This window comes from Lepidochelys kempii, chromosome 7 (assembly GCF_965140285.1).
Source record: "Lepidochelys kempii isolate rLepKem1 chromosome 7, rLepKem1.hap1, whole genome shotgun sequence".
Taxonomy (NCBI): Eukaryota; Metazoa; Chordata; order Testudines; family Cheloniidae; genus Lepidochelys; species Lepidochelys kempii.
This window is the reverse complement of record NC_136386.1, coordinates 71,243,841-71,315,929: the sequence shown is the minus strand read 5'-3', so window position 1 is coordinate 71,315,929 and position 72,089 is coordinate 71,243,841.

Genomic DNA, 72,089 nt, shown 5'->3' with positions numbered 1-72,089 from the left:
CATGATGACCATTTTGCTTGTGAAGAATATCCATGTCACTTTGTCAGCTTAGAATGTGAACCTGTGTTCTGCATTTTGTCTACTTCCATTTTGCTTTACGCTACTCATGAGGGACGCACTACAAGAAGGCAGTAATAGTAGACATGTAGTTGAGTAGTGCGCAATTAGAAGATTGGAGAGTGGACTGCAACACCTTTCTGCCCTCCCTTTTGCAGAAATTAGATGTCTGAATAATCTAGATATCAACTTGTATCACATAGACACATACACATAAAAGAAGAAGCCACTTTGTCCATTGTTTGTCTTTCAGATGTCTTTGGGATAGGGCTGTCTTTTTTTATGTGTTTGAAAAGCACTTAGCATACTGAGTGTTACCATAATCTACATAAATAATAAGAATCATCATCATATATAAGACACAGAAGCCAACTTTTCCACTTTATTCTGCACTGGTGAAGCATCAACTGGAATACTGTGCCCAATTTTGGGCATCACACTTTAAAAGATGTGAACAAATTGGAGAGAATCCAGAGGCGAGCAATTAAAAATAAGAGGTTTAGAAAACAAGACCCAGGAGCTGAAAGAATTGGGCATGTTTAGTCTAGAGAAGAGAAGGCTGAGTGGGGACATGGTAACAATCTTCAAATATTTAAAAAGATTGTCAGTCCTGATCGATTGTCCACTGAGGGTAGGACAAGAAGTAATTGGCTTAGTTTGCAGCAAGGGTGAATTTGGCTGGATATTAGGAAAAACTGGATCAAATGGCCATCATCTTATCTGTCATTATCAATACTAATACTTCAGCAGTCTTGTTTTTTGTCCTTTTTAAAAACTCTATATTTCTTTCTCTTCAAATCATCGGAAACAAGTTTTTCCTCTTGTCATAAATATAAAGGGAAGGGTAAACCCCTTTGAAATCCCTCCTGGCCAGGGGAAAGCTCCTCTCACCTGTAAAGGGTTAAGAAGCTAAAGGTAACCTCGCTGGCACCTGACCAAAATGACCAATGAGGAGACAAGATACTTTCAAAAGCTGGGAGGAGGGAGAGAAACAAAGGGTCTGTGTCTGTCTGTAGTCGTCTTGGCCGGGGACAGAACAGGAATGGAGTCTTAGAACTTTTAGTAAGTAATCTAGCTAGGTATGTGTTAGATTATGATTTCTTTAAATGGCTGAGAAAAGAATTGTGCTGAATAGAATAACTATTTCTGTCTGTGTATCTTTTTTGTAACTTAAGGTTTTGCCTAGAGGGGTTCTCTATGTTTTTGAATCTAATTACCCTGTAAGATATCTACCATCCTGATTTTACAGGGGGGATTTCTTTATTTCTATTTACTTCTATTTTTATTAAAAGTCTTCTTGTAAAACACTGAATGCTTTTTCATTGTTCTCAGATCCAAGGGTTTGGGTCTGTGGTCACCTATGCAAATTGGTGAGGCTTTTTACCAAACCTTGTCCAGGAAGTGGGGTGCAAGGTTTTGGGAAGTATTTTGGGGGGAAGGACGCGTCCAAACAGCTCTTCCCCAGTAACCAGTATTAGTTTGGTGGTGGTAGCGGCCAGTCCAAGGATAACGGGTGGAATATTTTGTACCTTGGGGAAGTTTTGACCTAAGCTGGTAAAGATAAGCTTAGGAGGTTTTTCATGCAGGTCCCCACATCTGTACCCTAGAGTTCAGAGTGGGGGAGGAACCGTGACACCTCTAGATGTGCTCTCCAGTAATTCAATATATTCAGATACAACGTTTGATACATGTCACATTATCCTGAGCACATGGTAGCCTTGAGTATTTTTAAGTGAGGGAGCAATGCTTTATGTGAGGATGATTCACTATTGCTAATCAGGAGAAATGAGCTTTTGTGTTCAAGGAACTCCTCCCAGGAACCTTGTTACCTGTGAATAAGCACACACTAATCCATACATCAGCATATGAAACAGTTCAATCCACTTAATCTCACAGTAGCTCCTACCTCAGTTATGTTACATTAAAAAAAAGTTTGTTCTGTTTATTTTTCCCCTAACTGAGTTCGGACTGTTAAATAAAACAACAATAAACTACTTCTGTATCTGAAAATTTGACAAACAGCATTGATATTGATTTTCATTTGTTTAGCAGTTTAAGCTTTAATGCCCTTTGATGAGATGTTATTTTTTACTTCCAGATTTAATACTAATTTAGAAGAAATGCTGGTTTCATTCCCACCAATATCACACCTTGTACTTGGAGTTTAGTCATGACTGCCTCTTTGCTTCCCCCCTAATATTCCACGACATTTCATAGGAGGGGCATATCATAGTTACTGGGCAATTTTCTGGCTTCTGGAAAGAGGCCACTTGCTCTACTCAGCATATTAACTTCTATTTAATTTTGGTTGTACAGTTTAATTGTTCATAATTCCTTGCTAGTAAAAATCATTAGACAGCAGCTAAATTCACATAAAGTTATCTTCCACAGAAAATTGTGTTCTGGAAATGGAAGGAATAGACAAATGCAGTCAAAAATCATATAGAACACAAGAACATTTTTTTAATTAAAACTAATATTACGTTTAGTGTGTTGAGGGTTATAAAGAAAATATCTGTCGCGCATCCATAAATTTCCCCACATTTTTGCAGTGCTAAAAGGACAGAGAAAGAAATATCTCTGTTCTTCTCCTCTTTATGAGACTTTCCTTTTTCTTTCATATGAGTCAAAAGTCTCACTTGGATTGTTTGTCTTTTTTAGTTTGGCTGCCATAGCAAAATGGCCTTCTGTGCTCCTGATAGCCTTGTTCTCATTGCTCGGGGTTAGATAAATATTGCACTTGAACCTGTCTTGTAAAGCCACATTTCTTTAGTGTGTCTCCCTTTATACGTCTTTTATTATCCTCTGTGCCTCTCCTACAAAGGGATCCGTCCCTGTGGGCTCAGATGCCAGTGCAGACCCCCACTGAAGGCAAAGTGGGGTTAAGGATCTGTACAGGTGTGTCTGTTTCCAGGACCGAGAGTCCTACTTTCACATAAAGGAGCAGTTCAGATCATAAAAGCCTTCACATGGGAGGATCTTATGAGTACACACAGTGCTAATGATGAGTACTGAGGGATTAGAATGATTGTTTTGAGGGGCAAAAGGTGCGGAAACTGATTGACCTTAATTTCTTGTCTCAGACCCTCAGTCTACATAACACAGCAAGAAATCCATGCAGTGCCTTTCCTGCTTGAACAAACGCTAACTCAATTCTGAAAAATGAACTCAAACTAAATAGACACAGCTTATTGGTGAAAGCAAATTGGATTCTATTCCAGTTTGTAAATCAACAGAAGGGTAAAATTAGCTCAGATTACAGAATCTTTATTTCTGACAAAGCCTGAGTCAGCAAGAATCCCTAGGACTGACAGATTCTAGGCGGAATAAGCTGGTATGAACTGGGAATCATTGAAAGACAATCAGTATGGAGGTGCACAATGCCATTTTTATTCAGTCACTTTTCAGAGTAGAGTCACACTCTAAGCAATAGAAGAAAGTAGAAAAATGGCCTACTGGGACATCTACTGTGTAGCTCGTTTCAATAAAGGGTCTCTCTAATATTTGACCGTCAGTGCTCCAGCTATATCATTTTACTAATTCATTACAAAAAAAATTATCCTGTTAGCAAGTCCCATAGTATTTTTACTATATTAGGACCAGATATTGCAAGGTGATGAGCATGCTCAAACTTCCCCTGAAGTCACCATACAGGATTTTCCCCGTTGTGAACTACAGTAAGGTACCATGGAAAAACTCCACTGTAAGAACATTTCCATGCCGAATTAATGTACCAGAGATTTCTTGCCTGCTCTGGTTTATTTTAAACACTAACTCCATTCTGGAGAAGAAGAAGCCCACATACCTGAATAAAACTCTGATTCTCTTACCATACTATCTTGATACCTAGAGGCAAGTTTTTCCCCCAGAGGATCGGGAAAGGGTATTTTATCACACTGACATATGTTTTTCCAGTAAAAATGTTTAATTCAGCTGTAGGACAAATATGTTTTGTAAGAAAACAAGAAAGACACCAACGAATTTTTTCCCCACATAAGAAAAAATATTTTTTCCATTTGTGGCAAGTTTTACACCTCTTGAGAAGAACTGATCCCAGAGCTGCAGAATAAAAATGCAGGTTTTCCTTGAATAAGGCATCCATAGCACCAAATACTGTACAATGATTGCATGCAAAATGGCTAAGGCTGCACTTTTCTCATGGCTCTGATGGGAGTCGGTGATGTCATTCTTGTTATGCTAGCTTGTTTTTTGTTTTTTAAATTTTCATGATTGTTGACAATTTGGGATTATTGCATAAGGTTAGATGGCTGGATGTGATGTTTGACAATCAAACAAACTTTACTGAACAGTGGGTTTAAGCCCTGGACCATAGGGAAGGCTATTGCAGATCAGAAGTGAAACAAAGTATCAGACCGTGGATTATTAAGGCCTGATCCAAAGATCACTAAAGTCTGTGGAAATCTTTCCATTGCCTTCAGTGGTCTTTGGACTAGGACCATAATGGGATCTTTGGTATTACAAAGGATAATGAGATGCTCTCCGCCGGCCTGATAAAATATTTAGAGACCTTGGCTGGGTTTAGAAAGGTATAGAGTGACATAGAAAATCTTATGGGCCCAATTTTCAAAACCCCACAAGGTAAGGGCCTTGAATAAACATAGCAAGCATCATAACTTGGGTACCCAGGTATTTGGGCACCCAGGTAATCTAACTGGTCATTTCCACATGAAGTTATCTATTTTGTATATATAAAAAATAGGGACGAAATCCGGGACCCATTGAAGTCAATGGGAATTTTACCTTTGATTTCAATACAGCCAGGGTGCAATTGTGTTCCTGTTTGACAGGGCTTCTTTGCCTCACACTAGCAATGAGGGGCAAGTAAGGAGAATGAGATTCTCTCCACTAGCAACCAGAGGATTAAGGAGAACCTATTGATCCGGATGAGACCATAATGCTACACCAGTAGCAAATGTCAGGCTGTCCAGGAAGGAGAGAAGAGCTCTACTACTTCCTTGACAAAGGAAGCCTGGTTCCAGTTGAGGGCCTAAGCTGTTTGGTGGATGGGATGACTAGACCCAAGAGGACTGACAAAAAGGGACTCGCTGCCCAGAGACAAGTTCAGAGTAGAGGAACCTCCCAACAAGCCCACGGATAACCCTGATTTTGAAATTTGCTATCCCTTTTTGTTTTAGACTCTAACACCCCAAAAGGGGTAAGACTTGAGTGTGTCATAGCTGGAAGGGTAAGGCACCATGATCCCTAATATGGTTACAGCCACTTTTTGTGCATAGCCATGGCCTCCTTTGGCTTTAAAAATTAGGACCTGTGTGACAGAATGCCATCTGGTGTAAATTGGGATGGCTCTACTAGTTCCAATGGAGCTACCCTGATTTACAGGAGCGGATGACCTGGCCCTGCATGATCAAAACAGTTAGGATATGCCCAGTTGGATTAGGTTATTCCCTTGCTCTATCCAGATTTCCTCTGTGTTTTCTTTTTAAAATAATTTCAGTTCAGAACAAAAAGGTTCACTAACACTTTTTATGAGTTTGTCACCAGTTGCCCAGAGTCATCCTTTCCACAGGATATCATCTTGTGTTCAATTTGTTCGCTGCCACAGGACACATCAGGTGGAACGTATTTATCTTAATGAACCCTGAAGCTCTGAAACAGCTAACACAAAACAAAATATGATAATAAAATGGCAATAGCTAATTTACAAAGAAAAGGTAGTGCCTGATCCAAACCTCACTGAATTGCAGGGCTTGCCTATACAGTAAGTTAATTCACAGCAAGCTAGGGTGTAAATTGACAGTGTGTTAGCATGCCACAAAATTTCCCTGGTGCACTTTGCATAGTGCTAGGTTAAAGCATGCTGGCATAGTGTAGATTTACACCCCAGCTTGCTGTGCACTAACTTGCCATATAAACATGCCCCAAGAGAGTCTTTCCATTAACTTCAATGGACTTTAGAACAGACCTCAAAAGAAAGTAGAGTCCAGATTCCAACTGATTTATTTATTTTTAGTTTCATTATTTTAAAATATTATTTTATATAGAAATGGCCCAGCCCAAACTCCAGATTTAACCTCTCTGAATGTTAGGGCTGTTTGAAATCTAAACATGGATCTGTAACCACATTTTGCAAACAAGTCTTTTTAATGGGCCAAACCAGAATTTTGGCACTGAACATGCCTGAACTTTGGGATAGTGGAAATTCAGATCCACATTTTGCAGCTTGAGCCGTCTCCAATTTTCCGTTGAACTGCAGATCCGTGTTTTGCGGTTGTATCTAGTATTCTGAACACTTGCAAACCTTTAATGCCTCTTTTATTCTGCATGTGCATGAAACTGTAGATTGCCCTGAAGGCAGTCCTCACACCTTGGCAGTCCATTCTATCGTCTTTTAGTGAAGGGAAGCTCTTCAGTACAGAAAATAGTGGAGGAGGAGTTTTCCCATCAGAGAGAAACATGAGCTGTCTGCCAATATGAAATTTTTCTTTATAGTTTATATGACTTAGGGGTATGAAATAATTCATGAATTCATGAGTCAACAGTTATTTGTAGAAGAACGAGCAGGGCAGGGTAGAAATCCATTTCTAAATTTAAATGAAGTATTATACAAAAAGTCTAATTGGAATAAATCTGCACCAGTAAAGTGCTTAAACTGCACAGTTGCCAAAGATTAATTCTCACTATTTTTCCATGTTAAATACAATTCTGAGAAATAAGTCATGCATTCTGCATGGATAAAATGTAAAGCATGGGAACATGTTGATGGGCTGCCATTTAACATAGCATACCTGAAACAAAGGAAATCTATTATGCAAAACATACAGCTATCACTCCAAGGATTTCCTCCTAGGCTGTGATTTTACTAGGGGTCATTATTCACATTGACACTGACATTGTTCAAAGTATGGAATCAACTACCAAAAAGGAAATAAAGTCCATTGGAAAACTAAAATCATGCTGCCAAAAGCTAGAAATGAAAACACAGGGCTGTCTCTCATCTGAAACCTCCCCTGTTCAAGGGACAAAGGACCCACAATTGTCACCATGTTAGTAATTGCTTCAACTCATCTGTTTAATCACTTCTGAACATCTCTGAGTCCCATAAAATAGGTTTAAATGACATACAGTATAGGCCCTAGGCCAGGTGACACTATCCTTAGAACAAGCACAGAGACATTCCAATCTCATTTTAAGTTTGAGGAGCAAGTCCTTTTCAGATGAATAAAGTGGCTGTTTTATGTATAGTACATTTACCGGCCTGCAGGAAAAGGGACGAGGGAAGCAATCCACATCATCATTTGGATGAGTTACAAAATGAAATGAACTTACAGATTTTAATACTAATAAAGTATGCTGGCCGGTCTCTCAGCGGCAGAAGTAAATCAGCATAGCTGCACTGAAGTTAGTGGGGCTACTCCAATTAACACTAGTTGAAGGTCTGGCTCATTTATAATAATCGTGTATAATAACTTTAAACCCAACCACATTTTGGAACTAGATTGTCCCTATTTCCTTCCAGATGTGTGGATATGTGGGTGGGTGGTGGGGAGATGAGGGTGCTGGGAGACAGCTGAAGGAACATTTCATCCCTTCCTACCTTCAAACCCTTGAGCAGAAGCTAGCCACACTCTGGGTCCCAGTGCATCCAGTATGCCAGGACCTGGGGGTGGGGTCTAGTAGTAGCAGCACTGCTAGAAAGACCCTGGAAGAATGAACATGTGTGGGGATGTAAAGAAAGAAAAGGGTGCTGCTATTTGGAAGTATTATTTCTACTTCCTGTATTCCACACATTGCCTGTCTAGTTTCACTCCACACTATTCTCCTATATGGCACTCCTGTCGCATATTTTATTTTAGTCTCTGTGTTTGGGCCACAGCCAAATAGGATTGCTACCCTCTAATTCTGACTGTGCCCCAAACACACAGGAGGGGGAACAAATGCTAAAGAGCCAGAAGACAATCAGATAACACCTCCAGAAGGTACTTGGCCTCTTTTTCAGAAGATTACGCTAAATAAGAGAGAGGGGAAACTTAAGCTTTTACAAAGGATCCCAGCCTTTCCTGTGTATAACCTGAAATCAGGTGGGTTTTGCCTACTTTCACACTCCATAACCAAAAAGGTCCACACAAATCTAACCTTCAAAATAGAATCTCCAGCAATGCTCACATTATTGATGTTCTTTGTGAATGATTTACCATCATCTCACATTCAAGTGGTCCTCATGGTTTGCAGTGAAGGGCTCAGAATTACTAGATGATTACAAATGAATTACCCTTTCAAACTAAGTTTGATGCCTCCAGATTAGATTGCAGATAGGTCTGAAGAACTGCACGCATATTGTAGTTTGCCTGAGGATATAAATCATATTGTCAAAATCCTTACGCTCTTCATATCCCTTAATTCAATGTAACAAAAGCCTCTTTGCTTTCTCAAATTTGACATTTGGCTTGTGGCGTTAACCCCATTTTATAACAAAAAGGTGCTTCCTTCTGTAGTGAATATTAAAAACTAATTCTGCAGCTATGTGTGTGGCCGTGGCTGCTTGAATGTATTAAAGCTGTGGGAGAGGCTTATCCTATGGCTATTTTCGAAATTTGGCCTTTGGCTCAGACACGGCTTCTATACTGCAGTCAATGAAGATCCTGGGTTAATTAAAGAGATGTAAGTATTTAAATACTCTGGATCTGCATATACCCATAAAGCATATGAATATTTTCTCCCCTTTAAATGTCATTCCATGACTAGCCAATCCCGAAAGAGCAACAAGGAACATCTCTCTCTTGGAGGGTAGGTAGTAGGAAAATACCCACCCTAGGTTGTTGCAGGAGGCCAGGTAAACCTCAAATTTGGCAGTACTTGAATTATCATGGAGACACCAGGTAGATCTTTTTAAAACACTTCTTGGGAACCTTAGGAACTAGGATACAACTACTGAGTGCTTACCGAAGAGAGTCAGAGAGCAGTATGTTTGATAGGAAGTAGCAAATGGTTGGGCAGCAGGAAGGTCTGACTTCTAATTCCTGCTCTGCCATTTACCTGGTATGTAGTTTGGACTGGCTATTTTATCTACTTATCTCAGTTTCTCCATGTATATAAACACCAACTTATTTCACAGGGGTGTTGTGATGTTTTTTTAGTTTTAGTTTTGAAAATGTGACACACCATGTGAGTGCTCAGAATTATTACTATTATGATCAGACTAGTTATACAAACACCTTACACTCTTCGAGAACCTGTAGAGTCCCTTCCTTGGTTGTTTGAACCCCCAGTGCCCTCCTACCCCACAAAACAAAACAAGCTATAAAAACTAAACCACTTAGGATCACTGGCTCAAGTACAAAGGTTTCACTCACTGGATTGTAATGTCATGTACATCCCATGACAATAAACAAAAAAAAAAACGTTTTTGTCTGCTTCCTGTATCTAATGGTATCCTCCTAACATCAGGCTTGTCAGAAAAGCCTATTAGGATAAGGGGCTATAAATCATGACTAGCCTGGTTGAATTAACTCTTCCCTGAAGGCTTGTAAAAGACAGAATTGTATCCACTTCTCAGAGATGCAACCTAGGAAGCATATCACAGCAGCATTATAAATCAGTGCTGAAGCATGAGACAACATAATGACATGACATGGCTCTTAAAATAGAGTTCCTTATTCCACCCCCGACAAGGGGATTAGCGCTGAAATTGGCCTTGCTGGGTCGAATTTGGGCTACTGTGGACACAATTCGATGGTATTGGCCTCCGGGAGCTATCCCAGAGTGCTCCATTCTGACCGCTCTGGACAGCACTCTCAACTCAGATGCACTGGCCAGGTAGACAGGAAAAGGCCTGCAAACTTTTGAATTTCAATTTCCTGTTTGTCCAGCATGGCAAGCTGCAGGTGAGTGCAGAGCTCATCAGCAGAGGTGACCATGATGGAGTCCCAGAATTGCTAAAGAGCTCCAGCATGGACCGAACTGGAGGTACGGGATCTGATCGCTGTATGGGGAGAGGAATCCGTGCTATCAGAACTATGTTCCAGTTTTCAAAATGCCAAAACATTTGTCAAAATCTCCCAGGGCATGAAGGACAAAGGCCATAACAGGGACCCGAAGCAGTGCCGCGTGAAACTTAAGGAGCTGAGGCAAGCTTACTAGAAAACCAGAAAGGCAAACGGCCGCTCCGAGTCAGAGCTCCAAACATGCCGCTTCTATGATGAGCTGCATGCCATTTTAGGGGGTTCAGCCACCACTACCCCAGTCGCGTTGTTTGACTCCTTCAATGGAGATGGAGGCAACACGGAAGTAGGTTTTGGGGACGAGGAATATGATGATGATGAGGTTGTAGATAGCTCACAGCAAGCAAGCGGAGAAATCGGTTTTCCCAACAGCCAGGAACTGTTTCTCACCCTGGACCTGGAGACAGTACCCCCCTGAACCCACCCAAGGCTGCCTCCCGGACCCACCAGGCAGAGAAGGGACCTCTGGTGAGTGTACCTTTTAAAATACTATACGTGGTTTAAAAGCAAGCATGTGAAAGGATTACTTTGCCCTGGCATTCGCGGTTCTCCTAGATGTACTCCCAAAGCCTTTGCAAAAGGTTTCTGGGGAGGGCAGCCTTATTGCGTCCTTCATGGTAGGACACTCTACCACTCCAGACCAGTAGCATTTACTCGGGAATCATTGTACAACAAAGCATTGCAGTGTATGTTTGCTGGCGTTCAAACAACATCCGTTCTTTATCTCTCTGTGTTATCCTCAGGAGAGTGATATTATTCATGGTCACCTGGTTGAAATAGGGTGCTTTTCTTAAGGGGACATTCAGAGGTGCCCATTCCCGCTGGGCTGTTTGCCTGTAGCTGAACAGAAATGTTCCCTGCTGTTAGCCACGGGGAGGGGGGAGGGATGAGGGGCTAGCCATGAGGTGGGGGGAGGCAAAATGCAAACTTGGAACGAAAGCACATGTGCTATGTATGTAATGTTAACAGAAAGGTTTACCGTGAAAGAGTGTACCCATTGTTCTATAAAATGTGTCTTTTTAAATACCACTGTCCCTTTTTTTTCCTCCACCAGCTGCATGTGTTTCAAGGATCACAGGATCTTCTCCTTCCCAGAGGCTAGCGAAGATTAGAAGGCAAAAAAAACTCACTCTCAATGAAATGTTCTCTGAGCTCATGCTGTCCTCCCACACTGACAGAGCACAGACGAATGTGTGGAGGCAGACAATGTCAGAGTGCAGAAAAGCACAAAATGACCGGGAGGAGAGGTGGTGGGCTGAAGAGAGTAAGTGGCGGGCTGAAGAGAGGGCTGAAGCTGAAAGGTGGTGGCAGCATGATGAGAGGAGGCAGGATTCAATGCTGAGGCTGCTGGAGGATCAAACTAACATGCTCCAGCATATAGTTGAGCTGCAGGAAAGGCAGCAGGAGCACAGATGACCACTACAGCCCCTGTGTAACCAACCGCCCTACTCCCCAAGTTCCAAAGCCTCCTTGCCCAGATGCCCAAGAACGCAGTGGGGGGGGGCCTCCAGCCACCCAGACACTCCACCCCAGAGGATTGCCCAAGCAACAGAAGGCTGGCATTCAATAAGTTTTAAAGTTTTCAACTTTTAAAATGCTCTGTGGCCTTGTCCTTCCCTCCTCCACCACTCCTCCTGGTGCTTCTCTCCTCCACCACCCCTCCTGGGCTACCTTGGCAGTGATCCCCCTATTTGTGTGATGAATTAATAAAGAATGCATGAATGTGAAGCAACAATGACTTTATTGGCTCTTCACGCGGTGATCGAAGAGAGGAGGGGAGGGTGGTTAGCTTACAGGAAAGTAGAGTGAACCAAAGGGCGGGGGGTTTCATCAAGGAGAAACAAACAGAACTTTCACACCGTAGCCTGGCCAGTAATGAAACTGGTTTTCAAAGCTTCTCTGATGCACACCGCGCCCTCCTGTGCTCTTCTAACTGCCCTGGTGTCTGGCTGTGCGTAACCAGCAGCCAGGCAATTTGCCTCAACCTCCCACCCCGCCATAAACGTCTCTCCCTTACTCTCACAGATATTGTGGAGCACACAGCAAGCAGTAATAACAGTGGGAATATTGGTTTCGCTGAGGTCTAAGCGAGTCAGTAAACTGCACCAGCGTGCTTTTAAACGACCAAATGCACATTCTACCACCATTCTGCACTTGCTCAGCCTGTTGTTGAACAGCTCCTCACGACTGTCCAGGCTGCCTGTGTATGGCTTCATGAGCCATGGCATTAAGGGGTAGGCTGGGTCCCCGAGGATAACTATAGGCATTTCAACATCCCCAATGGTTATTTTCTGGTCTGGGAATAAAGTCCCTTCCTGCAGCTTTTGAAACAGACCAGAGTTCCTGAAGATGCAAATGTCATGTACCTTTCCCGGCCATCCCACGTTGACGTTGGTGAAACATCCCTTGTGATCCACCAGTGCTTGCAGCACTATCGAAAAGTACCCCTTGCGGTTTATGTACTCACCGGCTTGGTGCTCCGGTGCCAAGATAGGGATATGGGTTCCGTCTATGGCCCCACCACAGTTAGGGAATCCCATTGCAGCAAAGCCATCCACTATGACCTGCACATTTCCCAAGGTCACTACCCTTGATATCAGCAGATCTTTGATTGCGTTGGCTACTTGCATCACAGCAGACCCCACAGTGGATTTGCACACTCCAAATTGATTCCCGACTGACTGGTAGCTGTCTGGAGTTGCAAGCTTCCACAGGGCTATTGCCACTCGCTTCTCAACTGTGAGGGCTGCTCTCATCTTGGTATTCTTGCGCCTCAGGGCAGGGGAAAGCAAGTCACAAAGTTCCATGAAAGTGTCCTTACGCATGCGAAAGTTTCACAGCCACTGGGAATCGTCCCAGACCTGCAATACTGTGCGGTCCCACCAGTCTGTGCTTGTTTCCCGAGCCCAGAAAAATCGGTGTTCCACCGCATGAGCCTGCCCCATTAGCACCATGATGCCCACATTGCCAGGGCCCGTGCTTTGAGAGAAGTCTGTGTCCTTGTCCTCATCACTCTCGTCACCGCGCTGATGTCGCCTACTCGCCCAGTTTCGCTTTGCCAGGTTCTGGTGCTGCATATACTGCTGGATAATGCGTGTGGTGTTTAATGTGCTCCTAATTGCCAAAGTGATCTGAGCGGGCTCCATGCTTGCCGTGGTATGGCGTCTGCACAGAAAAAGGCACGGAATGATTGTCTGCCATTGCCCTGACAGAGGGAGGGGCGACTGATGACATGGCTTACAGGGTTGGCTTACAGGGAATTAAAATCAACAAAAGGGGTGGCTTTGCGAGAAACAGAATGGCCCCCTCAAGGATAGAACTCAAAACCTCACGGATAGAGGTTTAGGAGGCCGTTTAGCAGGGTTTAGCAGGTTTAGCAGGCCGTTGATTTCACAGACGGAGCGAGGAGAAAATGAATAAAAAACAAATCTGGTCTATTTCTTGTTTTGAGCCACTTCATCTATCTTTATACATCTTGCTAGCAGCAGACTGTGCAGTACGACCGCTAGCTATCGTCATCTCCTGGGTGCTCGGCAGAAGATGGTGCAGTATGACTGCTGGCCATCGTCTTCAGCTGGCTGCAGATAGGACTGCCGGTAGGACTGAATCGCCATGAAACGAAACTTAAAAGGGAAATGACTTGGCTGAATCACTCTCATGTTTGCCCAGGCACCCCTGACCTCATCGAAGTCAATTAAACAGCACCCTGGACTACGTCGATGACGGCTACCAGCCATACTGCACTGTCTGCTGCCAAAAGGCAATTAACTGCTGCTGTGTAGCAATGCAGTACTGCGTCTGCCAGCACCCAGGAGACATATGGTGATGGTTACCTGAGCGGGCTCCATGCTTGCCGTGGTATGGCATCTGCACAGGTAACTCAAGAAAAAAGGCGCAAAACGATTGTCTGCCCTTGCTTTCACAGAGGGAGGGAGGGAAAGGGGGCCTGACGATATGTACCCAGAACCACCCGCGACAATGTTTTAGCCCCATCAGGCACTGAGATTTCTACCCAGAATTCAAATGGGTGGCAGAGACTGAGGGAACTGTGGGATAGTTACCCATAGTGCAATGCTCCGGAAACGATGTTTGCCTCGGTACTGTGGACACACTCCGCCGACTACATGCACTTAGAGCATTTGTGTGGGGGGACACAACTGACTGTATAAAAACGCTTTCTACAAAACTGACTTCTATAAATTCGACCTAATTTCGTAGTGTAGACATACCCTCAGTGTTATTCAGTGGAATTCACTCTGCCAGTGAGGATATATCTTGCAAGACAGGAGGCTTTGGAAGTCTCCAGGAATTGTAAACTGGACCCATAGTTTGATCTTGATTATCCAGTGGGTAATGTCCTCCTGATTCTAACAATCTCTCTTTCTCTCCCTCCAACAATCCTTAACCAAGCACATGGAACAAAAGCAACAGATTTTTTTTGTTTTGTTGTACTGTTTTGTTGTACTCACCAGAATATGCTTTATTCACTGTTAATCCACTGTAAGAAAAACCTAAAATAGATAGATTATATAGACAGCCACCACTGTGCCCACACTGCACTGTTATTACCAAGGTGCACAAACAAGCAGTAAACTAAAACATTATGTTTATTCAAGCTCTATTTGGAATACAGGGGGGAAATACTATTTGTCAAATGCAAAAGGGAAGAGGTTTTAATGAATATTACAAACAAAAGGAAAAACCCCTAAAAACCCCCCAACCTCCGCCAAAAAACAAATAACCCACAACACATATAAACTAAACCACTTAGGACCATTTTTACTCCTGTTCAGTTGGCATTGTATTCTCCCCTGAAATCAGCAGGCCTATTTGCACATTTACTCAATGTAAGGATGGCAAAATCTGGCCCTTTTTAGGCAGTGCCTATAAAACTAGCAGTTTAAAATGAAAGTCTAATCTATGTATTGTTAAAATAATTTAAATATCCTGTCAAATACATTAAATGCTGATTGCAGTATTATATTATCAATAATGATTATGGTAATGCACATGTCCATATGCACCAACATAGAGGGAATATGTGTTTTTATCATTTACTGTCCACTGTGAGACACTGAAATTGCTCTCTGGTTTGTAATATCATTATGAATGTGGCTTCAACGAGTCCTTGAAATGAAGCAAAAAGCTGGTCTGTCAGTAAGACATCGTCTTAAAAAATGATGGCAGCTCTTCCCCAATCCAATTATTTATCTGGCAGGGTGGACAGAAGGACATAGCACAAGAATCTGCTTTCTTTTAAAATAGCAGAGTGATTTTGACCTTCTGACATGCAAAGAAACATGGCTTGTATGGGGATTTATTTTGGGAGGCGACTTCATATAGATGACACTACCACTATGAAATGCTCTAATAAATAATTATTGTTATCAACGCAGGAATAGTTATAGTAGAGCTGGAAATGCTGATTTTCACAATTTAATACCTTTGCAGTTTTCAGTGGCATTGGGCTGAACCCTGTCAATCTGCCTGATAGCATATGCCTTTGAAGTCAAATGTAACTTTTACTTATAGACCATCACAAAATCATTTGCAGCATGGCCAGATTCTGCATGGAGCTGACAGCCTCCTGTGAGAAGCTGAGCATTCTTAACTCCCACTTAAGTCAATGAGATCTGAAGGTGCTCAGGTTTTTGCAAGTCCTATTCCCCACAGTCACAGAGTACCCCAGCCTTTCAGCTTTCCTCCTCCTGGAGTGATGGATGGCCACCTTGGCCAGTGCCAGGATTAGGTTGACAATGAGGTCCTGAGACTTTGTGGGGCCATGGATGGAGTGCACCAGAACAGGAGATGTGGGGAAAAATGCAGCAGAACCTCAGTAAGATGTTCTGTAGTAGCTGGAAGAGGGACACAACCTGATGCACCCTATGTTGACATGTGTCAGGGTTTCCCTCTCACTGCAAAAGGGCCAGGTGTCAGGAGAGTTACTGAACTGTGCCCATGCCCACAGTTCCATGGAGGAGCCACCAACTAATATACCACAAGGGCCATGGGATCAGAATGAAGTACAGACTGGCGCACCAGTATTCCTCACCCTTCACTTGTGGCAGTGAGTGTTGGGTTGGGATATGAGGGTGAGGTGTTGGGTTGGGATATGAGGGCACTTGGTGTTGGGTTGGGATATGAGGGTGAGGAAATGAATGGGATGAAACTTGAGAACGTAGAGATGTTTTCCTGACATGGCTTGGAGGTGGACCAGCTGGATGCCATTCAGCCGTCTCAGGGGGCAAGTCGGGGAGGCTCATGGGGCAGGACCCTGATTACTAGTTCCAGAGGGCCAGGGGTGAGTGGGGAGCACCTTCCTGCAGGACCCTGTTGAGGAGAGCGAGAGAAGCAGAAGGCAAGGCTGCCCTCATCTCCTGGAGCACATAATAGGGTGGGCAGTTCCATGCGCTGGTGTGTGCATGCATGTAGTGCAGGATGAGTTGGGCTAGGAAGGCAACAGGGGACTCCCAAGAGAGACTAATGTATTAGAGGCTGAGGGACACAAATAGCAGGTTGGAGTTTAATTATAACACGCTAAAGTAGATGTGTGTTCTTTGCTTTTGATCAAAAGCTTCTCGGAGAAGAAAAAGGAGAGTTACAGTGATGCCCAAAATAGCCAGTTATAGGCTAAGCTGCAGCTTTTGAAAAGTGTATCTGCAGAGAAAATTCCCTTTGCATAACTCTAGATTGCATTTGAAATTTAAAGTTTTTTGATTAAAGCGAGCAATTACTACTGATATCACTGAACGTGCACCTCTTTTCAGAAACCAAGGAGAGGGAGCTGGAGCTGTCTCTGATGAGATCCAGGGAAAATTTTGCCTTCACACATTCTTAGAAAATTTGCCGAAGAGGCAGAAGGTGTTTATGGTTTTCTGTGAAATCCAGGAATTCTCGTTTTGTTGTTTGTATTATTTGTATTAGGGGAGTACCTAGAATTCCCAGCGAAGATTGGGACCCCATTATGTAAAGCACTAACCCCCCGCCCGAATAACAGACAGTCCCTTCCCTGAAGAACATACGTTCTAAACAGACAAGACTGATAAAGCATAGAAGAAAGGAAATATTTTTATTGCTGGGAAATATTTTTATAGCTGACACACAGAGAGAATAAGACTAGAATTTTCTCAGCAGCCTAGGGAACTGACACACAGAGAGAATAAGACTAGAATTTTCTCAGGAGCCTAGTTAGACATCTAAATACCTTTCATTGCACTGGGTCTCATAAGATCTGAGTTCAATTTCCAGATTTGCCACAAACTTCTCATGTGCCCTTGAGCATGTCACTTACTATGTCTCTGTTTCCCCATCTGTTAAATGGGGAGAATAATGTTTCCCTTTTCCCACTATTTGTCTGTTTGGTATATTCTATTAATAAGCTCTTTGGGACAGGAACTCTCTTTTACTAGGTACATGTATAGCATCTAGCACAATGGGACACTGATCTCAGTTGTGATATATAGGCACTACTGTAATAAAAATAAATTATAATGGCAGTATGTATATTTTTTGAAAATCCATCCAGTTTTTGGAACCTATCATGAACAGTAACTCTTCACTGGACAAAACACTTTTTGCCTCTCCTCTTTTTTAATGAATGTGCCAGTTTTGTTGGTTATGCAAAACCTTTTCACAGCTGTACTATTGAGGAACAGGGCACATAAAATTCCATGATTTAGATAGAAGGGTGATCCCACAAGACCTTGTAGCCTCTTAAATGAGGTATTGACCTACTAACTACTCAACATTAAAAGAACTCAGGAGAAATTTCTTTATATGGAGGTAATTAACGTATGAAAAGGGCAACCACAGGCAGCAATAAAGGTGCAGCTGTGAATATGTTCAAACAGGAGTTAGACAATAGAAAGAAACATTACAGGTTGCAACAGCTAGCTAGACTGAACCTGGATAGATTGCAGCTTGATCACGGAGCAACTGCATCATGACCACCTTCCATCTAAAACTGATACTTGACTACTGATTGTTTCAGAGCAGCATAAAGCTGGAGATGAAACAGACCTCCATCTACCAGAAGGAAGAAATAAAGAAAGCATCACTAGGTGCAGTTAAAGACTTCAGTCTGATCTCTACACTGTTTTTACACAGCTGTAATCCCATGGATGTCTTTGGAGTTACTGATATGTATGACAGTGAATCCAGCTCCCTAGACCTGGAATTGTTTTTATAAGCTGCCATTTTTAGGAGGAAAAACTCTAGTTGTGAGTTTGTACGTAAGGAAAGAAAAGCATACTATCTAATACCTTTGTACTCAGAGATAATGCTATTCAGCCGTACATCAGGAACACAGGTGTAATGTTGATTATTTAAACTGCAAAGTACAAGTGCAGAGAACAAATGTTAATTTGTTCCTCCTGACACATGCTTAGTCCAAAACAGCTGAGATTTGCTGACCTTTAGTATGTCATGCCAAAAAACACCTATTTGTTTGAGCTTCAGGGACATGCGTGGGATTTTGAGTGAGTGGCATGGGGAATATTACTGGTTAAGTTAATTTACTTTATTTTGATGAATGACAGTTGTTCCTATTAGACTCTGGGTTTAACTTACTGATGTATGCATAGACTTTTTTTTTTTAAATAAAGAAATATATCAGGCTACCCACTATCTAGGATACCTTTAGTAATTAATCTTCTGTTTGGCATTGTCTTGTTTCAGAATAATTGGCTCAGTAGTTACAGGGGACACACATAGGTCCAGATTTGCTGAAGCATCACAAAGGGATCATAACCTGTCTGTAATTGCCCAGCAGATATTTCCTCTGGAATAGGGAACTCACCTGCTGGCACATCCTCACAAAGCTGGGGCCTGGACCTCTGCCCCGCTCCTCCCTGCTATGTCGGTGCATTGGGCTTCCACTGGTATAGGGTCTATTAATAACCCAGTGCCCATGATGGAATTTAAAGCTGCCTGTGTCATAAATATAAAGGGAAGGGTAAACCCCTTTGAAATCCCTCCTGGCCAGGGGAAAGCTCCTCTCACCTGTAAAGGGTTAAGAAGCTAAAGGTAACCTCGCTGGCACCTGACCAAAATGACCAATGAGGAGACAAGATACTTTCAAAAGCTGGGAGGAGGGAGAGAAACAAAGGGTCTGTGTGTCTGTCTATATGCTGTTTCTGCCGGGGATAGACCAGTAATGGAGTCTTAGAACTTTTAGTAAGTAATCTAGCTAGATATGTGTTAGATTATGATTTCTTTAAATGGCTGAGAAAAGAATTGTGCTGAATAGAATAACTATTTCTGTCTGTGTATCTTTTTTGTAACTTAAGGTTTTGCCTAGAGGGGTTCTCTATGTTTTGAATCTAATTACCCTGTAAGGTATCTACCATCCTGATTTTACAGAGGTGATTTCTATTTACTTCTATTTCTATTAAAAGTCTTGTAAGAAAACTGAATGCTTTTTCATTGTTCTCAGATCCAAGGGTTTGGGTCTGTAGTCACCTAGGCAAATTGGTGAGGCTTTTTACCAAACCTTGTCCAGGAAATGGGGTGCAAGGTTTTGGGAAGTATTTTGGGGGGAAAGACGTGTCCAAACAGCTCTTCCCCAGTAACCAGTATTAGTCTGGTGGTGGTAGCGGCCAATCCAAGGACGACAGGTGGAATATTTTGTACCTTGGGGAAGTTTTGACCTAAGCTGGTAAAGATAAGCTTAGGAGGTTTTTCATGCAGGTCCCCACATCTGTACCGTAGAGTTCAGAGTGGGGGAGGAACCTTGACAGCCTGGAAGGAGCTTTAAGTTGTACTATGACTGCACTGAGTGTCCGGGACCCAGAGTGGACTCCCTGATGTTACATCACTCTCCTGCACTGACTAAATCTAGCCTATAATATTTGCTTCTTGTCACATCACTGTTGGTCTATTATATAATGTCTTCCTAAACACTACAGCAGGAGTCTTATAAATATAGTAAGTAAAATAAACAATAGCGTAGGTGAATATTGGGCAAATATTTAAATTGCATTTTATTTGCTTTAAAGCACAACATTTTCCCAGTAAATGGTTATTCCCTGATCCGCTCTAACAAACTGATAAATGTAATGTACGTTTAGACCCAGGGATACATAAAAGTATAAAATGGAAAGGTTGTCTAAAATCTGAGGACACAAGAGACTTGAAAGATAAGCAAGAAATGTCCATTCTTTACCACGATATAGAACATTGCTGATGAATTAGCTTTGGCTATAGCAGAAGATATCCCAAAAGATACTTGACATATTACTCTTTACCTCTAAGGTACTGAAAACATAATTTGGATAGACAGATTGTTGACCCTTAAGTTTCAGGCCAAGGATTTAATTCCTGCAACAGTCATTTATTATAGTACACATTCCACAAAAAACTTCCCCCTGTGCATTCATATTTGTTTTGCTTACTATTTAAATGTTGCTTGACTCCATCTTCTAATATTTCACCAGGGACAGCATTAGGCCAGGATGTTGTATCTCTGAGAATTTCATACAAGGCTGGCATATTTCTGGTCAAAGGGTGTTAGATATTCATTTAATAAATATTTTAGGAACCTAGGAAGTGTGTTACTGCAACTTCATGGGCAGACAATTTCTGTTTGTAACCATGTCCGCTCCCTTCAGCCAACCTTCTCCTTGCATAGAGCAACTCTAACTCATTGAATTTCAATTACATCAATGATGGAAAGAGTACCTCAGAGATTAAAACCTACTGAGGGCAACAGAGCAAATTTTTCATCAAAAGCACTTTTAGCGTGTGATGACAGGCGAGCTTTTTGTTACCCATATCACCACTGGAATAATGAAGTTTGTTTTGTTAATAGTATGCAGCCAGGAATCAGCATGTCAGCATTCTTCTGGGTTTCTTTTCAGCTCCCTGGCTTTCAGTGGAGACCTTTACTCTAAGCTGAACAGCTTTTCATGCACATAGTGTGTGTGTTTGTATGTGATGAAACTCCTAGCAGAGAATTGTATCAGAATTGGAGTAGTCCTCAACTTTAAAATCTTAATATGCAGGCCGCAAAAATAGATTTTGAGTGCTCTAAATACCTCCCTGAAGTACAATCATCAGCAAATAGTTTGGAAGCAACCAATAACTGGAAATATGTTTCCATAAAATCTTTCAGGTAATTAATATATTCAAAGTCTGCTCATAAATAAATCATAATGGAAAAATGGACTACATATACTGAATATATTATTCCCTATGTAGAATTTTCCCAACTCTACTCACTGCTGATTTTGCATTTGTTAGGGTTTATTTGTGATGGTCTCCAGAACTGAACCATTCATTCTTGTGTTTTATCACATGGTCCCTTTTCTCTATTCCCTACCTATCTTTGGCCCTTATATGGCTCCAATTACCACAGTATCTGAACACCTCACAACTTTAAAGTCCTCACAACATCTCTATGGGGCACATAAACGTATTATCTCCATTTTTACAGATGGGGAAGGGAGGCACAGAGAGGTCAAACAGGAAATCTGTGGCCAAGCAAAGACTGAACCCAGGTCTTCCAAAATCTAGACTAGTGTCCCAACTATTGGATTCTTCTTCATCTCCCATGGGATCATCCTTCCTCTCCCTTTTCTATTTTCACTTTACAAACTAACCAACTGCTTCATTTTGTTGTACTAAAATGTACCCTCCATCTTTGAAAGCATTTGTGTGTCTGTTAATGTTCTGTAGAATCTCTTTGAACAAGTTTTGGAGAGCACAACTTATACCTATTCCTGTGATTTGGCAAAACAAGCCTGATGTGCTAATTAGAGCTTTGTGAACTCTACCAATTTTCACGTTGAGATTAGCTGCTTGCAAAGTTATATGTCTCCCTTGAAAACTGCCTTTAGTCTTAGCAAAAGTTCATCACAAGGATGAAGAAAGTTTTTGCTTGAAGCCTCCCAAACATGATTCAACCCCTCCGGTAGTGCTGGTGATGAGAACTATGTCGTCTCGCCCACCCCTCCCACACACACAGACTTATACAAGGGCTAATGATCTGCAAGAGTGAAGCATGCTTCCAAGTCCTAGGAATTTGCATGCAAAATGTTTTCAAGCTATTTCCTCTGAGAAATAAACACTCAAAATACACCTGCACTATTGTTTATATTAACTTGCATCTTTAGAGACAATTGCTGCCCTTTGATGCATATACACACAGCTTCAGTAGTTTTCCATGGGAGCCAAAACACACTGTAGGGAGTACCTGACCTTAATTCCAATGTTTAAACCTTGTCCACCCATAGTTTGTCACATGGATATTTGAAGATACAAGCTACCTAATAAAACATGGTGAGAAAGGAAGTTCTGAGAGTTTGTACTTACAGTTCAATTTGGATAAAAACCCACAAGTTTAAAAATGGAGTCCTGTGGGGTTAGTTATGACATGGCTAAAGAAGGAAAACATTTAACTTGCTGTGTGAATACAATATGCCTCTGCTTGGGGCAGCTGCATATAATAATTTGCTATATTGTTTGTACAGAGTGTGGCAGGCTTTTAGTGTGCTAAACTGTGGGAAGCTTTTCCCTGACATATATTTCAGGCTAGCAGGACCTCAAATCAATTCATCCATTCCAATTTACAACAGAAGTTTCCAAGGGCAGTAAATAGGTACAAGATTAAGGGGAAGGTCCATATTGGATGGAATACTATAAAGAAAGCTTGTTCATGAACATTCATTTGAATTCCAAATTGCTCTTAGGTTTAACCATGTCTGTGCTATTCTCAGTCTTTGGCACAAAACTGTTTTTCATTGGCACTCTCTTTGGGGAGTGGCTGCTCTTCCTGCAAATACTAGTGGTAACATGCCAATCAGACTAGTCACCTGCAAATAAAAAGTAAAGGAGTACTTGTGGCACCTCAGAGACTAACAAATTTATTTGAGCATAAGCTTTTGTGAGCTATAGCTCACTTCATCGGATGCATGCAGTGGAAAATACAGTAGGGGAATTTTATATACACAGAGAACATGAAACAATGCGTGTTACCATACACACTGTAACAAGAGTCATTAGGTAAGGTGCGCTATTATCATCAGGAGAGAAAAAAAAATCTTTTGTAGTGATAATCAACATGGGCCATTTCCAGCAGTTGACAAGAACGTGTGAGGAACAGTAGGGGGAAAAAATAAACATGGGGAAATAGTTTTACTTTTTGTAATGACACATCCACTCCCAGTCTTTATTCAAGCCTTAATGGTGTTCAGTTTGCAAATTAATTCCAATTCAGCAGTCTCTCGTTGGAGTCTGTTTTTGAAGATTTTTTGTTGTAATATTGTGACTTTTAGGTCTGTAATCAAATGTCCAGAGAGATTGAAGTGTTCTCCGACTGGTTTTTGATCCATTGTCTACAGCTAAGCTGTACGATACAACTGCATTTGCTCCAACCCCTCAGACAGAGACAAACACCTACAAGATCTCTATCAAGCGTTCTTACAACTACAATACCCACATGCTGAAGTGAAGAAACAGATTGACTGAGCCAGAAGAGTACCCAGAAGTTACCTACTACAGGACAGGCCCAACAAAGAAAATAACAGAATGCCACTAGCCATCACCTTCAGCCCCCAACTAAAACCTCTCCAGCACATCATCAAGGATCTACAACCTATCCTGAAGGACGACCCATCACTCTCACAGATCTTGGGAGACAGGCCAGTCCTTGCTTACTGACAGTCCCCCAACCTGAAGCAAATACTCACTAGCAACCACACACCACACAACAGAACCACTAACCCAGGAACCTATCCTTGCAACAAAGCCCATTGCCAACTGTGTTCACATATCTATTCAGGAAACACCATCATAGGGTCTAATCACATCAGCCACACTATCAGAGGCTCGTTCACCTGCACATCCACCAATGTGATATATGCCATCATGTGTCAGCAATGCCCCTCTGCCATGTACATTGGCCAAACCGGACAGTCTCTACGTAAAAGAATAAATGGACACAAATCAGATGTCAGGAATTATAACATTCAAAAACCAGTAGGAGAACACTTCAGTCTCTCTGACCAACATAAGTTTCATCAACAAAAGTGCTGGTGTGACAACGCTCTGTCAGCTGCAGAGGCTGTCCTGTCAACACAGCTAATGCTGCTTGCTAGGGGTGGTTTAATTATGCCATCCGGAGAGCTCTCCCATGCCAAAGAGCAGCTACACGGGAGACCTGACAGTGGTACAGCTGTACCGCTACAGCGGTAGAGCTGGTGCCCAGGTATAGTCCGTTGTGTAGCCATAGCCTCAGTTTTTAAATCCAGCTCTTTGTCTTCAACAGAGCCTTTCAGGAAGCTTTGAAAAGGGAAATGCCAGCACACTTTTGAGATTGCTTTTGTTAGTTTGCTTGGGTTTTTTGGCTGTGTTTTTACAATGGCGAGCGCTCATCTGAATTGACTTATTCACGCCTCTGAGCGACATAAGTTATACCAATGTAAGTGGCAGCGTGTACAAGCCCTTAGCTCTACTCTAGCAGCAGTCTTTCCTTGTTGTCTTCCCATTCCCTTCCTGTGACGAGTCCTGTTGTTTCCTATTGAGTCCTTGTGTTACCCCTTCCCTGTATTGCTTGATGGTCTCCTTTCCCTTTGTTTTGTTTTTTGATTAGTTGGTTTGTTTGTCCCCACTGTTATTCCCTTTTTGCTCCTTCCTTCCCCCTCCTGTATTATAAACACCTGAAGCAGTGCCTGCTGCTGACTACCATGAGTAATCATCGTGCAATATGACCCCTGGGATTTGATCGATGCATAGCAAGATATTGGTGTGATGATAGGAAAATTTCTTCTGGTGCTGACTGAGTCTGACATTATGTCCAGGGCTGGCACAGTAGAATTATACTAACTGTTCATAGATTAGATCACATGTCATCTTTGGGTTATGCTGTCACTGCCAGGGAACTTACTATGCGGAGATATTGAAGACAGAGGCCCAAAAACAGGCCCTGACAAAGAGGACTACATTTACATTGATAAAAAACTTTAGGCCATCCCATCATATCGTATATTATATTTATATATATATAATTGTAAGTGGAAATTATTTCTTTTGGAAACATATACCTACACAGTATATTGAGTATGTATGTGTATATGTATACAATAAACATAAGAGGGCAAAAAATTACTTAATACAGCTATTTGGCATAACCCCAACTTACATTTAGAATGGCAATGTATTTCTCTATCAGTTGCCTTCCTTTTTCACAGCATGTATTTCTGGGAGGCAGGTAATCACATGCTTCTGGGAAATGATCGTTTCTGGGTGCCATTGTTTCTAACACTGTATGTAGGTTGCAGCAAGTCTAGTATATAAGAGGTGCAAAATTAAATACCACATGGCACTGCCCCCCTCTCTCCCACAAGATATAATGCATACTGTCACTATAGTGTCCTCATTGCACCATGGGAAGAAACAACACAAAGTGTAACTTTAAATAAATCAATTTCCATTTTGGCTTATTTGGCTAAAGGTGGCATGATAGTGGGATTTTATAATCGGACGATAATATGATGTTCCTGTTTATGGACCCAGCTCTTAACCTGCCAAGATCCAAATATGAGACACACTATGTGTGTAAAAGACTCAGAATATGGGGGGGGGAAATGGAGGGGAGGGAGAGAATTATTCAGGTGGGAAACTTAAGATGCTGTGGGGGAACCGATTCTTTAGTGTAAATACTAATTCTGTAACCTCAGTCTAAGGATTATTTCTACTGTAAATAATTTTCAACAATAAAAGTGATGCCAAATTTGTCTGGAATGAAGATAACTTTGGGACTCATGTGACATCACTTGAAATGAAATACATGAGAGTGACATGTTAGTACACTCCACTTCTGCACTGCTATGTGACCAGTTTTTAAAAACCATTTGCCATATTGCTGCTTGACCTTTTCCACTGCCTGATCTGTGTTCACTGGTAAATGACTTCATTTTATTTTTATAGTTGGGAATTTAATCTCTGTGACAGAGAGATGTTAATAGCAGGTCTAATATAGTCCCTACCAGCTAAACTAGCATGTACTTCAGTCTTGATCATTATCAGCCCTTCTTTCCTCTATCTAAACTTCCATTTAACAGATACACTTCATTGTGCCAAACTGGGTAGCATTTTTGGTGGCATGTGCAAATCAGGACTCATGTCACAAGAGAATTAGGATTTGAACTCAGGCTTCTGGAATTTAACCCAAAGTGAAATCCAGCTCTCTAGAGATTAGTGTAACTTTCAAATGTTATCACCTAAGTGACCACAGTGAGACATCTCATTAATTAGATTAATACTTGTTCCTGTGCAGTTGTGGAGAAAGCAGAAAGTGTCATTCTAGTCAAGTATTTTAGGTTTGCAGCCTTTCTCCTATGGGGGAGAGATTTATGAAAGGAGAAAATGCTTTCCAATCATAAACAGTCATGCTGTCCCATGATTCTCCTCTGCCTTCTTGCAGTCACTTTCATGAATAAAACATCAGAGCATCAGTTTCTGTAATTACTCTTTTGGTTTTATTGACAAATAATTTGATATGGAAGAATTACATTAGTCTCTGAATTATTACTTTTTTTTTTGAGAAAGTATAAGCATGTTGTAGTGAGCGACTGAGATTCAGATAGAAAGACATTTTGCATTTTGCAATTGGCTATTTATGAGTACAAATTATGGTAACCATACAAGGCTAGTGTTGCTCATTAAGTTGTGTTTCTACATAAAGCAGCTATATTTGTATGGCAGCTCAGGAGCTGATGCTTCCAATTGCTGTTTCCTGTAGGAACAGTGATGCCTGATGTGTTGACATAATATGGCATAAAAAACACTGTGGTGCAATATATTCCCATCAGCTCTCTGTGGCAGCAAACCCAATGAGTGTGGTTTGTTTCATAAAATTATTGAACTGGAAGGTACCTCGAGAGGTCTTCTAGTCCAGCCCCCTGCACTCAAGACAGGACTAAGTAATCCTATCCTCCCAAGCACTTGCAACCCCTCCCAGCTTGGTATTGTTCATGAACTTTATAAGTGTACTCTCTATCCCATTATCTAAATCATTGATGAAGATATTGAACAGATATTATTTGTACAGTGCCTGGTACTATAGGGCCCTAATCTGCAACAGAAATAATGAATAGTCACCAGCCAGTATCAACATGGTATTTTCCTGAAATACAAGCATATCTCACACATGTTGTGAGGTGGGGGGAAACTCACTTTGTACAGATTCAATTCCTCATGGGGCAGAATCACTTCATTTTCTTCCTACACTCATGAAGATGGCTCAAGGGGAGGACAAGTTGACTTATTCTATAAATACTACAGCTGTGCAAACATTGATGGCCTAACCGTCGCTACTAACTGTATAAACAATATTAGAGGCAAGGTTAAAAGTGGGCAGGTTCACAGAACCAGACAAAGAAACTGAAAGCCCTGAGACAGGTCTGTTGGGGATAGAGGGCCATGACACACTGTATTTTGATAATTTGTCTAGCCCTTTGTTATCAACATTTCCTCATGGCCATGGGGATGCCTCTTTACTATAACACTCTATTTCATCCATGCCAATAGGTTTTGAGTTTCTTAGCTGAAAGGTGATATACAAGTACAGATTATGTACAAAACAGTTTATATTTTGTTTCGTGTATGAAGCGATGATTGGTTCAGGGTAAATGTGTACTAGTATAGTATGTTTCATTATGCCACCAAAGCAACAGTCGGAAAATATTACGATGATCTGATTTTCTTCTCCTTGTGCATACAAGTTATAAACAGCCTACTGCTTTTGTTGAAATGGTAGTTCTTAATGGAGTCAGAGAAGTCCACACTAAAGAGCCAGATAGCTTGAATGACTGGAACTTGACAATTTAAGCCAGGGTCATTCTCCCATTAATGGGAAGCCAGTTACTTCTGGTAAAGAAAGGGGACATCACTCTGATTTCTTTCAATACAAACAAACAACCACTTGGCAAAATACTTATCATTTGCAGATCTGAATTGTGGGCAGGGGGGAAATACTGTCAAAGGAGCAGAACATGAGTATTTTTCTCATAGATCAATGACCAAATAAAACAAAATCACAAGAAAAAGAAAGGCCTTTTAAAAAGATCAACCCAAAATATACAATTATTGAGTCCGTTTGAAACATTCAACCCAAAATTAGCCTTCATTCAAGTGCATACACATTTTGGAATATATGTAAACTATATTTCCTAATTTCCCCCTCATTTTCACAAGCTTTATTTGAAGATAATGGCTATGAACATTATTTTCTTTGTTTAGGAATCCATGTTGCTGCATTTTGTGTTTGGGCCATGCTCACAATGAGAGGTTATTATCCAGGAGGGCAAGTCACATGGAATATTTTCTGTGACTCTGTTTGACTGAACTTACTCCTGTCACAATCAAGAAGATCACTAGGAGACCTTCTCACCTAGTTTTCCTGAGGTTGAGGTTGTAGCTGAACTCTCCAATCTACAATTTTTAACTAAAAAAGATATAGTTTTCTCTTTTAACAATTTTTATTACATAAAGAATTTCAGACTGAAAGCAATTTTTTTCTGCCTAAGGTGGTAGGATGTGAGAGAGGTCAAGGTCAGGCTTAGAATGGACACTATTTGACAGTCTTATTTTTGGAGACACTATTCTGTTTCCATAATACTTTTTGCATTTTCTTTTCAGAGGTAGGTCCAAAACATACTGTATGAGCAAAATTCTTTATGGTGTTACAGCCCCCTGGCCTCACTCAGGTGGTGTAATGGACTCAATCTGTTTTTCAAATTCCCAGCAGACAATTGCCCTTGTGTAGTGAAATTATCTGCTGGTGCGGGTTTGCTGCAGCTGGATCTACACATCTGTCTCTCCCTGCTATTGCCTGGTTGGTGGCTTGGAGGGATAAGGCCTATTTGGTCTCCCTTTGCCTACAAAATCATAAGGACCTCCCACTCAGCAGACAGGAAGGACCAGAACAAACACAGGGATCAATACAAAGTTAACAAGGAGGAGGAGTAGCTCATCGAGTCAAAATTAGGGTCCAAGAAGGTGACATTAAACAAAGAACCCCAGACAGTGCTCACTGCTCCCCAGAGGAATCTAAGGAGTCAGTGGACACCACACAGAGGAACTCTGCCTGGAGATCTAAACATGGAAGTGAATGGAAATAGGCCCCACAGTCACAAAAGATCCCCGTCCCTCCTTGACTGATACATTGCCACAGCCTTCACTGATGCCAGCATGTGTACTTCCACGTGGGGTGAGGTGACCATGCAGAGATAACAGACCCCATGCTTTCTGGTGGGGGGGCTGGGAAAGTGGCCTCAGTCACCTTTGGCGGAACTGGCAGAGGTGGTCAACTATGTGGCTGCATCAGATGGTGGTATCACAGTGGTAAAGAAGCTGCAGACCTGGGTGTGCTGGGGGAGTGGGGCCCACAGTGTTAGTTGAATGGAAGGAAAACGGGTATGTAAAGCATGGCGGTGGTCTCTGCAGAACAGGTCTGAGGCACATTGGCAGGACAGCATGGGGAAGCATGCACTGATGCTGTGCTGCACCTGCTACACCAGTGCTGTAAACAGAGGACTCCAGTCTCCAGGACTATCCATCTGGCGATTTCTGTAGGCACTAAAATTCTCCACAAGGTGGTTTTTTATACGTGCACAAGAAAATAATGTTTAGAAAATTAGCATCATTTTGTAATGTGTCACACCCACTGTATATCTGTATACTAAAGTTTTTAAACAGTTAAAAAGAAATAAGCTAAGGAATAACAGAGGAGCTTAACACTGGATGTTTCTCTTCTGTACTGTCATTTGTAGTCTGTGAAGTCCAATAAAAAGGGGTCTTGAGATTTACAATATTAAGCTAAGGATTTACATGTTTCATCTGAAAATGATGTGTCTAAAGGCAGAAGGCTGTTTCTTCATGCTTGTATTTCATTTCTCCATGCAAATCTCCATTCCTCCAAAGCTTACCACAGGTTGGCACTCTCCTACTTGAAGAGGTTGTTTTTCTGCCTGGATTATATGTAAAATGAACACCCAGCTGAGTTGTGCTTCTGAAGTTTGTAGAAAGTGAGGGACATAACTGCAGTTCTACAGCCTTTATTTAACAGTCCTGGGCTCCCAGAATGAAGGCACTGTGAGAGACAAGTCCTTCCCATACAACTACTTGACCATATAACTAGAAAAGTGTAAGTAGTATACAACAAAGTATGCTATTGTTTTATTGTAACTTTGCCATAATAAAAAGTTTCAAAGATGAGGCAAATCAGAATGCAAATTCCACAGTGCTGCAGGTCTGAATCCTCAAGCACAAGTCTGAGCCAGCCCAGATTTTCAAAGGCAACTAATGATTTTGGGTACCTAACTTAAGACCTTAATTGGGTAAGGTTTTCACAAAGCATTGAACTCCCCCACTCTGAAAATCAGTCCCCTTTAAGGTTTCTCTAATTGGGCACCCAAATATTTTAGGAATCCCAAAACACTAATCACTTTTTAAAAATCCTGGCTGTGTTATTTCACTATTTCCAGTAGTCACATAAGCTCAAATGACATGAAAAGCATTCATACTCCACAGTTAAGCAAGAGTCAAAGAGAAGTTTATGACAAGGAAAAGAAATTACTCACCCCCTTCACAAAACAAGGTAGAGATGCCACAGGTATACCTGCCAACTCTCAAACATGCAAATACTATCAACTAGTAATGGGCATACCACAATAAGTTTGGTTCACATAGGGTCTGATGCAGCTAGATACTGGAGAGCCCTCTGCACCATATACAAAATTCAAGCCCAAATAGGGATAAAAACATCAGGTTAAAGGCTGAAATTCCATTGCAGTTTAGACAAAGCTGAAGATTCTCACTTTAATTGAATCAGTTCATCAACTTCAACTCAGGAACAGTGCTGAGCCTCTAATTCCCCAGTTTTACTGGTGGCAGGGCCTGGAGCTAGGGTTCTGCCATATTCCTTGCAGTATCAGAAACAGATGGGATAGCATTTCTGGGAGTGAATTTACAACACTACAGACAATGATATATCAATTGTGAAGCATAAATCCTATGCAAACAGAACCATGTTCTGAGGGCAGTTCTTCTCTGAATGATGCTGCAGCATGATTGTGGGTCTGCTAGCATTCTAGGGGAGTCCATGAGTAAACAGAGGATGGGGTAATGAGAACACACACGTGGCTCTAAAATCAATGTTCCTTACATTTATTTATGAAATGGACTGGACTGAAGAACAAAGGAAGAGCCTAACCGATCAAGCTATTAATCCATCTAGTCCAGTATTGACTCTGTGACACAGCTTAGTACCAGTTCTTTCAAAAAAAGGTGCAACAAAGCCTGAAGTGGGCAATTATGGAATAACTTGGAACAAGGCAGTTTCTTTCCAACCCTCTAAGGTACGTCTAAACTGAAAAAAAATACCCCGAGGCAACAAGTCTCAGAGTGATTCAAGAGCAAGTCTCAAGTCTCAAGTAATTCAGGCACATGGGGCTCACAAAATGGGGCTACAAATAGCAGTGTAGAAATTTGGGCTCTGACTGGAGCCTTGGCACTGAGACTTTGCTTCCTCACTTGGGTTTCCAGGCCCCGGCTTCAGCCCAATATTTCCACTACTATTTTAGCCCCATAGCATGAGCCCCGCACATCCGAGTCAGTTGACCAGTGCTCTGAGAGCCGATGCTGCAAGCCTTTTTTTCTAGTGTAGACATACCCTTTGAGGTTAGAATATGCCCTAAACCAGAAGGCTTTATATCCCTTCTGTGACCGAATACCATGATGAAATGTGTGTAGTAACATTATATGTAAAGTTATAAACATAAGATGAAACTAGGTCTGAAATACGTTTAAAAGACAAGTCTGCATAAACCAGTTTCTCTAAGACAAAGGGCAAGCTGATGCCTTTAGCCAGGTGTCATCAAAGTTGATGGACCAACACCTATCAAGTGGCCATTCTTTGGCAAGGTAGGAACAAACAGATGTGCATCTTAGCACACAAAGGCATGAAACCTCTTTCACTACCAAATTCCATCACTCCAACCTCACAGAGGGAATTGATTTTATTGAGGGGTAACCCTCAGGAAAATGCGTTTCAAAGGGGGACTGGACTATGAGGTAATGGATAAAAACACCCCAAGGTATCTCTTCCTATCTGTCTCTCTCTCTATTTCTCTCTCTCTCTCTCTTTAATCTAAGAAGTCAAAAAGAAACAGCCTTTGAACTTTCAGAGCAGATCTTGGCCTGAGAATTTGGTCAGCAATGTTACTGGGAACATGTGGTAAGGGATTTCATCTTGAACTAAGTCTAGTTTATTAAGTTTTAGTACTAGGAAGCATTTTCTCTTTATTTCTCTTGTAATCATTTCTGATTTTAATGCCTTAAGCTTGTACTCACTTAAAACCTTTTTGTAGTTAAATAAACTTGTTTTTATTTTTTAATCAAAACTAACTCAGTGTTGTGTTTAAACTCAATTGTGTGGGTAACTTCATCTGAAGTAGAAAACTGTTGTATATTGATCCCCTTAGAGGGGCAATGGACCTAAAATACATGAACTATCCAGGAGAGGGCTGGACAGTGCAGAACACATGTTTTTTGGGGAAAATTTGGGACTAGGAGTGCTTTGGGGTCACCCTGCAAATAGTAACCAAAGCTGCTGGAAGCCCAAGTGTGGGTGGTGGTTGCTGACAGGCTGCTGGGGTCAGAGTTGTTGGACCAGGGCTGTGGTTTTACACAGACATTCAAGGTGTGACCTGCATGCTGTTTGTGAGGAATCCAAGTGGGAACTACGGCAGCAAAGCATTGGGAGGCACCCAAGGTTTCAGGGCAAGGGTGACACAGTCCCTCGCTGGTCTGGACGACACGGCGGAATGTTATATCTTCCAAACAGCCTTATTAAGCAATCTGATAGGCTGATGGAAATTCCAAAGGGCTTAATTTAAATCATACTGTTATTGCCCAAATCCATTGCAGTTGTATTCCATTTCATATGCCATTTTGTTATATCATGACTCAATTCCATGTCTGTGATTAACAGCACATAAGTACTTCTAAAATTCCAGACATACTTGTCTGAACATGAGCCACTGAATGTGTACAACACCCAAATACAAGGATCTGGCCTAAGCAGCAGGATGTGCACTGAATAACACAGTTAGTAGGCCATCAAGGAGTTATCTTTCTCCAGGCCACAGAGTAGCTGGAGAGTTTCTCCCCAGAGGCTTCTTCAACTAACATGTTACAAGGGAGCGGTGGTGGAGGGAAACCAAAGGATCTGAGCAATGGTAGGTGCTGCGATGTAAGAAGCCCCCCTGGAACTGGACCCCACACTACATAGAGGGGCACACTTCTTTTCAGTTCAGCTGCCAGGAGAGATGGGGACTAAATTTGCCCCTATGTGCAGAGGAGATACCCTCTGGAGAGTTTCTGATAAACAAAGACTGCTGCATTGTCTTACTCATCATTAGAGGAGATCATTTTAGGTCTCTCCTCGAACATTTTTGTAAGGGGAAAAAAATAAAGATATTAGGACAATACTGAGCGAGAGCAAGAGCATGAGTTTTGTTTTAAATTGAGCTCTGTTCTGTGGGTTTGTGCCTAGAAAGGACAGAAACAGAGAAAGAACCCTTCTTATTTTTTCAGCTAAGCTGTTGAGAAGACTCCGGTGAGGCTTTAGCATCCCACCTTTTCCCATTCATCTGTCCATTGGGAATACCGATCAGTGGAGGCTTTGAACTGACTGACACATGTGCCTCTTTCATTTAAAACTTTACTGTGGGCTTGAAGGAATACAAAGTAAATAATAATAAAAAAAGAAATAGAAAAACACAACCAATCTACCTTTTTCTCTGTGTCTGAACATTCATTGAACTAATGAGCATCAGTGTATGTATGAAGGATTTTTTTGCTGACTCTCGGAGTAAAGCAACTTACATTGGTTTCAGTGAGGACAGAGAGTGTCCCGCAACAGGAAAATTAGAAACACAGAAGCAATAGTGTTTACTAAAAATGTATAACACGTACAAAGCCAGTTTTAGAGAGAAAAGACAGAGGAAGCAAAGACAGAAGGCAGAATCCAGCATCTTAAATCAGGAGCATGCCTGGAGCAAGCCAGAAGACTTTGAAGACCTCCCTCCGTGGAGGTCCAGGTTACCGACAAATTTCAGCTGGTTGCTAGAGATTGCTCTGCATTTGATGGCAATAAGTTATACCAAATATACTGGAAAGAGCATTACTTGTGCAATCCAGCTAGTTGAATGCAAAAATATATCTATTTTTTTTTAAAGAGAACTTTCTTTTCTCCGCAGAATATCAAAGTCAAGGGAGTCACCCCCAGAGTTACACAGGTGTATTGGAGAGATGAATCTGGCCTGAAAAGTTTAATGTGGGGGTTCTCAAACTGGGGTTCAGGACCTGTCGGGGGTCTCGAGGTTATTACATGGGGGTTCGTGAGCTATCAGCCTCCACCCCAAGCTCCGCTTTCCCTCCAGCATTTAAAATGGTGTTAAATATATTAAAAAGTGTTTCTAATTTATAAGGGGGGTCACACTCAGAGGCTTGCTATGGGAAAGGGGTCACCAGTACAAAAGTTTGAGAACCGCTGCTTTCATGAATAGTAGCAGGTTTAGACAGATGGTACAAAAGACATGGGTTAAAGGCTCTAAAAATCCAGAAATAACATTATTTCTAGAATTTTTAACCAAAACCTAAAGCGTGGCCTCATTCATTTACAAATAGTTTACAATGGATGGCAAAGCAGACAAATTAATGAGCTTATGGATACACAGTCAGACCTGAAACAGAATGAAGTATAAGGATTTAGTATTGTAAGTCTATCACACGTCTATCATACACTGATCCATCAGACTATTATTTAGAAGTTGTTGAACCCTGAGTAATAAACTAAGTGCTGGTGTTCATAAATTCTGGAGTTGTAGAAATGAGAAAGCAGATTTTCTGCGTATGTTATGGATCAGCCTATGATCCATTGATATTCTCTGGGGGGAAAAATCCAACAGAAGAGTAAACAAGGCACTGAGCACAATCTTGCCTTTAGATTCATGCTGGTTGAAGCTTGTATTTTTAGTATGGATTGGAAAATTTGGCCAGAAAGGACATGAGAACAATTTTTTACAAGATTTTCAGAACTTCCCTCTCCTAGTTGAGCTGAAAGTGATGTAAAAACAACCCATCTCGTCCAGTGGCATTCTTACACTTCCAGCCTTAGCCAGAACCTGCAAATAGTGGCTATCATGTTAAAAAGACTTTTTGGATACTAGAAAAAAATATGGTTGAGTTATAGAAAGAGGGAAAGGCTCCAGTGTGTGATTCTTAAAATCACTAATCCAAACAGGCTCACCTGTGCCTGTTTTAGGACCTATGGATTTTATTTACAAAGGTGAAAGATAGGTATTAAGTACAATCACCAGTAGTCTCATCTATTCTGGCATTATTAGGGTATGTCTACACTTGCAAACTTTTGCGCCAAAAGTTATACCACTCAAGTCACAGATCCAGAGAAAGATAATGGCTGGATCAAAAATGCCTTAATTATCTGGAAATATATAAAAAAGAAATTGGATACAAAGACTTCTCTTTCCCATTTAGTAAGCAATCCAGGCACTCCAAACTTCATGTCTCAACTTTTCCACGAGACCACAGGTAGATGGGAGCAAAATAAACCGAATCTCTTAGATCAGATCTCCCACATTTCAGGCTTGAAAATATTTGAATAACTCACTCAACCACACAAGCTTAAGAGATCAATTTTTTTTACATGATTTCTGTAACAGTACTGAGTGGGCACCCATACAGTAAGCAAGGTCCAGACATGCAGATGAACTGCATATCTGAAGGACCATCTGCCATTCTCTGTGCATCTGTGAATACTGCTGGAATGGAGACATCGGATGAAGTGAGCTGTAGCTCACGAAAGCTTATGCTCAAATAAATTTGTTAGTCTCTAAGGTGCCACAAGTCCTCCTTTTCTTTTTGCGAATACAGACTAACACGGCTGCTACTCTGAAACCTGGCTAGAGTGAGTGAATATTGCCAAAATTTTTCCCCAAGTAGTCACATTTTTCTTTTTTTAAGAATTTGCTTCAGCTGTGTTCCCAGCCCTTTTAATGTCACTTTCCATGAATATTAAAGCAAATGAGTTATCTGGCATTCATGTTCACTGAAATGGCAAATTTTAAGCAAATATTGCAGACTATTTATGGAAAGCAGATTTTGTATTTGTAATCACAAGTATTTGCATTGGGAACCTGATTATAACCATTCATCCAGTCAGAACATTAACATACCACGCGGCCTGAGTGTCCAGCTGGAACAGCTTGAAGTTGAACACTGAATATACTCACAATGAACACTTTACAGATGAAGAATTAAATGAAGAAATTATTTGGCAAATAATTTGATTAATAAATAATTTTCAGGAAAAAGAAATCTGTTTATAGACAATTTGTGAACAGATAAATGGGCAAAATTCTTCTAATAAAGGATTTGTTATCAATTATTCACTCAGCTGGTGCCATAGCATAATGACAGAAAAATGGAAAACGGAATTTCAGGACTCCATAGAAGATAACTCCAAATGCATACACCCCTTGTTGGCAAGAATACCACATACACACTTCTTCTGCTTGCGAATAATCATCAAAAATAATAAGCCCAAACAGACAGAAATTGTACAGACAGAGTGGCACTCATATTTTTTGGAACTGTCCACAGATTCAGACAGACCTACTGACTCACACAATTAATTGAGGTCTCATGCAAGCGGTGCTCAATTTGTGCCAGGGCTTGCCAGGGCTGAGTGCTGGCACCTCTAGGCTTGGCAGTTCATAGCCCCGGCACCTCTTGACTTGCCACGTCACTTATGAAAGTAAAAAAATTGCTTGAGCCCCAGCACCTCTTTCATTATAAATTAAGCTCTGTACGCAAGCAAAAGAAATATTTAAAAAATCTTGAATATATCATTTTGATAAATAGACATACACAAAAGCAACTCATTAGATTCTGGAATATACATTCGTATATAGTTGTATTAGAAGTATGTATTAAATGTCATAGTGTTCAGGGTGCTCTCCAAACATAGCCCACCACGTGCATATACTGAACATAACAATTTGTGCCATCCTGTCTATAAAAACTTGTCGATATACTATTGCAAAAAAACATTGCCCCAAATAGCTGTGTATGGACTTGTATGTAATGATGCCACCACAACAACCTGTGTATATTCTTATGCAGAACAATATACCAAATACTTCTTTTCCTACCTGCATATAATAATGCTGTACCTAATACCTGTCAAATAGTTAGAAAATACAAGGCGGACATAAGATGATATAAATTTAAACTAACTGGATCATTGGGAAGACAAACATTAAGAAGCATAAGTGAGTCAGATGTCAAGCCATGATACTATTACTTTTAAATAATTATCAATTTTTCCTCCATTGCATGGCATGCAATTCAATCTCTGCATTGCAGTTCACTCCAGAATAGGAACATATATATTGAATATACTTACAGAAATACATAGAAATATAGAACATGCAAAGTCATCAGAATGCATTCTAGGTGCTTTTGTAAAGCTGTATAAAAGAGAAATGGAGGATAGAATTCCTTTGTCATACACTAATCCACATTTACTTTTTAGGGTGAATCACTTGTGTGTGAACATTTACTGTAGTGGGGAATTTGGTTTTGTATTACTCCTTTCATATTCCCAGTAACCATAACATCAAAATATTAATTGCAGTAGGGGCCTATATTGGTGGTCTCAGCAAGGGGGCCAAAAGTAGAGTAGACACAGAGTGAACTACCTTGTCACTCCTATCAAAAGAGAAAGGCAGATTGAGGAACAGATTGAGGAACCTTCCACTACTGCTGCCCCTCCAGCACTTGTTCTATGGAAAAAATGAGGACTTTAATTTCTCGGGTCAGCACCTTTTTCAAAGCATTAAGTCTACCTTAATAAAAAAAAGTGTAAAAAAGTTAAATCCCCAGACTTCCTATGACATTGGCGGCAATAAAGTTCCATCCATTTCCCCTCCCATGATCCTGTGCTCATACACTAAGTACATCTAACATCAATTCACTTATATGGCTTAAGCCGAATCTCGCTTACTCTATAGGTATATTTAAGGAGTGTTATGCTATTAGAGAATAGGGACTTGTCAAAGTGGGATTAACATCTTTCCTGCAGATTTAATGCTTTCAGAAATCCTTTATTACCCATGTAAATTGCCGAGTTTATGTTTATGATTCATATGGAGTGATACGATAAGTACTGTTGCTATCATTCATTTTCTGACATAAGAAGGGCATTTCATTCTGTTTATATGAAATACAAGGCTAAAGCTACTTTACCAGACAATGTGCCTCATTTGCCCCCTGTTAAGATATATGATTAAGATTTCAAGCAAACTGGTTGTTTGAGATGCAATTATTTTCCATCTACAGTTCCTGTTCAATTAGGATGGTCAGACCATTGGCACATGATACATTAGAGACCTAGACTTCCAAAGCTGTCAGAGCACAAGCCTAGTCTAGTGCTAGAATTATGCCAGAAGCTTCATAAATATAAAGGGAAGGGTAACCACCTTTCTGTATACAGTGCTATAAAATCCCTTCTGGCCAGAGGCAACATCCTGTTACCTGTAAAGGGTTAAGAAGCTCAGCTAACCTGGCTGGCACCTGACCCAAAGGACAAATAAGGGAACAAGATACTTTCAAATCTTGGGTGGGGGGGAAGGCTTTTGTTTGTGCTCTTTGTTTATGTGTTTGTTCTCTCTTGGGACTGAGAGAGGCCAGACAGAAATCCATCTTCTCCAACCCATGCTAATCCAAGTCTCCAATATTGCAACCAGTATAAGTAAGCCAGGCAAGGTGGATTAGTTTATCTTTTGTTTTATGTGAATTTTCCCTGTGTTAAGAGGGAGGTGTATTCCTGTTTTCTGTAACTTTAAGGTTTTGCCCAGAGGGAGATCCTCTGTGTTTTGAATCTGAATACCCTGTAAAGTATTTTCCATCCTGATTTTACAGAGGTGATTCTTTTACCTTTTCTTTAATTAAAATTCTTCTTTTAAGAACCTGATTGATTTTTCATTGTTCTTAAGATCCGAGGGTTTGGGTCTGTGTTCACCTGTACAAATTGGTGAGGATGATTATCAAGCCTTCCCCAGGAAAGGGGGTGTGTAGGACTTGGGGGGATATTTTGGGGGAAAGATGTCTCCATTTGGTCTCTTTCCCTGTTCTTTGTTTAAAATGCTTGGTGGTAGCAGCATACTGTTCAAGTCCAAGGCAAAGTTTGTACCTTGGGGAAGTTTTTAACCTAAGCTGGTAAGAATAAGCTTAGGGGGTCTTTCCTGCAGGTCCCCACATCTGTACACTAGAGTTCAGAGTGGGGAAGGATCCCTGACAGAAGCCCTGGCATTTCAAGCAGGTGCTGACACACAAACACAATTAAGTTCAGTTCAAACACAGGCCCAGAACTCTCAGGTCCCACTTAGTAGCCATTTATGCATTTTTGACAGGCTTCACTGGGGCTCGGAAATGGTCTGAGTTTCATTACCCCAGAGCTGTGTCCATACATCCTAGCAGCACTGCATACTCCAGAAGTGTATTATTGTATTTATAAAATGCTTTTTCTTGAGGGCTACATTTTAAAAATCTCCACTAGTTTGGTGGGCCTTGATTTTTGGGTGTCCACCTTTAGATTCTAGATATCAACGGTCTAGTCCCAAACCATGTGTTTACCTCATTGTTAGAAATGGGATGGGGCTGGAGAGGCATTTTGGTATTTTTAAACAGGTAGAGTAACGCCTCATGGGTGATCAAGCCGGCCACCAAATGACAGCCAGTAAATATGGCACCTTCCCAAATAGTGCACTACCTGCTTTTGTTGGTGGTTTGGATGGGGAGTCCACAAGACACCCCCATGCCCATTTGTAATCCCGCTGCTCACTCGTGTGTCTGCAAAGGGAAGAAGAAAGCCAGTGAGAGAAAGGTAAAGTTTTTACAGGGAGATGTGCAGGTTCACAGAGGGAGGAGGAGTTGAAAGAACACGGAATGTCAGGGAAGATTATGTGCTAGACTACAGAGCGGTGTGGGCGTGAAGGGACTCAGGAAGCTGTAGACATAAAAAACCAGGGAGGTACCAGAATGAGGGAATAGGAATTGGAAAGGAAATCAAGAAAGAGAAGATCTGGAACCAACAGATGGGTAGAATCATAGAAAGCATACTATGCCCTACGTGCTTGTCATTTGGTAAAACCATGGTGCATTAAGAAAGGTATTTCTTGGGAGCAAAGCTGGCACCTCCTCCACAGCTATTCTGATCTCTACACACAGCAGAACTAGTATGCACATGAAGAACAGCTAAATGACTCATTGTTATGTAGATCTATGACCATTGTCCACCATAGCATGGGGAAATAGGAAATAGGAAATAGCCACAGGCAAGCACTCCATACCAGAATACCCCAAACTCCGCAGAACCCCCTGGAACAAACCTGTTTTCTCAGACTTGGCTTTAAGGGAAAGGATTTTGTACTATAGTGCTTCCAGATTTCATCAAATTAATAAAATATGCAAGGGGAAGATCCATGGACACTTTTTTCCACAAACAAGCACCTAGATTTGTGGTTCGTATCAAAACCTTCAGCCAATCCAATTCCAGACGTGATATATAACTCATTTCCCTGCACCTCTCCCCAGGTTGCCATTTTAAAAATTCAGTGTAATGATGAATTCCTCCTCCAGAGGAATTCCTTCCTTGAAGAGATTAGACTCTACCAGACTTATCATAAAATGCTTGATCTTTAACAGAAGGTTTAGGAATTTTACTCTGACAGAGTTTTCTGTAACAAGAGCTTGCACAACATGAAGGTAAGGCATCTCACAGCCTTAAAGGAGCACTTAGCCTTTTCCTGAGATGGTCCTTTAAAATGAAAAACTGCTGCCTCTGGAGTGGTTAACTGACCACTTAATTAGATAGGGAAGCTCTGCAGATAATGTTTGACAGCACTGAACCAAATGAACGCTTTTAAGGATTTTGTGTAAAATATGAAAATACTCTACTGTCTGAGATCCCACATAGAGTATTAGGTTTACCTGCAACATGAATGGGGAAGGTGGGGTAGGAGCTGGATAGCACTTTTTTTGGACAATATTAAATTATTTAAAATGCAAAGTTTGATCAATCTTCTGCTTTTCTTTGTGTTAAGGGGAGATGTTGTATTTTTCCCAGTATCTACTGAGGATTTTTTATTTTTAAGGAGATATGTTTTTTGGTTTCCTCTGGAGCCAAATCTCCTATATGAGGGATTGGGGTTATGACTGTTGCATCAAGCGTGCACTCTGATACCTCCCCAAAGATTCAGATTCATGAGCTTGGGCCTCTATCCAGTTCTTGTAATGTTGATGAAACAACTAGGAAATAAGGTTTGAAATTCTTTCCCTGGGCCATGGAGAAAAACAGTAGAATCAGTGAAGGGAAATTAAGTAAAACTAAAAGAACCTAACACTTAAAAGCATTGTCTCATATAGACTGAACAACAACAGATCTTATACCTCTCTTAATTAACAAGAGAACTATTGGTAGGTGTGATCTCATAAACAATGTTCCATACTGGTACCAAATAGACTCAAAGTCTTGTTGATAACATGAACTACTATGTTTTCTCTTTCAGACTGCATCTTTTTGTTTGGATGTGGATTTTTTTGTATTTTTTTTTTTTTGGTGGGGGGAATGATCCATGCTGCAGTGGAAGGAGTTGGAAAGAAGAGTAACTGTTGTTTTTCCAGAGGATGGTGGGTGATTCACATGGGGAATGGAAGGAGCATTTTTGAAGAGGTGGTGCATGGGAGGGGGGAGGGTGCACAGAGGAGATGCCGATGTTCTACTGTGCATTGTTTCTCTGCAATGTAAATACACCAGTCCAGAACAGATAAGCTGTAACCGTTCAGTTACAAAACACCAAGTTGGATATCAGGGGAATAATGTTAAGAAAAAAAGACCCTAAATGAAGCATATGTGACCAGTCTGTAGCGTCTTTACAGAGCATGTTGGGAAGGGAGAGGGGCTCGTAATTGTCTTGCAGCTGCTTTCTCTTCCTCAGTCCAGGAGGGTGGCAGGCCAAGCTAGGATGAGCTTTCGTCCCCAAGGGAAGATGGCTGATTAAGCTGTATTTAAGCTTCTTGAAATACACCTCCACTTTTCTAGCATTGTTTTGGTCCCAAAGACCCTAGGTTCTTCATGTAAACTGTATAGATATTCTCACTTATGAATTGTGTCAAGTCCAGTTGGAAAGAGCTTTAGAGGAGGGCTCACATCCAGTCAGTAAAATAATTCTTCTAGATCAGATTTAAGAGGGACAAAATGTGAAAAGCGCTATCTGTTCATTACAATGAAAAGCAGACAGGGCTCTGGGGAGAAACAATAGTACTTTTTTCAATATCACTTAATCCTCATGAATAACCAGGGAAAGTGTGACACTCTGTGCCCCAAAACAGTATCCTGAAACCCCCATATTCACCACTTTTATATAATTATGATGTATTTTCTACAAAGTATGCTTCATGAGGTATCATTTTAACAGTCTTGATCTTTTGTACATTAATATCCTGTTGGATTGTATGTGCTATCATTGTGTGGGAAGTTATAAAATTTTGCTAGGTGTGTATGACTGAAATATGTTGTAAGGTTGGGAACATCCACAAGTAGCCTTTCAGGTATAGCAGTGGAGCAGCCAGATACTGATTATGGCCTATTAAGGGGAATCCACACTCAAGAGGCCTACCCCAGAAACTGTATACAATGGAGACGTCTCAGAGAGAGTACATAGACAATGGAGACTGCTTGATTCACATCATAGCAAAGGGTCTTTCCAGCAAGCTAGAAGAAACTATAAAAGAGGGGAAGTGACATCATCACTTGACCTCTCTCCCCCCACAATCCAACACATGGAAACACATCTGGAGAACAAAGACTGAACTAGAGAAGTGGTCCCAGGCCAGAAAGGAGAATCCCAGCTTGTGTAGTAAGAAACTATACTATTAGGGTGAAACACTGCTAGATTCAAATCCTGTCTAGTTTATAGAACACAAATTCTGACTTTACTTTTATTTCTTAGGTGACCAACTTTAATCTGTATGCTTATTACTTAGATTTTAAGTGATTATATCTTTCTGTAGTTAAGGTAAAATATAAAACAGATTTATTATTATTGCTGGAAGTGCTTGGGGAATCTGCTCAGTGAACAAAAGCTGGTGAATGTCCTTGCCACACTGAGGGAGGGGTTGACTAAATAATAAACTTACACTGGTCAGGCTTCTGACCAGTGCAAGATGGTACAGCTCAGGGTCCTAGGCTGGGGAGCTGTGGGGAATTGACTGGAGCCTCTTTATTGTTGATTCATGAGTGGCTGGGTGAAAGCATTCATGCAACTCAGTTGGATATGGATGGCTGTGTTAGTGATGTACCTGGAGAGGTTTGCAGCTTGTCACAGCATCACACAGAGGGGAAAACCAGGTTGGTAAGCAAGAGGGCCCAGCAGTACCCCAGTTCCAGGTTGCACCATGGGGAACCCGTCACAGAGAGACACTAAGAAAAAAATGACTACTTCCCCCTCTCTAGTGACACACTAGATGGCCAATAAGATTAAGACACTAAGGGTCAGGAAGTGCATGGAAATAGTGGCAAGGACTCAAAGGGAGCTCTGCAGAATGTTCAAAAGAACAAGTGGAAATAACACAGCAAATAGGAAGATATACTATAGCTTCCCACTAGAAAAATGTGTAGCTAGAGGGTGTGATCCAAGAATAAATATTTTTCTTGCCTCAAATAGCCCCACAGTGGAGCCCATTCAATGGCTCATCTTTTATATATGCCATACAGGAAATTCAAGAAATCTAGATTAGGACAATTTAGAGGGCAAAACACTTAGATGCTCACATCATAACCTTAAACTTTCTCCCAGTCTTGATTGGAAGGTGAATAGTGTTGTGGTTAAAAACTATTCAACTGATACTCTGGAAATCTGGGTTCAGTTCTGGGTCTGTCACAGGCAGCTTGCATGACCTTGCACAACTCACTTAATCCCTCCGTGACTCAGTTCCCCATTTGTAAAATGGGGACAATAATACTTCCTCCCACACTCTGGCTGTCTTTATTTACAATGTAAGCTCTTCTGGGCAAGCTCTCTCTATATGCATTTTTACAATGCCTAATATAAACGGAGCCCTGAGTTTTGGCCCCCAGGTATTACCTTGATAGCCATACCACAACCATCAGTAATTGAAGTTGAGTGTCCCTCTTAAGGTGGCCCTATCAGTAACTGTTCTGACAGTGCTATCATCTGAGTTCTAGCTGAAGGCAGGACCCTGAAGACAGTAAGTCTTTATGGCAGAAATAGTGGGTCCCCCACTGTCAGAGTACCTAGCTCTGTGTGGCCAGTTTGGGACTATTAGTATTGTTGTCCCTTTTTGAGCCAAGTGGCTAGTTAAATTTCAGGGCCCTGTGGCTATTCCAATTGGAAGTACAAATTGATGGCATTTGGCATTTCTTTCATGCAATCTTATTTACAAGGAATGGACAGAGACCTGCTTGTCTAAACACAGGTGGAGCCCAGAGTAAAAGAAGCCCTTTCTTAGTTTAGAGCCCCAAGCCTCTGTAGCCAACACCAGACCCAAAAGCTTTCTCTTTAGCTTTTTCCAGTATCACATCATGCTTCCAAGCTGCTGCTTGAGTTTCTTCCTGCCTCTGAGACTTTCTCAGTTTTCAGCTTCTCTGAAAACCCACCCATACCCACTTTTCACAATACCCAGTTGAACCTTCTGTCTGCATGGTGCTGGTTTTGGGGCAGATTCTATTAGGCCTTATTTTAGGAGTGGTTCTTTAAGCATTTCTTAAAACTATCTTAAGTGGAGGGTGCATTCACACATCAGTTTTAATGTGGGTTTAACTCAACCCATAAGAAAGTTTCATCCAGGTCAAACTTTGCCTCTCTCACTTTTCTGAGATCTCCATGTAGTGGTTGTAATAGAGGGAAGAAAGATCTTGGAGACATTCTCTGAAATCATCTGCTCAGTGTGCAGTGGCAGTCAAAAAAACTAACAGAATGTTACATGACAGAAAATATTATAATGCTTCCACCTTGAGTGCTGCATGCAGTTCTGAACACCCCATCTGAAAAACGATCTATTAGAATCGGAAAAAGAACAGAGAAGGGCAAAAAATGTTATTAGGGGTATGGAATAGCTTCCATATAAGGAGAGCGTAGGAGAAAGAGAGAGCCTGGAGCACTGGGCCTCGTGCAAGAGCTGAGGTCTGAACCAGAGGCTGTGAACCAAAGTTAAGCCATGTATTAAAGAAGATGTTTACAAGTTCACTATATGACCTTAGCAAAAGTACTGCTAGCATGGCTAAAACACAGGCACTCCTAAGAAGCAGATACTGGGTATGCGTGAGAACACACTCCAGAAAATTAGCCCAGGTAATACCAGATAAGCGGGTCTGCTTGAATTATGAATAAGGATGTTGTGCCCAAGACACCTGAAGCATAATACAAGGGTGACGTGCACATGACAAGCAAATGTCATGAAACACATAAGATGATGCGAGAGTTGTTTGTTTCAGTCTATAAACAGTGGGGTGCCTTGCCTTAACCTTTTGTGTGGCCTTGGGGACAGCAGAAATTCCCACTGCTGACTGAGCTGTTCCTTGCCACTGGACAGTCATGTGTTAGTGTACCTATAACTATGGAGCCAGGATATTAGAACTGTGTCTTGAGGGCAATAAACCAGGTTGAGTGCTTTTGTCACTGAACCGTGCTGGTGGCCATACACAGGGCTGGGACAGCATATGGAGAAAGCACACGCATCTAACTGACAACAGAAAGATTAAAAAGACTTGGACTGTTCAGTTTAGAAAAGCTATAACTAAATGGGGTATGATAAAGGTCTACGCAATCATGAATGGTGTGGAGAAATTGAATAGGGAAGTGTTATTTCCCCCATCATATAACACATGAACCAGGCATCACCCAATAAAATTAATAGGCAGTAGGTTTAAAACAAATACAAGGAAGTACTTCTTCAACAGTACAGTCAGTCTGTGGAACTCATTGCCAGGGGATGTTGTGAAGGCCAAAAATATAACTGAATTCAAAAATTAGATAAATTCATGGAGGATTTCATCAATGGCTATTAGCCAAAACTGCAGAGATGCAAGACCTTGCTCTGGGTGTTCCTAAACCTCTGACTGCCAGAAGCTGAGGCTGAATCATTCAATAAATTACCCTGTTCTGTTCATTCTCTTTGAAATACTTGGCACCAGCCACTGTCAGAAGACAGGATACTGGACTAAATGACCATTGGTCTGGCCCAATATGGTCATTCTTATGTTCTTAGAACCATACATCCATTCTGTACAACCAGATTAGGAACTTTTTGACTTTCTCTCTGAACCTGTGTTTCTGACCTTTCCAGGTGCCATAGATGAGTTGGTTGTGTAGGTGGCTCTCCACTTTGAGGGATGGGGCATTTATTCTGTTTCTCTTCATTGCATTCCTCTGTGTTGGTTGACATCCAGCTTTAAAGGGAACTGAATTGTCTTGGAAAATTTAATTTTGTAAATCAGAAAGAGCATTCTGGAGAATAGCTTGGACCTGGGCACTACTTCCAGGTGATAAACCAGAGGGACTGCAGGAGCACTGCCATTTGTCTTAGAACCTGATCTACCTCAGCAGATCAGTCCTTTGCTTTATTTTGTTCACATCTCTGCAGATAGAAAGACCTTTCCTTCAGTTTTATTGAATATGGATATTCAGGAGTGCCCTATCTTAAATCAGGGTTAACATCCTACTTTGTGCATCAATCACTAGCCATAAATTCTGGGTAGTTTACATTGGTGTTAATGTTTCTGGATGTGGTGAGGCTTGTATTAGCTAATCAACCACATATGGGACTATTGCTACCCTTTCTGTCCATAGGTATATGTAGGCCCTTGAGGATGTAGTCAGATCAAACTTCACAGTAAGATACTGGAGATGCTGAAAACCCACAGCAAATGGTAGGTATAGTTAGGGAGATACCCACTGTGGATATGGAAGTAAGCATCTTAGAAAGCCATATTGAGTATGATAGATTGCCCAGATTGATGGATAGAATAATTAATTTTGAATGTTCCATTTCTGAACCCTGCATTAGGATTGGTTCAACCATTTAAAAATCACATATAAACATATGCATCCCAACCTCTTCTTGGCTGATAATAGGAATCAGGTTCACTGCTCCTCATTCTCAATTCAGTAACAGAACTTTAACTTCTGTGGATAGGACTGGAAAGACTCTGGTTTCAACATTGGCCTTCTTTACTAGGCCTCTGGAGAAATGTTGTGGTATCTGTTAGGATATAGATATTCAGGCCTGTCTGTAAAGGCCTATACTCTAAGAATTTAGGTGTATTCTTATCACTTGGCTAATTATAGAGGTATAAAAGAAAGAATCAAAATCACTGTCTGCTGGTGTAAGGTCCTTCTCTTACTGTGACAGTCTGAGGCCCTGTTCTTAGGCTAAGGCCTTTGGCTAAGCAGCAGAGGCAGCCATAAGCTAGGAAGCGAACAGTCACATCCTCACATTCCAAACTAGTCACATTGAAATAAGGTGCTATTGGGCTGTTAGGCACTATCAGGACAGGATTGTATTCCTATCACCTCCAGAGAAAGGGAAGTGCCTAGAAAATGTAAAAGGAAACTTAGTTTGATAGCATCCTGTCTGGCAAGAACTCACTTATCAATAGCTGGGATGTGAAAGCCTCACTTCTGTATTGTCTTGTCATTATAGTTCTCACTTTGCTATTGTTTGTCTGTATAATCTCTCTGGTTCTGTGATTGTTCCTGTCTGCTGTATAATTAATTTTGCTGGGTGTAAACTAATTAAGGTGGTGGGATATAATTGGTTAAATAATCACGTTACAATATGTTAGGATTGGTTAGTTAAATTTCAGGAAAATGATTGGTTAAGGTATAGCTAAGCAGAACTCAAGTTTTACTATATAATCTGTAGTCAATGAGGAAGTGGGTGGGGAGGGTGGGTGGGGGAGGGAGATGGGAACAGGGAATGGAGGTAACAAAATTGGAATAATGCTTTGCTAAAGGGGGAAATGGGAACAGGGAATGGGAGTAAGGAAGTTGGAATCATGTTTGGCTAAGGGTAGGAATGGGAACAGGGACACAGGTGTAAGGCTCTGTGGTGTCAGAGCTGGGAAGGAGGATACTAAGGAAGGAAACTGGAATCATGCTTGCTGGAAGTTCACCCCAATAAACATCGAATTGTTTGCACCTTTGGACTTCGGGTATTGTTGCTCTCTGTTCATGCGAGAAGGACCAGGGAAGTAAGTGGGTGAAGGAATAAGCCCCCTAACAGTATCCCACTATGAATCACTGCTAGTACCCATCCATCTAACATTTGTATTCAGGCCTCCAAATATTGGCCTAAAATTTTCTGTAGTGCTCAATCTCCATTTGGCACTCTGGCGGGAAACGGACCTGGCAGAGATAGTGTTTAAAATACTTAATACTACTACAAATATTCTCTGGCTGTTACATGTGACAACTCCACAAATTCTCCCAAATGCATTATAATATATTTAATATTATATATAATAATTCACCTCATAAGATTTCAGATCTTTCGAAGTCAAATCAAGTCATAAATAATTATTTGCTAAACAGAACTGACAGTAACTATATGACTTGTCCTATGATTTGACCTTTGAGTTACAGAGATACAGGTTTTTGAATGAATTTGAAATCAGTGGTTGGAAAACTATTACACTGTATGACAGGTTTCACAGTAGCAGCCATGTTAGTCTGTATCCGCAAAAAGAACAGGAGTACTTGTGGCACCTTAGAGACTAACAAATTTATTTGAGCATAAGCTTTCGTGGGCTACAGCAGCCAAGCCATCAATGCCTCTCTGCCATGTACATTGGCCAAACTGGACAGTCTCTACGTAAAAGAATAAATGGACACAAATCAGACGTCAGGAATTATAACATTCAAAAACCAGTCGGAGAACACTTCAATCTCTCTGGTCACTCGATTACAGACCTAAAAGTCGCAATATTACAACAAAAAACTTCAAAAACAGACTCCAACGAGAGACTGCTGAATTGGAATTAATTTGCAAACTGGACACCATTAAATTAGGCTTGAATAAAGACTGGGAGAGGATGGGTCATTACACAAAGTAAAACTATTTCCCCGTGTTTATTCCCCCCCCCCCCCCTACTGTTCCTCACACGTTCTTGTCAACTGTTGGAAATGCCCATGTTGATTATCACTACAAAAGGTCTTTTTTTCTCTCCTGCTGGTAATAGCTCACCTTAACTGATCACTCTCGTTATAGTGTGTATGGTAACACCCATTGTTTCATGTTCTCCGTGTATATAAAATCTCCCCATTGTATTTTCCACTGCATGCATCCGATGAAGTGAGCTGTAGCCCATGAAAGCTTATGCTCAAATAAATTGGTTAGTCTCTAAGGTGCCACAAGTACTCCTATTCTTTTTATTCTACTCTATGTACAAACAAAGGTGAGTTGCTTTGACTTGTTGTTTGCGCCTTTTCTAGAGATGATCATCTCTAGAATAAGCTATGTCTCACTCACTGAGAAGAGAGGCTACCCACATTATTAATTAATATTATTATTAATGTATATGATAGTAGCACCTAGAGGCACCAACTGAGATCAGGGCCCCATTATGCTAAGTGCTGTCCATAAACAAAGAAAGGAGACAATTACTGACCATAATAACTAATCTATTTTACTCAGAATGTAAAAGGTGGGAGAAAGGAAGTATTATATCCATTTTACAAGTGGGAAAATGATGCACAGAGAGGCTAAGTGGCTTGCTCAAGGTCACACAGAAGATCTGTGATTGAGCCAGGAACTGAACCCAGATGCCCTAAGTCCCCGTCCAGTATCTTAACAGTCTTTTGTAAAAGGCTAGGCCACCTAGCTTGAGACTCCACATTTACAGCCTGCTGGACAGTGACAACCAGATTACATATCAATCTCTCTTCTTTGCTCTGCTTTTACCCCAATAGACAATGCGTGGTGTACCACAACATTATTAAATGTTGTTATTCATAGTTTAGTTTCTTAATGTATACTATATGTAAAAGCACAGCAGATGACGTATTCAGTGTACTGTGTATTATATTTTCTTCCATGGCCATTATAAAGTATTGTCTAGCTTAATGATAAAATAGACGTACTTTCATGACTAACAACAAGAACTGCACTGAGTCACAGAAACTATTTTTATTTATTTAGATGCTCTGGATATACAGAATTTGTTTTCTCTTGGTTGTTTATTATTTCACCTGCCTAGATGTGGGAACTGCTAGTGCTTTAATAAAAGGATGGAAAGGTTGTTGTCTAGTTATACTGTAACTTTTAAAAGCTCATTTACTGAAAAGCTATTTTGTAAGTTTTCCAGCAATGGTCCTCAGTGAATTAGAGCAAATAATCCATAGGCCTTGTACAGAATATTAGGGTGACTTTTATTTCCCTCCCCCAGCCACTGAAGCACACAATTGATGAACAAGGCTGATCTAAACTGGACCATTAAACTACTCTTCACTGAGAGCAATAGGACTTGCATTTAAAGGGACTATCTAATAAAAAAAGTAAACAGCTAAACAAGAAAATAAATAGGTTTCAGAGTAACAGCCGTGTTAGTCTGTGTTTGCAAAAAGAAAAGGAGTACTTGTGGCACCTTAGAGACTAACCAATTTATTTGAGCATGAGCTTTCGTGAGCTTTCGGATGAAGTGAGCTGTAGCTCACGAAAGCTCATGCTCAAATAAATTGGTTAGTCTCTAAGGTGCCACAAGTACTCCTTTTCTTTTTAAGAAAATAAATAGTTACAGTTTACCTGGGGCCTGCAGCACGCAAGAAACCTCATTCTCAGAAATGATGATACAATACAGAAACAAGACGTCAATAGAGCCCTGTTTATTTTCAGGCTCTTTTAGAACTGCAGGGAGTATGGGGAAAGGAGAGACTATGCACAACAACTATTAGATAGTCCCAAACTCGTTAATTGTAGCCTCATGTTGTTTCCTGTCAGTATGAGTCTTTGTGTTGCAGTGAAGTGTTAAAGCAGTTCAGAATGTTCAGGAATAAAGCCTTTTGGGTTGTGAATGCAGTAAAGACTGTAAAAACAAGGAGCCCAATTCACTAGAACACTCCTGCTGCTTTGAGCTGCTCCAGTGGTTTAACCACCCAATTAAGCTAGGTTTACAGCTGCTTTGCAGCAACAGAGTGGCGATACTGAATCTTATTAATCTTGTTCTATATCTGTTAAATTTATAAAGGGCTTTAGGGAAACTCTAGAGAGCCAAACCCTGAATATCCAAAATGTGAGATCATCTAAAGTATGGATATTTTTAAAAACATTTTTATCTGAACCTCTGATCACTCACATTTTCTGATAGCTCTATGCATTTGGATAATCAGGGTTTATCAGCACAGAAAAAGGGACAGACATGCTTTTTGTCAAGTTTTCAGTTGTCAATTCATCAGGAAAGCTAAAGGTATCAGTGAAATAACTATAGCCAGCTTGGTTTTGGACAAGAAAGAATGTCTTAAATATATCTGGAGCAAAAATAATTCTAACAAGTGTATCAGTCCATTACTAGATGGAAGTGGTGAAATTTCCAGTAAAGGAAGAGTTAAGGCAGAAGTATTCAATAAATATTTATGTTCAATATCCGGAAATAAGCTGGACGATGTATTCACATTACAAAATTATAATAAAATACTTGCCATGCCAGTCCAACAATAACTAAAGAGACTGTAAACTGCATTAAACAAATATACATTTTAAAAATAACAGCTCCATAAAAACTGACCTTGGAGTTTTAAAAGAGTTGGCCAAAGAGCTCTCTGGCTCACTGTGTTAATTTTTAATAAATCTTGCATAATATAGTGAAAAGCCTATATTGCACCAGAATTTTAAAAGATCAAACAGATTGACCTTGGTAATTATAATCTAGTTAGCCTGACATCAATCCTGGGCAAAAGAATGGAATGGCTGATGCAGGACTAAATCAATAAAGAATTAAAGGATAAACATATAATTCATGCCAATCAACTTAATGGAAAATAGGTCTTGACAAACCAATTCAATATATTTTAATGAGATTTCAATTTTGATTGATAAAAGAACTGTAGTGACACAATATTAGTAGATTTCTGTAAGACTTGTCCTAGTATCACATGATGTTTTTACTGAAAAAGCAACACACAAAACTAATATGGCAGTTATTAAACTGATTAAAATAGTTAACAGTTATCAAAGTTTAATTGTTAATGGCAAATAATTATGTAATTGAAGTATTTCTAGTCCCAGCCCAACACTCCTGAATATTTTTAATCGATGAACTAGAAGAAAATATGAAATCATTGATGATAATTTTTTTGCAGATGACATGATGACTGATGAGGTGGCAAATAATAATGGGAATAGGCCACTGGATCACTTAGTAAGCCGGATCCAAGGGCATAGATGTAGGGAAAAAAGAATGTAAGTCACATATACAGAATGAGGGGCTGTTTAAGGAAAAGAGTGATTCTGAAGAGGACTTACGGGTCCTGGTATATAACCAGCAGAATATGAGTACCCAGTGTGGTGGTGTGGCTAAAAGAACTAATGAGATCCTTGGATACATAAGCAGGGAAATATTTAGTAAAAGCAGAGTGGTGGTGTGATCATTGCTGGAATATTTTGCCCACTGTAAATAGTATGTTGAGGGCACAGAGGAGAACCACAAAAAAAGATTCAATGGGTTGAAAAGACTGGTGAAAACATCCTGGTGTGTTCAGTAAAAGCACTTATAGATTTATAGAACTAAGGCTATGTCTGCGCTACTGCGGGAAGTCGACCTATGCTATGAGCCAACGGCTGGGAATTGAAACCAAAAAAATGCAAACTAGAAATAAGATTTATTTATTTAACAGTGAAGGTAATTAACCACAGGAACAACTAACCAAAAGATGTGGAGGATTCTCCAGCTCTTGAAGTCTTTAAATCAAGAATGGCTATCATGCTAAAAGGTGTGCTCTGGTTCTGCTACAAGTTATTGTGGTCAGTGTAAGAAATTTGGGTGAAATTCTATGGACAGTATTATGCAGATTATCAGAATGGTCCCCTCAGACTTTAACATCTAGGAATGTATAAAAGTTTTGGCAGGCATAAAACCTCTAACTATGGGGAAATACACAACATCTCATTTTAAATGTTAAGGCCGACAAGCCACATGATTGACATGGGGTTATGTACTGGCTTTATATTGAGAGTCTGATCTGTGTTTAAATATAAAGCATCTCTTAATGGTGTATGTGGCTATACATAATTAAAGAGAAACATTTTTACAGTGTCAGGAAAATAATGGTACCTGGTTTAGAAACTGTGTCCTGAAGTTAATGAAACTGTAAGGTTAGCTATACAACATGTAGCTTGACTATCTTCAGAAATGAAGACTGATGCATATGCTTTATCCCCTATGTTAACTTTTCCCCTAGTAAAAGCACAGCCACTGCTAAAAAACAAATAGCAAGACCCAGTTCTTTTATGGTGGCTATGCATGGGAAAATTTCTTCCCACTTTTAATTTGTATCAAGAGAAGGACAAATGTCTAAATTAAAAGTGATGTCTAAAAATGTCTAAATTAAATTACGGTGATTCATACCGTACTCAGAGTTACTCGTAGATATCTCCAGTGATGAACTAAAACAGGATGTGAAAAACCTTACTGAATTTAAATTGTTTCTACAAGCCACTTGCTGAAGATCAAACAATGAAGGAGTGTTAGAACTCATTCCACATTTGAACTCTCAACCTTCCTGGATGTGTAGAGTGCAAAATGAAAACACTTTCACATTAGGCATAAGGCCAATGCATTTTGCCCTTTACTTCACACTGTTTAAGTAAAAAGAAAAGGAGGACTTGTAGCACCTTAGAGACTAACCAATTTATTTGAGCATAAGCTTTCGTGAGCTACAGCTCACTTCATCGGATGCATTGAGTGGAAAATACAGTGGGGAGATTTATATACACAGAGAACATGAAACAATGGGTGTTACCATACATACTGTAAGGAGAGTGTATGATAACACCCATTTTTTCATGTTCTGTGTGTATATAAATCTCCTCACTGTATTTTCCACTGAATGCATCCGATGAAGTGAGCTGTAGCTCATGAGAGCTTATGCTCAAATAAATTGGTTAGTCTCTAAGGTGCCACAAGTACTCCTTTTTTTTTTTTGCGAATACAGACTAACACGGCTGCTACTCTGAAACCTGTTTAAGTAAAGAGTCTCCAGTTTTAGCACTTCTTTATTGCCTTTGGAAATAGTCCTTTAAGAATTTGTAAATGAGCACTTAAATATTTCATGTACTCATCTGCCTGTTAAATTATACCTACATGCTAAAAAGGCAGTCTGTGTAGACATACATTTTGCAATACTGTTATATAAATGTTTAACTAGCTGCTGTTCCATGTATCCTTGAGAGGGGGTGAGGGGAACACATAGAAAGACAGCCATTGATTTAGAGATGCAAACATGTAAAAATGACTAGAAATGTTTGTGTAGTCTGAATATTAAAGCCAATCTTCCACACATTGAATGTGTCCCACCTTGTATTACATAATTGCCCCTTAGTAAGATCAGCATTTTAAGAAGTTAGACTATTAAAAGTAGAGTGTAGCTTGGCTTAGCCTCTTGTGTTGTGATCCTGGCAGATGTATCAGGTTCAGGCTGAGTTAGTACCTGGCTTCCAAGCGATTGCCACATTTTTCTTCATTTTTTTTGCATAAAAAGTTGTGTCATGTCGTTGTGCTCTATTAAATAGCTGCTGTGTTCTCGCCCAGAGGAGAAAAGGGCATTTCAGTGGTGGGTGGCATGACCTCAATATATTTAGCATATAAGTATGGGAACCAGTTGCAAAGTTCAGATCCCAATGTGACCTTTCGAGAAAGTTTTGTGGGGTTTGACTGTGGGATTTTATTTTAGGCTCACCTCTAATAGTTTCTAAATCTATTTGGTAATTTTGCAAATCTTCGACCTAAAAGGTACTGTAAAAAGCAGGCAAGTAAGATTATTTTAGGTTTAGGTTGTCAGTTGTACTGCGGTAGTGCCCTAAGGAATTGAGCCAGCCAAGTGCTGATTGTCCTCAAAACTCACTGTTTCTAATGAAAGTGCTAGAAACATGGAGCTAGACAGACTTTCTGTCCAGAAGAGCTGATAGTCTAATATATCATACACTCCCCGCCTTTAGACCATGCATCTGATGTTTACCACTATTTACCATATCAAGTTTAATCAGCATTTTCCAAAATTCCTATCAAAATGGAAAAGAGGGGAGCAGAATGTTACAGTTTAAGGGCATCCTTCTTTCATCTCCTCTAAGAAAGAAAAGGACACCACAGAAAAATAAAAGAAAGCTCAGACTGTCTCTCCCTGCCCCCAGCATGGGACAAAACATGGTCATATTTGCCTTAACTTGGGGCTGGGCTGGTGGACAGCTGGTCTCAAGTTAGGGGAGGCAGAAATGGGTTTTTCATGCTCCCTGTCCTCAGCTGCTCTCATAAGCCTGTGAGCACGCCTGAGAATCTGTCTGTTCATCTTTCTGAATGACAAGATGGGTGGCATAATATTTTTTATTGGACCAACTTCTGTTGGTGAGAGATAAGCTTTCAAGCTTACACAGAGCTCTTCTTCAGGTCTGGGAAACATACTCAGAGTGTCACAGCTAAATACAAGGTAGAACAGATTGTTTAGCATCAGTAGTTACAATGCATCCGATGAAGTGAGCTACAGCTCACGAAAGCTCATGCTCAAATAAATTGGTTAGTCTCTAAGGTGCCACTAGTACTCCTTTTCTTTTTACGTATTTCAAGGGACCAAAGTGAAGAGGTCAGTTAAAAGCCTTCCAGTCAGAAGCAGAAAAGGAAGGGGGAGGGGAAAAGCAGCTTGTGGGCAGGGGCGGTTGTTAGTGGGTTATAGATTGTAATCTGGCAAATATTCCATAAATGCTTTAACATGATTGTCATTCATTGCCAAAATACCTCATGCCTGCTCAAGAAGAGATACACTGTAGTCCATCCGAATAAAATAATTTGTTAGCATCTCCAGAAGTAGCAAAATGCATTGTCAATCTAATCAGTGAACGGAGACGACTGCTGTGTTTGCCACCCTATGATCATTAAGAGTAGATTTGTTTATAAGTAGGAAAGTCCTATAAACATATAAAAAACACTATTGATGATGCATAAAAGCCAGAATTCAGCTTATTTTCTTTGAGCTGCCTTGATGCTTCACAGGGCTCAGAGAAGTAAGCAAAAATAGAAAAGTATGTTGTCAGTAAAGCCAGCTGACAGGACTCTGAATGCACAGAGGGAACAGGTCCCAAGAATGAAAGGTGCTATTTCAAGTTACCTTTTCACAGTAGAACTAGATTTCAAGGGTTATCAGCCTAACACTTATTTCCAGTGCCTCCCCTTCTGGGTTTGCTTGTTTTGCCTATGGATTTTTCTACAAAAGAAGATTGGAATTCAAATGAAAAATTAATAACCCTTTTGCTACTTAAAATCACTGTCCTTATGTGTTATTTAACCTTCTTTCATTGCCAGAATATTATACATATTTAGATATCAGAGCTGAAATTTACAATGCTAGTTACAGGCTGAGAACTGCAATATCATAAAAAATTGCAACATACAGGAGAGTGAGTTTGTGGGGGGGGGGAGGGTGAGAAAACCTGGATTTGTGCTGAAATGGCCCAACTTGATGATCACTTTAGATAAGCTATTACCAGCAGGACAGTGAGGTGGGAGGAGGTATTGTTTCATGATCTCTGTGTGTATATAATGTCTGCTGCAGTTTCCACGGTATCATCCGATGAAGTGAGCTGTAGCTCACGAAAGCTCATGCTCAAATAAATTGGTTAGTCTCTAAGGTGCCACAAGTACTTCTTTTCTTTTTGCGAACATACAGATATGGATTTAGAATTTCTTTCAATACTGATGGGTTTTGTGCCATAATTAAATTCAACACAAGGTGATGGGCAACTATATGGGAAATAGAAAAGGAATACTTGTGGCACCTTAGCGACTAACCAATTTATTTGAGCATAAGGCTTTCGTGAGCTACAGCTCACTTCCATGCAACTAAATCATGAATTTCTTTATGACAGAGCTACAGTAACTCCAAATCAATTTCTTTATATCTTTAATTCAAATCAGTTGGCAGTAGAGTAGTTTCCATGTAAAGCACCTAACTGCATGTTGTCTGGATGAGCTCTTTTAGAAGAATCGAGGTTCACATGGTTATATTACCTCTACACAATAACAGAGTATAAGTTATATGAATCTCTAATAGGGGAGATAAATGAGAATTTCACTGAACAAAATGATGTGTTTTAGGCCTGATGCAAAGACAACAGGTGTCAATGGAAAGATTACTACTGATTTCAAATGACTTTGGATGGGCTCTTTTAAAGTGCAAAAACACTTCTCCACCTTCTTCCTCCTTCACAGGTGGGAAAGACTCTCTTGCAATAGCACCCTGGTTTCACAATGAAAGGGTAGGGTCAGTGAAGTCACACAGGGCAGTAGACACCCCTGCATGGAGTTTATTTCCTGTGTTTCATACAGGGATGTTTGTGGGGGCTTAGAGGAAAGATCTCCAGTCTGCTCCTCTATAGAGGGGCAACACCAAGGACATGGAGTCAGTCCCAGTCATCAGGCTGAAGTAGTAGCCAAGGAGCCTCAATTACCTGTGCAAACATCTCTGTAGAGACTGGGGAGGGGTTCTGCCCAGATGTAGCATTTCCTGGTACTGGAAAGGGCCAGATTTCTAATTAACCATTATTCTGATTCCCCCCCTTTCTGAGGAAGGAGGACTATTGGTCCACCACAGACACCTGCTGCCGCAGATGATGTAGTAAAATGCTAGGATTCCCTGGGTAGTATTGGCATAAACTACAAAATAGCATTTCAGCAAAGCAAGGTAGTAGTATTTAAGAAGCTACACAGAAACCAAACCAGGCACCTTTTCCATCCATTTATCAAAGAGCTTGCAATTCGGGTTTCAAGGCAGATGAAACAATAAATATTGAGGAAAGAAAATTAATCTGTAGCCAGAGCATTTTAATAAATAAAGTGTAACAAAAATCATGGCAGGTATGTGGAGTTCTGACAACTATTTTTGTTGTTGTTTGTCAGTTTCATTTCCTCAGATGAAATCTAAAGAGAACCTTGGAAATTACAAACTTGCAGCAATAATTCTTACAGCTATGTTTCTAAGGCTTCCTTTCAGAATATTTAATGATGTGCTCCAGAAAAGCAAACATTTTTTGCAGTGCTATAGACTGAAAGACACATTAGCTGGCCTGATTGGTTGGACAGAAGTGACCAGGTGCTTTAGGGCCTGATCATTCCTTTTACTCCCAAATCACTACTTGAATGAAACGGGTGTTCAGGACTTGGCCCAAAGAAGGTCTGGAAGGTGTCATACCATCGTCCTTTCCCAGAGTAAGTCATACCAGGCTCCTAGAGGCCATATCTAATACCCCAGAGCATCCTTTCTTGCTTTCTGCTTGAAACCATTGCTGCAAGCAGAGTTACCAGTAAGAAATGGGATGTTGGTTTAACTACCAGTGGGGAATGTGATGCTGGTACATTTTTTTCCCTTTAATTTGAAAGGAGGTCAGTGAGCTGCAAAGAAATTGCTGTGTATGTAAATACCTACCTAGAAAGAGATTAGAAATCATAAAAAGAAAATTGCTGTTCTGAAAGATGTGATTTGCAAACCCAATGATCAGATTCTGTTTAGTCTAGTTTTATGTAATGCCAAGGAACATCGATAAGATGGTTTGAAGAGTTTAGAAGTGACTAGACTGAACTCCTTACTAGGGGTGATGGGCAGGAGTAAGCAAAATTGTTTTAGCCAAAGACTGAAATGAGTAAAGAGAGAACTTTCACTTTATAACAAATCCATCTGTTGTAGACAACAGCCACAATGACTAGATAAATTAGATCCCTCCCCTCCCACACACACAGCCACAATGTCTAAATAAATCACATCCACCATCCAAACACTTCTTTGGACATCAGGGTACATGTTTCTAAAGGTATTGACTTCTAACTTCCTGAGCTAAGAGAAATTACTCGGGGCTGGTAATAGTAGAAAATCCATGACAGTTTGTGGAACAACCACAAGCACTCACAATATCTGGGATTTTAAAAATCAGTGGAAGTTGGGCACCAGCTCCTTTAGGGCTTTTGGAAGATCACAACTAAACTAATAGGTGATACTCTGCAAGTATTCTTGGAGCACCCATCTTCAGTCTAAGTATGGTTTGTTTTATCCCCCATTCTTGAGGGCCTGATCCTGAAAACATGCTGGCTGAGGAACTCCCATTGACATGCAGTCAGACTTTAAGGCCCTGACCCAAAGCCCATTAAAGCCACTGGGAGTCTATTCAGTGACTTCAACGGGCTTTGTATCAGGTGTGGAGGGTATGAACTCCCTTAGATTCTAATATCTAGCAGGCATATCTCCAGCCAAGAGGCGTGGAGGTCAGATTGTGGTATTTATACTCACCTAATTCCATTACATGTTAATTCAGTTTTTTACTCACTCTTATTGCATAACCCTTCTGAATCTATTCTGAGACCTACTATGGGAAGATAGTGGGAGAAAAATATTTCCAAAGAAACCTTATTACCTTCATAAACCTCCAGCCACAGGCAGAATTAGAGGAAGAAGAAGCCCTTTTGACAGAGGAATCATAGATAAAAGGAACTGATGTCACAGTTTTGCAGGTGTTAATGCAAAAGAGACTGTTGTACTGTTTAGAGAAACAATTGTATTAAAATCAGAGGAAATAAATACCCAGGAATTTTTTTCTCTCAAGAATGTTTTTGGTGCAATATAATTGTAAGGCTTCTATTTCCTGTAACCCTAAAACAACAACAAATGTCAGCACTCTCCTTATTTATATTTTCAAAGGCAGCCTCACAAATTGTTCTGAAGAGTCAATGATTTTAATGAACAGCAATGGTCCCTTCTTCCATGGAGGCATTTTCTCAGTGTTCCTAGACTAAGCAGAAAAATAGTTCTCCCTCCATTACCCAGTTCAGAAATGGTGACACTCAGACAAACCAATTTAGTCTGTTAGAGCAACTTCCATTAGTTCAATTGCTGTCTAGGACAAAGAAGGATCTTTCTCTGCCAAAATCAGTCTGCCAAAAATATCTGTATTGGTCCCAGGATATTAGAGAGACAAGGTGGGTGAGGTAAAAATCTTCATTTTTCAACTCAGAACTACTAACCTAGGTCAGATCTACACTACCGCTTAAGTTGATCAAATTTACATGGATCAAGGGTGTGAAAAAGCCGCCCTCCCCCAAAGTGAAGCAAGTTTCATGCTGTCCACACCGATTCTATGGCAGCAGGAGACACTCTCTCGCCAACATTGCTTCTGCGTCTCGCTGAGGTGGAATAATTATGCCAACAGGAGAATGCTGTCCCTTTGGCATAATGCGTCTTCACCAGATGCGCCAGAGCTGTGCAACTGTGCCGATGTCGCGCTATAGTGTAGACTTGCCCCCCCCCCCCCCCAGTAATTGAAGGATGCAAAAGGTGGAGAAATAGTTAACTAACAGATGATTGTTAACTGGAGTGTTAAGTCCGTTGTGCAATGGCCATTAAATCAGGTTAGAAATCTGCAAATGCTGGTCTCAATTTTGTTCTCATTTTCACTGGTCTGAATCTGGAGAAGCACCATTTGATGTCAGTAGAGCTACTCTGATAGGAATTGGATCTCTGACCCTGGTGCTTCTTTCTAGAGAACATGTGGATGTATACATGGAATACAGAAGAGCAATACATGGAATCTTTCCCCCTATTTGATGTTCATGGTGAATTAAACTATCTGAATGTTGCTAATAGTTTGCATATTTATTTGATAGAAATAGGCCCAAACTACAGGATTCAGATGAGAATCTGAGTCTGGATTTCACCCACCTTCAAAGCTCACAGCTGTTTAGATTTGGGGTTCTGCTGTATGCTCACCTCTCCTGTTTATACGTGTTTCCACTCACTGTCATCATGATCAGATCAAGAGCTGGCTAAATCAGCATAGCTCCATTGATTTCAATCCGCTGAAAAGCAGCCTGCTAGTGGCTATTTTCTTGTTAGAGTACAAGCTTGCTCTGCTAAACAGAGTGAAAAAATATGGTGCAATAAAGCCTTAACATAAAGGGCTGAGACTGCATTATCATATCCTGTAAGACAGTGAGTAGGGTTGCCAACTCTGACTGAAGCTATTCCGGGAGATTTTTTTTTTCCTCCCCCAACATGACAATGTCATTTTCTTAAAATTTCCTTTTAAAATCTTCTAGATTGCTTTCAATAGTCACCAGGAGATTGATGTTGATTCCGGGAGACTCCAGGCCACACCCAGAGAGTTGGCAACCCTAACAGTGAATGGAATTAGGGAGTTATCTTGATCTTACTGCTTGTGATTCTTTCAGAGCTGTTAGAAACACAGATTCACAGGAAATTTCCAACCTGTTTCCATTCTGAAGAGTTCAAAGTGGGTCCATTTTTGCGGGGCAAGGGGTGGGGGAGTTTGCACAACATTTGTATTGATACTTTTAAATCAAAAACTTTATCTTGTTCAAAATAACTATTGAACATTTACAGTAAACAAAAATAGCCAACATCTTTGTTTACTGAAAACCATAAAAAGTTGGAGAATGACTACAAACATAATTAGGATAGAGATGTTGATTAAACTTTTGATTAAAAAGTCATGGACTTTTTTAAAAAAATGGGAAATGTCATTTTTTCCCTAAAAGTTCTGTTTTTAAGGGGACTTTTTTGTCAGAAAATCTGAGTGAGTGAAAATGTTTTATTAGCTCTAATTACTTTTCAGCAAGGAGTCTTATCTGACAATACGGACAGTGTGGTATCAGAATGTTCTGACACTAAAAAGCTCTCTAATGGGTGCGCCTCTGAAGTACTGAATCACAGACTTGACATATCTTTGGTGATGGTTAATAAGATGTAGTCATTCTGTTGTCATAGTTTATGGTTATAGATGTATTTACTGTTCTTCTGTCCCACTGTCAATTGTTCATGTTTGATGATTTTGTGATAGAGATGGAAAAGGACAGAAATAGCTTGAAGATGTCACATAGAAAGAAGAAAGTGGAATTTAGCAACAGTCTGTATGAAAGAGGTAAAGGAAAGAGATACCAAGTATATCTCCAAAATTTAGGTCCTGAAGAAAACAGTGGCCAATAGAGATCATCTACTATTGTTAATATTATTTGTGTGATCATAGCACCTAGAGTCCCAGTTGTAGACCAGGACCTCCATTCTGCTAGATATTGTACAAGCACTGAACAAAAGAGAGGAGGATGGGGAAAGATAAGGAGGTAGCTGTATTGAGCTGACAGCAGAATCCCCCGTGTCTAGGTTCTGAGGGGTTCTGAGATTAGGACTTTTTTTATGTTTCAACTCTAATTAATTTTTCTGATGCTTCAGAAGACGGAGAAAAGGCCTGACATGGCCATTTGTGCAGTGTGTGGGAAAGAGACTTGTCTGACTCTTGTGGTGATAATTTTATGCCCTGGAGCATGAGAGCCTGAAACTGAATATTGGACTGCTCTTATCTTAGAATGCTTTACTACACATACTGTTATTGGTCAGAGAGTATCTAGGTCTGGGTCTATAAAATTTAGCCAAGGTTCATATGCTGTTCTGTAAAAAGGAGTCATTGTGTAAATGTGGAAGAGAGACCAGGGCTGTCCTTGGGGATACGCAACATGTGAACGGAGTGGGGGGATACCTGGAGGTTGGGAAGAGAGGGGGGGAGCCAAGCTCAGGGGATAGAGCGGGCACAGGACTTCAGGGATCAGGTGGAGGAACTGGGCTGGGAAGGGAAAAGAGCGGGGGGGGGGAGGGAGGGGTGTGGGCGTGTTCTTTGTCTGGCTCAGTGAGTGAGCAGCAAATGCGCTAGGGCCTCCTGTTGAGCAGGCTGATGGCCCCGGGGGACAGCAGCCATTCCGAGCAGACCCACACTGTACCTGAACCTCTCCCTTCTTCTGACCCACATGCCCTGCCCTGCCAGCAACTCCCTGCAATCTCTCTCCTAGTCTCCTTTGCACTCCGCCTCCCTCTTCTCTGAAGTTTAAGCCCAGACTCCGAGGATCCCCTTTGGACCATCACCTTTTCCTCTCCTCTCTTCCCCAGCATGGATCAGCAGCAGACAGGGGCTGGGAGGAGGGAGTGGCACACACACAACCTGGCTGGGGAGGAGGGAAAGTTAAAGGAAAACAAAAGAAGGTGGCATTCGTTTTTCCTGCCCATTCACAACATTCCAGTGTCAACAGGAGGAAACTGACACTAAAACAATGGGAGGAGGGGGATGTACCTGGAGCAGAAACGCAGCAATCAGGGCTGCAGAATGCAAGGGAGGAGGCGACCTCTTAGCTGGGGAGGAAGATGGACTCGCACTTGACAAGGCTGCAGTAGCTGAAAACTGTTATTTAGGGAAAAGGGACATAATTGTTTTCTTAAAAGAAAAAGGAGGACTTGTGGCACCTTAGAGACTAAGAAATTTATTAGTCTCTAAGGTGCCACCAAGTCCTCCTTTTCTTTTTGCGGATACAGACTAACACAGCTATTACTCTGAAACCTGTCAATTTTTTTTTTTGTGGATCCAAGTATCTCCAGGGCTGTCTATTAAGCTGGTAGCATTTTAAACGAGGGAGCGTTCTAAACAATGCAGAGTTGAGTGGGATTTTAAAGGTCCCATCTAGAATGCAGCACCTTCTTCATCACCTGTGGGAAAGACCTTTAAAAACTGCCTTAAATAATCCAAAAAAAGAGCCACTGTTCAAATGAGACTTGGCTGGTTATGGCTCCAGCCCCACTGTTGAAGCGTTGTTGAAAGTACAGGCTGAGTTATATCCAGTACAATCCCACTGAGCGGTATGTGGTAACCAGGAGTGTAAATCAGGGCAAAAAAAAAAAAGACTGGTGCCTGAATATAACCTTTTCTTATTAAACTGCACATCCCAAGCACCTCTTTACTTTTTGGGATTAGAAGGAAATGCTCTATTTTAGGGAGAATGAAAGGCTATTTGGGAGTTGATGGCCCAGAGCAGTGGCAGGCAAGGGCCTGGATGAGGGCTGGACTCAGTCACTGGTATCAGCTATTTCTTTTTTCTCATTCAAATGGATTTTGGGTCATGGCGGACGTCCCAGCCATCATGTAAAATGCTTCCCTGTGGCCTTTTGACATGGACACAGAGGTATCTCACTGCCAAGTCCCTACCCTCGGAGGCAGGGTCATCTCCCACCTCCGTGCAGCCAGTGGCCCATGCTTGCCACTACTATGATGGAGCCTCCGCATTTATTTATTGACAAAATTTGCAGAATTTTGCATAATTTTAAAATATTGTGAACAGAATTAATTTTTTGGTGCTGAATTCCCTCAGGAATATGGGGTGCTGGGCAGATGTGGGGGCTGTGAGGGGCCACTGGGCATAACAGGGGTCTCTGGGTGGGAGATCGCTGGGCATAGGGATCTGTGGTGGAGATCTCTGGGTGAGGAGGCACTGGGTATGGGGGTTGCTGGACATAAGGGGGTTGGGGTACTGGGCAGGGGGGCAGTGTGGCGGGGCACGCTGGCAGCTCAGGGCTGGAGTTGGTGGGAGGGACGTGCAGAGGTTAGGGGTGAAGGAGGCACAATTAAACTGTTTTTAATAATGTGCATGTGAGAAGTTTTCCAATACTGTAAGCTTATCTTTGTGTTGCTAAGAGCAAGTCGGGCATAGGGGCACCAGTTTAATAATACTGTATGGGGCCCCATGAATCCTAAGGATGGCCCTGAGAGAGACCAAACAGTGTGGCAGTATGGGGGTGGGGTAGGGTGACAGGACAGGTAGACAAAGCAGTATGACAACAAAATACTCTGTTTCAGACTTTAGGGTCAGAAAGGACCATTATGATTATCTAGTCTAACTTCTTGCACATTTCAGGCCACAGAACTTCACCCACCCACTCCTCTAACAGACCCAAACCTCCAGCTGAGTTACTGATGTCCTGAAATCATGATTTAAAGACTTCACATTACAGAGACTCCACCATGCACTCTATTATCGATGACAAAGGAAAGCAGCATCTTTCAACAGAACATAAAAATTCAGGAGGAGTCACATAAATTATCTCTTGCAGGAAAGATAAATGTGGCAATGTTACAAAAAACCCCTGATTCATAAAAAAAAAATTCATACATTTAAAGAAACAGTTGTGACACAGGAGGGAAAACGAGAAGGAGAAGGTGAAGGCTGAGTTGAAGAGTGTGTTTGAAGCATTTGAAATTTGGCTTTGGGCCCCATTCAGAGCTATCAGCTTTTATGCAGTTGAAAGGCAATGAGGTTTCTACAAGGTGAGCACTGCATTTAAAGCACTCCTGCATTTATGGACTTTCTGATTATATATAGAATTAAAGCCATATCTTGAAGTGGAGATGGAGTTAGTTGGGATGAGCGCTCAGATGCTGCCTCAGAAGCACATTTCTGTTGCTCCTCTAATACAATGCATATGCAGCCTAGTTTGGTTAATAGCAGAGGTTTGTGCACATGTGTGTGGCTCCTTAGTAGAATACGATGCCACTCATGGTAGAGTACACAGTGCCATATGTGTAACAGCAGAGGCACTATGTGACCCTAACAATCTCGTCCTTCATCTGTCAAAAAGTATCAGAAATACTCAACTAGACGTTTTGGTAAAGAACAATACAGCATGGTAAGGTATGGGGCATTTGTTTGAAAAGATCAGCAGCATTTTAAGCCAAGCTAAACCATATTTGGTGACAAGAAGGTGTGAGTAACAGTAGTGGGCAATGTTCCCTCTAATTTTTGACAGGCCGTGTGCGCAAAAAATTTCTTCTGTGCAAATTTTTGTGCTTCTGTGCAAATTTGTGTGTGCACGGTGTTTCGCCGTGTGCACAGGGTTTAGGATCTGTGTGTGTGCAGCTTAGAGGGAACAGTGGTAGTAGGGTATTAATTTTTCGTTCTTGTAGTGACCCATCCACTCCCAGTGTTTATTCAGGCCTAATTTGATGGTGGGTTTTTTGTAAGGACAGGTTCCTGGGTTAGTGTTTTTGTTGTGTGGTGGGTAGTTGATGGTGAGTATTTGCTTCAGGCTGGGGGGCTGTCTGTAAGCGAAGACTGGCCTGTCTCCCAAGATCTGTGAGAGTGAGGGATCGTCCTTCAGGATAGGTTGTAGATCCTTGATGATGCGCTGGAGAGGTTTTAGTTGGGGGCTGAAGGTGATGGCAGCTCAATGCTATGCTTTGGGTGAGCATAGGTGGGAGAAAATAACTTTTGCTGACTCCTCTCAAACCTGGGGCCAGTTCAGTTCCTGGTGCAACTTAGAGCGCCTCATGGCTTTTCTAAATTGCATAAGTCACAACGATCCCCAAAGGACAGTTATGTTAGTTAGAAATTGTGGGAGTACAGGGCAATTGGGCCATGGCGCCTTCTATTGGACACACACCTAATATGTCCTTTATGCCAGAGGTTGGGATGAGGGTTGGTGCAGAGCCATCTGCACAGGCATAATGGTCAAGAGACTAGTTAACCAAGCTTTGCAGCCTCTTTATGCCAAGAGCAAAGGGGTCATAGTGAGGCTGCAATCTGGTTTATAGTTTGTAAAACACTCTGCAAATCGTCGGGATTAAGCATGCTATAAGTGAAGTATTTTATTATTGTATTCACAAAAGGAAAGTCTTGAAAGAATCTCATGAATCATATTGCTGTAGTCTGCAATGTGGTTTGCTGGCCCATATGCATCAGCTGTGATTAGAAATGCACAATCCTTGTTCTTGGGCCAAATCTTTCAGTCTTTACTCAGAAAACCCCCCACCTCGCATTGATATCAATCTCCAGCTCAGATCTGTTTATATGGGAGAAGTTGCACTCAATTCTCTGGATGCACAGCCACTGTCTCTGATTGGAATTTATTATTCGTGAACAATTCAGACTTCACTCCTCTGTTTTATATTTTGCATATTTGATTTTCTGGACTCTGGTGAGAGTTTTGCATTAGTAAGTAGAACAAGATTTGGTTCCTTCTCATCTGATACATTCTCAGGGACTCTACCCAATAGAAAGTTACTTGCTTCTCATTGGCTTAGTTGAAATTCACATCTGTTATGTCTGCTTTGACGTTCCCTTTTCTAGAAAGGCTGTGGTGGTGCATGCTCTTAGTATGAGTTGTTGGCTGGGTCTTGGCAAATTTATCATCTGTGATTCACAGTTATACCATTGCAAATTCATCCACAATTAATGTTTTTGTGAATATACATTCTGAAGTGGATTTTTTCTAGTGGTAATTGAATTACGATCACCAACCCACCAGTTTTTCATTTTCTTTAAGGTATAAGTGAGCACAAAGATGTAAAAAACCTCTTGGCTATATATTTTTTATCTTCTTTTAATCACCATATTCTTTAACTAGGCAGGATCAGTTCTTCAGAGAGAATCAACAGTTAATTTGTGACCCTAAGTGGTGGTGTCCATTGGGAAGACTAAAGAATATTTAAGCTCAGCCATCATTTTACTGTTTATTTTCATAAATTAATTGTGCATTTCACAATGGCTGTAGGCAACATGATTAATATGAGATGTGAAAGCAATCAAGCTGAAAGAAAATGGGAAGGGACTAGATGAGGGCGTTCTCGCTCTCTGTCTGCTTGTTTTGTTGTGGTTTGAAAAGCTATTCAATTGACCTTTGGAATGTACTGAAATTACCTTGATATCTAGCAGGTATATTAAGGTCAATTTATCATTAGGCATATTCCCATTGCAAGTATTGTTTAAAGCAATCTAATAGCTACATAGATTTAGTTCCTCCCCCCCGCCGCCTTTTATCGTTCTGTACCATACTTCAAACCTAAAGCACTTATGAAAACAATTGCTTTCCAGATGCAGGTCAGGTTTCATTCTTCAAATGGGGAGGCTCCTTCACTGAAGACACTTTCTCTTGCTTGCTTATTATTTCAGCTCTGCAGTGTCCTCCCGCCCCCATTCTGGATTCATTACTATTCCTTTTGAAAAGAGAAAAATGATATAAAAGCCCTTTGTCATTGCCTTATTTCTTCTACCTCTTTCAGGCAATGCAATGCTTTTCTGTATATGAACAAGGTGAGGCTGATTGAATTAGAAATTCTTTCATGTAGTCATCTGAATTAGACTTTTAAATTGCAGGGGAAGGATTAAACTAGATGTGCAGCAATGCTCTTATAAGATATTTAAAGTCCAGTTCTGCTGGCAGCTGGCTGAGATAGTCACAGTATTAGATTGCCTCAGCAAACTGCCTGGAAAAGCATGACCTTGACATCTTTGCTTCTGTTAGTTTGAAATAAAGGTTGTACCAGTCACTTATAAGAGGGGAGAATACATTACAAAGCTACAGGGGATTAACACTGAGTAAATTTTGGAGCCTAAATCTGTTTGCATGGGAACAGCTGCGCTAAATTCTCCTGAGGTAAAGACACTTACTCTGTTTTGAATTTCTTATTTGTGAGCATTGTATACTCAAACGGTCTGTTTCCTGCATGTTGGGTTTATTTTTTAAATTATAGTGTTCCCAAAAATAAGCCAAATAAGGCTATATATGGATATTGAGTGAGTTCAGCAAAACCAAAAACAAAAAAGTGTTAATATCAATAGTCCAAATGCAGAAGCAGGGAGCCATGTTGTTGTTTTACCTTTTTACATTAATGTAGTGGCTAGAGGTAAGTCAGTATCGGGGCCTCACTGTGCTAGATACTAAACAAATACATGTATAAACCTAGTCACTGCCTCAAAGAGTTTACCATCTAATTCATAAATCCATGAATGTTTCTAGGGAGTTCTTTTGAACATTTTTACAACTAACCCCAACACTAAATCTCTTATGCAGCAATGAGAGGACATATCCCTGGATCTTTACACTATAATAATAGGCTCAAAATAGAATCCCTAAATGGCATATGTTACATTTGCATGCTTACAAGAGCTGAAATATTAAGGACTGCCAATAAAGGTTCCACTTACCACCAGTTCTGATGTGGATTTTTTCTAGTGGTAATTGGATTATGATCACCAACCCACATCAGAATTGGTGGTAAGTGGAAACTTTATTGGCAGTCTTGGCAAAGGGGCTAACAAACTGATTTATCTGTTATTCATAGACTTTCATAAGTATATGCCACTCCTGTACAGTAGTCGGCACCAAACAGATAACAGGTGTCTCTTGTGACACTCTAAAGTCACAAATCAAAATAATATAGTCCAAGATAAAATATGCAGAGTGTGGGTTGTAGCTACTGTAGGCTGAATGCTTCATGGAACAGATGGGATTTTAGACATTTCATGTAGAAAGACATATATCAATAGGGAGGTTACTTCAGGCATGTGGTGTAGGAGGATAGAAGACTCAGATGCCAGAATGGACAAAAGAAATAAACAACAGTGAAGATAGAAGCTAGGCATATCATAAACAGAGAGAGGGGGTGAAGCAGTACATGAGACCATGTGTATAAACTGGAATAGAGCTAGGGAAAACTTTGAAGGAGAGCATATGCTTGAACCTGATATGGAAGAAGAATGGAGAGCCAATATATAAATTCAGTGAGTAAATTAAGATGAAGATGTACCTAAACTGAACAGCTCTTGAGAGATGGGTCCTCCAGAACAAGTTCTGAGGCATATTGACAATGCAGTCTAGAAGCTCCTAGTTCTACTCCAGATCATACTCCATGGATACAGAGAGAATTTTTCCAGGGCTCAGTTCATCAGAGTACTAAATTCTCTTTACAAATAAAAGAGAGAGAGAGAGAGAGAGAGAGAGAGAGAGAGAGAGAGAGAGAAAGACAGGGAGCATCTTGTACTACAGACAGCTAGCCAAAGGTCCAAATGTTTCTCCTATTCTATTTCAATGTATTGGCTCTTGTGTCTAAACAGCCTGTGGATTTATTGTGCTTTCAGCTACTGATGGAATACAGTGACTTCAGAATCTGTAATATCACCATCATGTAAAGCTTGAAGTTGAAAGATGCCATCATTGAGCGTTCACGTACAATAAAAAAAAGTTCTGCAAAACTGTAAGAGCAACTTCACTGAAAAATAACTGCCACAAGGTATTGATGTATTTCATAAATTGGCTGGGGTCAGCAGTTTGGTCTCATTATATCTCAGTAATTCTGACATAAATTCCTGGAGGAAGAATAATGTTAATCCACAAGGTTCCCATTGGCTCAATAATCAGAAATATCTGACGTAGCCAGGAAGGCTCAATAGCTGGGGAATTTACTATTGATTATTTCCTTTCTTGAAGGCAGGGAAGTATCTAATGGTGCCCATTCTAAAATTAATGGGAAAGGATCTTAGGGGAAGTGGGAATAAATGAATAAGGTTAGAACCTTTTCTCAAGCCAAGTAAATACAGAATAAGAATTAGGTTCTATTCACAAGATTGAATACAGCATATATTGGAGTTTGACTAGGTTTAAAGAACAGAAAATAACATGCCCACTTGGATATACTCAGCATAACTCAGTAAGTAGAATCCACATATTTGTATTAGCTGTTCAAGTGAAAATGGTTAAAACAATTACTGATACTGTTTGTATGAACCAGCCATGTAATTTCTCCAAAATAGCTGTAAAATGTCTAATAAGTCTCCTATTTGTCATCAAATATTAAAAGTTTAAAAGTCCTACTTTCCAGGGAGCTAAGTGCTATGTTTCCACATTTCAAGATCTGAAAAAGTCAGTTCCCCTTGGGTTAGAAGAAAAAAGAGGAAGTTGCAGATACTCAGATTGTTGAAATGAAGTCTTGTTACGGGGAATTCTGAGGATGTTGTCGTTGTCTATTAGACATTGTCAAAGGCAAAAGAAAAAAGAAAAACCCCTACAAACAGACAAAATCTCACACCACAATCCAGGCTTTAAGATCCTCCATGATTTGAATGCTTAACAACCATTTTGTTGCTATCACAACTATGTATTATTTATATTACACACACAAAAACTTTATTAAAGGAATGTTAAGTGCGCAAAGTCAAGCCCTTAAATATTAGGAAATGCTCATGCAACCTTAATTCAGACCTCTTGTCATTATACATTATGATACAGTCTTTAGTGACATGATCACCTACTATTTTTTTAATGGGATCACACTACCTGCTCCACCTATAATAATGTCATAGGTGTCTGTATGGAGGACTTTACCAGCAGAGAAAAAAATATGGCTTTTTCTTACCCACTGACACTTGTAATCTAAATAGGATATTAAACTATGCACAGTACTCTAAATTGCCAAGACATATCTCTAATCTAAAACTGCTACAATTTGGCTCCAAGTGGCAAAGGACCGCATTAGAAATATCTTTTGTGACAGCACTGGCCTTCCTACAAAATTCCCAAAGCGCTTCACTGAGTGCTCTGGATGGAAGACCTCCCCAATAAAAAGAATTAACATAGGGAAAACTTGTGAAAATGGCATTTATGAATTCTTGTAGCTCAGACATTATTTTGTTTTATTAACTACAAATTAGTTACAATTGCACTACCTTGTGAAAGCTCTATATTTTCAGTGGCATTGAGGAAATAGTTTCAAATTATGAACAATTACTGTGCAGTGAACAAGCACTATTTATAAGTACTTGCTTTGATGGCTTATCTGTAAACTTACTTTTAAAGCTTGACAACCTAGGAAATCCCAAAGATAAGTCTCAAGTTTAACTCTTCACGCTTCTCCACAACCATCACTCTTGCTGTCTTTTTTTATTTTTTTTGTAAATACAAGTTTACATTCATGGCATACAATACCATGTTATTGTATGAAAATACAAAGGCCAAAGCTCCACCCACTTTTTGTCTCTCCATCTGTCCAACTGTGCACTAAGGGGCTGCTTTCTCCAGTTTGCTGCTAATTGTGATATGG